At 46.0% G+C, this 69,612-nt stretch overlaps 4 protein-coding genes and 2 long non-coding RNA genes across 9 annotated transcripts in view; 3 read left to right on the top strand and 3 right to left on the bottom strand.

Annotated features, from left to right (window-relative positions):
• Window positions 1-75, bottom strand: part of LOC149913952 (uncharacterized) — a 2,382-nt gene extending 2,307 nt beyond the window's left edge. For all 3 annotated transcript variants that reach the window (XR_016460774.1, XR_016460772.1, XR_016460773.1), the window contains exon 1: window positions 1-75. This exon is cut by the window's left edge. This is a non-coding gene — a long non-coding RNA (uncharacterized LOC149913952).
• Window positions 76-847: 772 nt separating this feature from the next.
• LOC149913951 (uncharacterized) lies at window positions 848-8,445 on the bottom strand. The gene is made up of 4 exons (XR_016460761.1): window positions 8,258-8,445; window positions 7,300-7,939; window positions 4,888-5,184; window positions 848-1,931 (listed from the first exon to the last, which is right to left on the bottom strand). It is a non-coding gene; the product is annotated as an uncharacterized LOC149913951 (long non-coding RNA).
• Window positions 8,446-29,895: 21,450 nt separating this feature from the next.
• On the bottom strand, window positions 29,896-38,586 carry LOC149913950 (uncharacterized). The gene is made up of 3 exons (XM_090128056.1): window positions 36,266-38,586; window positions 32,227-33,377; window positions 29,896-29,988 (listed from the first exon to the last, which is right to left on the bottom strand). Exons 1-3 carry the CDS (start codon window positions 38,181-38,183, stop codon window positions 29,896-29,898), a joined length of 3,162 nt encoding a protein of 1,053 aa, XP_089984182.1. The 5' UTR covers window positions 38,184-38,586.
• Window positions 38,587-39,580: 994 nt separating this feature from the next.
• On the top strand, window positions 39,581-51,063 carry LOC149913949 (E3 SUMO-protein ligase RanBP2-like). The gene is given in 21 exon segments (XM_090128055.1): window positions 39,581-39,655; window positions 40,726-40,793; window positions 41,277-41,388; window positions 42,056-42,208; window positions 42,859-43,089; window positions 43,469-43,614; window positions 43,901-44,093; window positions 44,681-44,771; window positions 45,515-45,575; window positions 45,577-45,722; window positions 46,229-46,407; window positions 46,497-46,672; window positions 47,347-47,470; window positions 47,850-48,008; window positions 48,383-48,520; window positions 48,608-48,745; window positions 48,954-49,133; window positions 49,219-49,302; window positions 49,774-49,912; window positions 50,086-50,183; window positions 50,697-51,063. Coding segments are annotated over 21 exon segments (3,015 nt in total). The 3' UTR covers window positions 51,021-51,063.
• A 23-nt stretch (window positions 51,064-51,086) lies between these two features.
• LOC149913948 (E3 SUMO-protein ligase RanBP2-like) lies at window positions 51,087-55,805 on the top strand. Its single transcript, XM_090128102.1, has 5 exons — window positions 51,087-51,935; window positions 53,272-53,445; window positions 54,161-54,295; window positions 55,212-55,389; window positions 55,632-55,805. The coding sequence occupies exons 1-4, from the start codon at window positions 51,233-51,235 to the stop codon at window positions 55,367-55,369; spliced, it is 1,170 nt and encodes a 389-aa protein (XP_089984228.1). The 5' UTR covers window positions 51,087-51,232; the 3' UTR covers window positions 55,370-55,389; window positions 55,632-55,805.
• Window positions 55,806-69,355: 13,550 nt separating this feature from the next.
• The window catches only part of LOC149913947 (uncharacterized), a 2,580-nt gene continuing 2,323 nt past the window's right edge, over window positions 69,356-69,612 (top strand). The window contains exon 1 of one of the 2 annotated variants that reach the window (XM_090128174.1): window positions 69,356-69,474. In XM_090128174.1, the coding sequence (XP_089984300.1) occupies window positions 69,451-69,474 (24 nt within the window). In that variant the 5' untranslated portion in view covers window positions 69,356-69,450. The other variant, XM_090128173.1, reaches the window with a different exon arrangement.

Raw genomic sequence — 69,612 nt, 5'->3', positions numbered from 1 at the left:
TCCACAGGGACTGCCCCCTGGCTTCACTCTTTCTTCAACTGCCTCAATCCCCAAAATCTCCTTTTGGAAAGAATCCCTACAGAAAGAATCTGCAAGTGAAAAATAGTAAGGAGAAGCATTTTCCCAGCTTTCTTCTATCATACACTCTAAAGTACTCTTGAGTAGGACAGTGTCTTAAAATCAACTGGTTACAAGAACCATCCCCAAAATACAACTAGATTCTGTACAGCTGCCATGATTTCTGACAGCAAGTGTTCTCCATCTCCTCAACATTTATACACCTTGAAGCAAGTGGCTGGTGTTGCTGTCATGAAGAAAACTCCCTTTGTCTTCCACCCCTACTGCAGCCGCAATAGCTGCACTGGTACGATCCACGTGTTCAACAGACCTCAGCTCTGCCTTAGCCAGGCACAGTGGCTGTCCTTCTCCCTCCCAGCTCACACACCAGAGCACTGCTGTGCCACATGGTAAGAGCAGCAGTGACAGTGGGCAGCACCCATCAGCCTCCACCCTGCTCTCACCACCAGCTGGGACAAGGGCTGACACAGCAGGCACACCCCAGCCCAGCTTTTCTTCTGAGACACCTCCCAGCAACCACCCAGCACCAAACCCAGTTCACCCACTCGGCCTGCTCAGTCTGAGCTGTGCCCAGCTCATGCACGTGCTGCAGCAGTGCTTCTGACGGGTTCTCACAGGGCGATCTTTCTCAAGGAAGGCCCAGAGCCCAGTCTCTGCGTGCAGCACCAGCTCTGCTCACCAGCTGTGGGACAAACGCTCCTACCCCAGCAACAGTTGTGACCTCTGTGAGTGCCCACATCACTTCTGGGCCTCCATCAGATGTAAAGGGAGCGGTCATCTCCTACATCCAAATTTTAAGAAACCAACAGCAGGGTCACCCAATGGAGTTATCTGAAGTAAAATAACAAAGAAGTTAAGATGACTCTTGTGTAGCCAGCTCAGGTCCCCCTCTTGCTCAGGTGCTGCATGATCGGACAAAGGAGATGTTGCCTCTGAGGTGGAGGCTGGAAGGGTCTGGGCTTTCAAACTGTCAGCAAGCATTTGGATGAGCCACCTTCCTGCTGAGGAGCTCCTTAACATCATTCCTGCCTCCTCCGGTACCGTACTGGGAGATGCTCCAGAGTTCATTAGCCTGGACTCCCATCAACAGCTGCTCCTGCACTGACCTTCACTCACACTCTGATACCATCCACTTCCAGCACAAGCTGACCTGCAAGGAAATGTGGGATTAATGCAAATGCAGAAGCCCACGGCTGTGTCACCACCACGTACTGCAGCCTTGGGAAGTCAGCTACAACTACAACCTTGGTCAGAATTAAAACAGGCACAGTACATTAACTGTGACCTCTAAACTGAAGTAATTGTCACGATCAGAAATACATACTGAAATCGCTCACTTAACTATTGGTGGTTACCTCCAAACTCTTTTGCTTTTGGGAGAATATGGACTCAGAATTGAAGGATACAAGAAAAATGACATCTGCTTCACTGGAGGTGGTTAAGCTTGGAAGTAGGATTCCAAAATGAAAAGGTTTTCAACTCCTTATAAGGCAGAAAGCGATGGGATGATTGCTGACGCCTGCAGAAAGCCTGATCTGCTCTGCCACAGGTGGCTGAATGACACAAAAGCTGTGCTGCTCATTCAGAAGTGCGTGGGGCATGGGGTGGGCTTGGGGCACCAACACACGGGATGTCAAGACTCCTCGGGCACTTTCCCATCAGAAGGGAATTCCCTTCTCCCTGCCATGCCATGTCCACACCACTCCTAAGGGCTGTACTGACACAGTCAGCACAGAATCCATGCAAACGTTCTTTTCTCATCGTGGTGGTTTTTAACAGACGCAAGCAATGAGACATCAGGTCACTGTGTGGGCTGCTGGGTGACACTGCCATCATTTCCAAGCCATTGCTTCCTAGGGGCAAATAAAGTAAAATACTTTAAGAAAATTTCACACAGAGATTGCATACTATACTATTCTTTTACACAAAGCAGAAGGACAAAACAGGAGATACGTGCAGCTGCATCAACACCCCAGTTGCTGAAGGAATGGAAAGACAGATCAAATGACAATACATTATTCTCATACAAGGACTGCTCATCAGCACCCACTGCCCAAGGAGCAATGCAGGGAAGACTTGCATTTCTTCTTCTCCTAGCCAGAAACTGTTTTTCCTACCTTAAAAAGGAAAGGAAAAAAAGCCTGACATAGTGCTGACAGGGCGGGCAGATGTGGCACACCAAGGCATACTGAATCTGCAGAACATTTGAAACTTTCACCTTTCCTCCAAAAGCAGTCTAAACCTTCCATACCCACTCCTACTTTCACCACTATTCTTACCAAAGCTGCTTTTTCAGCTGGGGCTCCTCTCTGTCCTCAGCAGTATGACTCAGCACACAGATGCACCTCAGCTCCATTTTGTTTCCACGCCCACTTTGTGGGACCGTGGGTTTCCCATCAGAAGGCTTCACACACACCGTGCGTTCAGCTCAGTGAAAGGAGACACAACTGATACAGGCTTGTTGTGCAAGAGAAATCCAGGTTCTCTTCTTATTCCCACAATCCTTCCAGTAGTTCAGTCCATTTGGTACATTACCATGTCCCGGATTCTCAGCTGTGTTTTCCACACACTAATCTGTCTACCAACAATGCATACACAGGAACCAAGAAACCAATAGCTACACTCAATCATAACCCAGGGCAAGGAAATCTCAGAGCAATCCTAAGTGAAATCACCACTTTTCTGAAACTCTGCCTCAAGCTCCTCACGCTCCCCCTCAACTCTTTTCTCAGAAGCCCATTCCTCTGCTTTTTCCTTTTCCTCTGAATGCTTGCATTTTTGTGCAGCCAGGACTTGGGAGAAAGCTGGGATGCAAACTGCAGAGAACTGTCCCAGCAATGAACAAACAGAAAGCCTGGGCAGAAAGACAGTGCATCAAGTCCAGATGCCTGTTGTGTATCTGTACCTCTCTTTGGTGCTTTCTCCAGCTCTGTCTTCTTCCCCAGCCTTTCTGCACGGCCATGCTGCAGTGGAAGGCCACGGGCGTCAGTTTCTCGCAGAGAGAAAGCAGGAAATACTTGAAGAGTAACTCTTTGGAAGAAGATTTTAGCACAGCCAGCCACTAACTTCAAGTTTTCAAGCACAGTTTCTTAAATTTGCCTTTCCACTGCTCTAACATTATGCCTTCCTTACAGTCAACACGAGGCACTTTTCTCTCTCCTCCATCACACACACCCTTTCACACAGTCCTATTTAGATGAAAGTACCCAAACTACAGCTCACAAAACATTCTTACCCACAGAGGCTTTCCATTTCCCCCTTTCTCAATAAGAGTCAATAGAATCCCATGCTCCATCCCTAAAATAAAGTACAGCCTTTCCATGTCACAGAAAGCAGTTGCCAATAGAATCCTTGTCCTGTTAGCCCACATCCACCAAAATCCCTCCAATACACCATTTCTACAGCCAAAACAAACTCATTTTTTCAACTGAAATGCATTTACAGAAAGTATTACTAGTCTCATTCCTGCTGAGTGAGTGGCAAATGAATCCACATCTGTCTGACAGCTCTACAATGCACAAAGCAAAGCTGCACAAGCAAACACAACGCTGTCAGGTGCATGAGCTGAGAAACACTTCATTCCTAAGTCAAACAACTGTGAGTACAAGTACCTCCACACTGTTTGGCCTCTCCAAGGAACAGACACAGCTCTAAGAACCATTTAGACACAGACTCGGATCGCTCTACTGCCACCGACAGCCACTGTCAGCCTCTCTATTGCTTCCAGTACAGCGCTGCCATCAGTCACTCTTTCCTCTCAAGACTCTCTCGTTTTCTCACTTACCTCCTTAGTTGCACTAAGGAAATGGTTTTGCCATTAGCTACGGCATCCACCCCCAAGCAAACCAACACATCTATCAGTCAGCAGGGTTGCGCCCCATGAGGCCAGGCCTCATGCCATGACAGCAGAGGAGCAAGGTCCAAGGCTGCAGCAAGGGAGAATTTGCTCAAAGGCAACAGCCGCGGGCACAGAATCAAGGCAAGAAGCTGCTTATCTTCAGAAGGATTCAGGTAGGCAGGGATCTCCTTTGCCTACACTGCCAACCCTTCAATGAGGGCTGGGAAGGGGTGGATCCTGGCTCCACCCCTTCTGTCATTCTGGAACATTGCATGCTCTGGGTTGGCCCTGCCTTTCTACCAGGTGAAAAATCAGGTTTCAAGCCATGTCTCAGCATTTACACTACAGCATCCCTTAGCATTAACTCCACAGGACAACCCTTAACCCTTTACCTTAACCTAAAAGGCTAATCCTTAACACTCACCCCAAAAGATACTCCTCAGCCCTAATCCAAAATGCTAACGCTTAACCCTCATTCCCATCTCAAAAGTGCTGCTGTTGTCCCTAACAAAAAGGACAAGCCATAAACCCCCAACCAGGTGGGCACACCCCCACCATCACTAACATCAAGTGTTAAGCCTTAACCTTTAAACCTAACAGAAAACAGTAACATGAAACCCTAACCCCAAAGGGTTACCCTCAGCACTTAGCTCTAGCACTAAACACTAACACTTCATCACAATCCACAAGTGTAAACCTTAGGATCATAGGATCACCACGGTTGGAAACAACATCTAAGATCATCTAGTCCAACATTTCCCACTAAATCACATCCCTCGGTACAACACCTAAACACTCCTTGAACACCTCTGGGGATGGTGATTCCACCATTTCCCCTTCCATAAAAACCTAACCCAAAAGGGTATATCCCATCATCATCACCCACAAGGGTAACTGCAGACAAAGGCAATAGCAAATACAGCTGCTTTAAACCAGTCCTAAATTACCCAAGAAAAGTAAAGGACACAAACCTGTAAATACAGAATGAGCCAGCAGGATGAGGAAATGAGCAGAGATTTCAGAAACGCGTCTGCTGTCAGGGAGGGGAGTTCAGGCCTGCCCCAGCACCACAGATCTCCATGACACGACACAACATGGGGAGGTGGCAAAGGTGACAGGGCTAGGAGGAGAGCTGGCGGAGGAGGAAGGTTGGATGCCTGGCAGTTTGAGAGGGACTGAGGTAGCCTCACCCATCACAGACGTGGTCAGCGCAGACACTTTGGTGTCTGACATGATGTAAAGTGTCTTCGTAGGGCTGGTCGTGGTCACTGCAGAGAAGGAAAGAACGTGGACAGCAGCTGTGGGGACAGGGTGCCTACCCTGGGCTGCAGCCCTGGCAGCAGAGTTGCAGGGCTTCAAACTGCACAGAAAACCCCCTTGTTCCCCCCTTGGGATGTGATTTAGTGGGAAATGTTGGACTAGATGATCTTAGATTTTGTTTTCAGACTGACTCCAAAATAAACCCCAGCACTGCCACAGCCTGCTCAGAGCACAGCAAGGGAGCCCCAAACCTTTCAGCTCCCTTTCTAGACCCCTCAGAGTCTAAGAATCCTCCCTCCCTTTAGTGATCTCACTCTCTCCCCAGGGGGCTAGGACCATAGGCTTCTTCCTTGGCCATCCCACTCTCAGAGCTGTCACACAGCTCGTGCATCTTCAACTCTGACCCACCAGCACTGAAGTGCACACACCACCTGACATGGCTTCACAAGCAACCATCTGCCTTCGCATCACATGCCTCTAACTGCCTTTGCTAAGCAAGCACACACCTACCTGCCTTTGCTTTGGAAGCATGCACACGCTTCCCTTTGCTAAGCAAGACCACAGTCCCTTTTAATCTCAGGAGGGAATAAAACAGCCTGAACAAAAAGGGTACGGCGAGGCTCTCTCTAGGACGCCTGTTGTCTCAGCAGAGTTGACAGTTACTTAAAATGCACAAAGTACCTACAAAACCATCACGCTCAAACAAGGAAAGTAAACAAGTCCAGGATGCCGTGAAGGGTTCCTAGCTCTTTGTAGGTAATACCTGCTCCGTGGGCACAGGATGCGCACAAATTGCCCCTCATCTCTTCCCCATCCCCTTGCCCCCCCCACCCCCCCGTGATTTCCACAGGCATTTAGAGACTCTGTGGAAAGGCAACATAAGGCTCATGGAGAAGACTGGATGTACATGAGGTTTTTCCCTTCCCTGGTGCTAGAGCACTGCTTGTCTAGATGATGAATGTTTTTCATACAAGCACCAACCAAGCGTGGCAACAAACAGCTGAAATGGCATTTCCCCTGCAAAACAACCAGCCTGTCTAAAGACCTCACCTCAGAGACTTGCCAAAAAGGCCAGAACTCCCTTTTGGCAGGCTTACTCACAGAACAGCAGGCTTCTCTTCACCGTGCATCACATGGACACAAACAGGCTGTTTGTGCAAGGAGGGCAATTTCACCCGAGCACCTCACCATATGTGTTCCCTCCACCCTGCTTTTCTGCAGAGATACAAGGATAAAAACCTCAGTTCCTCTGAGCAACGACTGGAAGGAACTCTGGAAAATTCTCCATTCAAAAGCAGCTCCTTTGTGGTCTTGGTTCCTGAGGGCTCCTTTGGATCACCTTTCAGGCAAAGTGTAAGAGGTTCTACTGTACAAACCTATGTACCTTGGTACCTTTTTCCACCCCAAAACTAATTCTGACAGAGTTGTGATGCAGACATTGGACACGGAGAAGAAGAGAAAAAGAACAGAAGAGAGGATAAAATTAAGGATACCGGTAAGGAAGAAGCGCAGAAGATGAAAAGCACAATAGGATACAGGCAAGACAGCAAAAGAGATGAGCAGTAGCGGAGAGAATAAAGGGAAGAGACGCTGAGAAGGATAAGAGCAGAAGGAGAACAGACAAGAAAGAAAGAAGAGCAGAGAAGAAGAAAAAGGACGTAGGTAAGAAAAACAAGCAGACAAGGAGAAAAGCAAAAGAGGTATTAGCGTATACAGAGTGTATACAGAGAAGACAAAAGCAGAAGTGGAGAGAAGCTGAAGAGGAAAAGCGAGAAAGGAAGTCTGGCAGAAGTACAAGAGACGGTAAGAGAGGAAAGTGGCAAATGAGAAGAACAGAAGAGAAGTGAGTACAGAAGAGCAGAAAACGAAAAGAGCAGTAAAGAAGAGCAGATCGTGCTATGAAGAGAACAGTAAAAGGAGAGCACATGAAGAAAGAGGAGAGAGGACAGTGAAGAAGGAACTGCAGAAGAGGACAGTAGAAGAAGGTGTGAGGACTGGAAAGAAACAAAGTGAGTGTAGTAACAGGACACCATTTCCCTTGGGACTCTGCAATCTCTTTCACTTCTGACAGACGGAGGCGCTGAGAAGAACAAGAGCCATGTCTGTGTTCACCAAGGACTCACCTCTGCACGTGCAGCGGCAGCTCTCAGAGAAGCCTTCTTTAGTCCCACTTTCCTCTCTTCAGGTCCTGGCAGGCATGGGGAGGAGCCTGACCACCAATGAAGACCGAGGCAAGACACTTATTGAGCACCTCAGCTCAGCTTTTTCCATGTCTGAGGAAGCCAGTTCTCTGTCCTCATTTATCAGAGGGGGAACGCTCTCCTTGGCCTGTCTTCTGCCTGCGTACCTGTAGAACCCCTTCTTGTTATTTTTCACATCCCACACCAAGTTCAGCTCCACCTGTGCCTTGGCTTTCCTAATCCTATCCCTGCACACAGACAGCAGCCCTGGCAGGAACGTAGCGCTGTGGCAATGTGCAGAGCTTAACATGCAGTTCCATCAGCGCATTGTGTTTTCGCACTCAGACGTTACTGGCTGCCGAGCGGAGCGGCTGATAAGGCCATAGTGAGCCACTTTTTCCTAGCAGTGTATGTGGGACCCGAGGAAAATGTCCTCGCGCGTTTTGAGGCAAAAGATAGAAGTATTCTACTGGGACTCTGGTGCTTCTCGTGAGGCACAGTCATGGAGGCAGAAGGTAGAAGTATTCATTTGTGTCCCCATGCAAAGTTATTGAGGAGGAACGAGGCTGTTCTCCCACTAAAGCTGAAATGAAAGTTTCAGAACGATCACTCATGGATTCCTTTTGCTAAACTCATGCGCTGGTTCTTAAACTGATGTGCTAATCCCTACTGCTGAACAGAGCAACCCACATCAATCCCCCCTTTTCCTTTGAGGATTACGATGTTCACATCCTAATTCTCACCACCTTTGACCTTTCATACTTAGAGATACATCTCCACAGTCCAATCACACTACAAGGAAGGATGCATACATACAGCGATTACACACACCATCCCCACAAACAACTTCTTTAACCAGTGCAATTTGGGAAGCCAGGAAGTCACGTTGGTTTCAGCTCACATCGTCTTATGTTGTGCAGTATTTCACTTTGGTGCCATATCTTATCTCCATCTGCTTCAATTCTACCACTCTGACCTACATGAACACAACAATATCATTTATTGCTGCATGAACTCCTTCTTGTGCACCTAATAAGATACCTGAAGCCCTTCTACATTGCAATACCACCCAGGCCAAGCTCTGAACTTTTTCCCTTTTCTTCTTCCCTTCTGCCCCTCTTCCCCTCTCTCCTTCTTCCTTTCCTTTCCTTTCCTTTCCTTTCCTTTCCTTTCCTTCTTTTCCCTTGTCCCCTTTTTTTCCCCTTTTTCCATTTCCCTCCCTCCCTCCCTCCCTCCCTCCCTCCCTCCCTCCCTCCCTTTCTTCCCATTCCTCCCTCAGCTCCCTCCCTCCCTATCAGCCTGGCTCTCACGCTGTTGTCCAGATGCCCGTCTTCCTTTTCCCACACCTCCATGCTCTGCCCACATCCCCCTGTTTGGCTGCATCTCCCTGCGGATGTCCCGCTCCACAGCCCCACTCACAGCCGCCACCCCCGGAGCTCTGCCCTCCCCCAGTCGCTCCCCCACCTCCCCAGGAGATCCCTGAGGGCTCTCCGTTCCCCCCCCCACCCTTCTTCGCCCCCCGCTGCCCCTCGAGCCCCACTCGGGCTTCATGCCGTGCGTGCAGGCCGCGCTGCCACGGCGACAGCGCGCCCTCCCTCCTTGCGCCGCGGGAAGCCGTCCCCGCGGCGACAGCGCATGCGCGGCGGCGCCTCCATAGCGACAGCGCCCCGGCGCGGCCGTTGCTCGAGCGACGCGCCGTCCCCGCTCCCCGCGGAGTGACGTCATCACGCGGCGACCCGAGGGCGCGGCCATGCGGAAGCGGAGCGGGGCCCCGCGCTGCTCCAGCGCCGCGGCGCAGCCCCGGGACTCCGAGCGCCGCCTCAGCTTCTACGAGTGGGTGTTCGGGGGCGGCGGGGGCACCGGGGGCATCGGGGCTGGGGCCGTCCTGTCTTGGCCGCGTGGGTCCTCTGCTGCTCAGGGCCTCTGCTCGGCGGCGGGAGGTGCCCTGTGCCCCCCGCCCTTCCCCCCCACCCACGGTGTTTCACTGCCTTCCCCCCACACCCATCCCCCCCGCCGCGGGTCGCCCACAACCTCCCGAGTCCCTCAGTCTGACCGCTGGGCTTACGCTCTCACCCACCGTTCCCCACCTCCACTTCCCCCATTCTCATCGCTGGAGTCCTCTTCCACCCGTCTCCTCAGTTCCTCCGTCACTGTCTGCCCCTGTTCCCCATTCTGACCCCCAGGCTTCCGCGTCTGTCTCTCACTGATCCCTTGTGTCCCCATTCTCTCCCCCGACCCCCCCAAGTCTTCCCATTTTCTCCCCTAGATTCATCCCCCTCCCCCGTCCCTTCTATCTGACCCCCAGAATTCCCTGTCCCCTCAAGTTCCCCCGCTCCAATTCCCCCATTCACATCATAGAATCTCCTACCATTCCCCAGTCCCCTCTATTTGCACCCCCAGGGTCCATTGTCTTCCCTTCTTCCCCCTGCTTCTGACCCCATTTTCTGTCCCCTACAGTCCCCTGTACCCCCATACCCTCCTCCCTGCCCTCTGGTGTCCGTTCCCCTATGTTGACCCCCAATTTCCTCCAACTGGACCCCCTTTACGTCCCATAGAACCCCCCCCACGATCTCCAGTTCTCCCCTCCCTCCACCCCCAGAACCCTTTTCCACTCATGTGGTCTGCCTCTGCTCTTTACCCCTCCCCCCAACTAGCACTCTCTCCTCCCAGACCCCCTTTACACCCCACAGAAGCTCCACACAACTCTCCAGTTTCCCCCCTCCACCCCTCCCTCCATCCCCAGACCCCCTTTCCACCCCACAGAAGCCTCACTAGCTCATTTCTCCCCCTGCCACCCCCTGCTGAACCCCCCTTATCCCCCGTTGGAATCATGCAAAAGGATCTGCAGGAGAAGTCCTAGAGAGGTCTGGGGGCATCCAGGGGGTTCCAGACTCATCCAGAAGAGTCTGGAGTTATCCCAGAGTGGTACTGGGGCATCCAGAGAGTCCCCAGGTTGATCCCATGGGCCCCTGGAAAGATCTGTAAGCTCCCACTAGGAGTCTAGGAGCACTGAGAAGTCTCTGGTTGTGAGAATCTTTCTTTGTTTTTTGGCTCAAAGCTTGCTTCCTGAGGTATTTCTTGTGATAAGACTCTGATTGATTTGTTGAGGAGGCAAGAGATGGGTGCTACCGTGTGACAATTGACATCCCTCTGGGAACATTTGAAAGCCCCTTCCTCCAGAGTTGCTTACCTCTGGAAGAGAGTGCTCAGAAGTGCTTACTGGCAGAAGATCTGGCCTGTGACTAAATAGCTCCAGCCTTGTATGGGAAAATTGGGGAACGATACCATCGTGTCATGTGAAAAACAGGATGCAGATGGGCATCCCTGCTCCCTCTTATCTGCTGGCAAGGCCCGGAAGGTGGGAACAAAGGAATTTCTGCTAAGATCCCAGAGCCAGAAACTGCCACTCCAAGGAGAGCTGACTCAACCACTTTGGATTTGAGCTGTCACTCCAAAGACAGCTGACTCGACCACTTTAAAAGCATTGAAAAAGGGCCATCATCACAATGGTCACCGTTGTCGTCGTCGCCATCAACAACAATGCCCGATGACCCACCACTACTGAAGATCAAAGGCTGAACTACGAACCACGCTGGATCCATGGTGGTGACTATGTCCCTCTTTCTTCCTATAAAGACTCCTTGCTTCTTCTTTCCTACCTTTTCTATCGCCCTCCTTTCCTTCCCCATTACCCTAATTCATAATAGCGTCCGTCCTCCCCTTCCCCATCTCCCTAATTAAGATCTGCAATAAACTGGTCGGACCACCATTTGAACCGTTGTTTCTTAATCTCACGCCGGGTATACAGATATTAAAAGAACCTCCTCTCCCTCCTATAAATCAGAGTGAGACACTGGTCTGATCTGAAGATGTCCCAGTAGAGTCTGGTACGGTGCAGGGAGTCCTCATGAGGGTCTGAATGGTCCTGGAGTCATCCAGAATGGTTTGGGGATGTTCCAGAGAGGACTTGGCGGGTCCGGGGGGTCCTCATGTTGATCCATGGGGTCTGTGGATTCATCCAGAAGGGTCTGGAGATGTCCCAGAAGGATCCTGTGGGGTCCAGGGAGTCCCAGGTGTGTCCAGGACATCCTCAGAGGGATTCAGAAGGGTCTGAGGATGTCCCTGAGAGGACTTGTAGGGTCTGGGGGGTCCTTAGGTGGGTTCCAAGGGACCTGTTGTCAACTGGAAGGGTCTGGAGATGACCCAGAGTGGCACAGGGTGACTGCTGTCACCGTCATTGGGTGTCATTGGGTGTGGGCATCACTTGGGTGTCACCGTTATCACCATCTTTGAATGTCACCGTCATTGGGTGCCTCCAGGTGTCATTGGGTCTCACCGTCAACAGCTGTCACCATCACTGGGTGTCACCATTGTGACTGTCTTCAGGTGTCGCTATCATTGGGTGTCACTGCTTTTGGGTGTCTCTGTTGTCACCATCGCTGGGTACCACTGAGTGTCACTGTCCTTGGGGTGTCACCATCATTGGGTGTCACTGTTGTCTCTGTCATTGGGTGTTACCATCACTCTGGTGACACTGTTAAAAAGGTGACTGCATGTGACCTCAGTGTGGAACAGCTGTGGCACAGTGTCCCCATCACTGGCTGTCACTTTTGTCACCATCACTTTTGTATCACCATCACTTGTGTGTCACCCTCTCTCGGGTGACAGCATTCCCTGTGCTCTGACCACCACATGGGGGCAGGCACACGCGGCCCCACACAGTCACCGTGCTGTCACTGAGCCTCACACTGTCCTTTGTCACCCCTCCAGGCCTGCCTACAGCCGGACCCAGTGACACCGGCGCCCTCTGGTGCTGTCACCATCGTCTGTCATGAGGACAGGGATGCACACAGTGGTGAACTCTGTGCCACCACCAGAGGGGACCAGGGGTGACATCAGTGTGGAACAGCTCTGACGGGGTGTCATTGTCATTGGGTGTCATCCTCACGAAGAGGGGACAAAAGGACCCCCCTGGGGACATTCTGTCAAAGTTGGGGACACCGTGAGCAGCTTGAAGACTTTCCAGGGGAAGTGGGGACACCGCATCATGGTGTCACATCCCCAAAGTTGGGGATGCCTCCAGAGTGTGACGCCCTGAAGTTGGGGACTCCCCTATGTTATCCCCACAGTGTCACACCCCAAAGCTGCGAACAAATCTGTGTCACCCCAATGGTGTCACACCCCAAAGTTGAGGACACCCCCACAGTGTCACACCATGTAGTTGGGGACACGTCTCTGTCACTCCAATGGTGTCATACCCCAGCATTGGGGACACTGCCACAGTGTTGAACCCCAAAGTTGGGGACACTTTTATGTCACCTTGACAGTGTCACACCCCAAAGTTGGGGACAGTCCCACAGCTGGGGGCGCCCCCACATCCCCCCATGGTGTCACATTCCAAAGCTGGGGGGCCCCTTCTGTGTGTCCCCCACCACAGACCACACTGTTCCCATGGGGTGGGGGCAATATATATATATATATGTTTTATACATATACATATGTATAACACATATACAGACCCTCATCTCCATCCCATACCCATATCCCAAATCCATCCCATATCTACAGCCCATCCCATAACCATCTCCCCTTTTCCCATCCCGTATCTCATCCTCTATCCATATCCCAGACCATATTCATTCCATGTGCACATCTAATCCCAAGTCCATACCCCCGTATCCTATCCCAAATTGATCCCATATCCATATCCCAAAATATAAAGAAACACAACCAACAGAACACCAAAGAAACAGGATTTAATGTCATGGCAAAGCAGAGATGACAACTGACAAAAAAAAAAAAAAAAAGAAAAAGAAAAAACAAAAAGCAAACAGAAAATAACACACAAGAAACACTAAGACACCATGAAACTACAAGCTGGAGGCGTTGGCTCCAGGCCAGGCAGAGCACCAGCACAGAGCACGTCACAGCACAGATGACATCAGCCGGGCCCCTGGAGCCTTTATGCTGTCACAGTGCGTTTCCATGAGGACGGAGGGCCCTGCCCAAGGCAGCTGGGTGCAGGCACCTCCTCTGTGAGCTGCGCTGCCCGCAGCCGCTCGCCGTGCCCTGTGCCTCAGAGCAGCCCCGGCAGCAGAGAAGCTCAGCCTCATCCCGCTCTGGGTTGTGGTGAAGTGTTACCGTTTGTGTGATTGGTGAGTGCTGAGTTACCCTCTTGGGTTCGGCTTTCGGCTTAGGGCTTCCCAGATGGGGTTCTGCTTCAGGGTTACGTGTCAAGCGTTCTGCATTCGGGTCAGGTTTAAAGGTCACCCTTTTGGCTGAGGGCGAAGCGTTAAGGCAAACGGTTTGGGGTTTGTGTTACCGGTTTCTCTCTGGGGTTATGCTTGTTATCAGTTTGGGTTAGGGGTTGTGCTGTTACGGAAGGGTAAAGGGTTACCGTGTTGGAGAAGCGGTAAGAGTGATGGGTACCCATTTTTGGTTTGGTTTAATGGTTGCCCTTCGAGGTTTGGATTGGGGTTTAGGATTCAGGGATACCCTTTTGCATTAGGCACAAGATCTACGTTTTTTGGATATGGCTAGTGGTTGCCATTTTGTGTTACTGATAAGTGTTAAGGGTGACACATTTCTGGCATGTATAAGAGTTACCAGATCCACAGAAATTCGTAGCAATATTCATAGGAAAAAAAACGATGGAAAGAAAGAAACTGCAAGGAAGAAATCAACAAAAGTAGAGAAAACATTAGAAAGCAGTAGGAAAAACTGAGGGAAAAAAAAGCAAACAAAGCCTATGACATCCAAGGGAACAAAATACCCAACAGAAAATAAATAATAACTAACAAAACGAAAGAAAAACAGGCAGGAGAAAAAAAAGACTAAGAAAAATCAAAGCAAAACTACAAAAGGGAATGGAAAGAAAAGGCAAAGACATACAATGCTGTATCATGGCAAAGCAAAGGATTCAAACAAAAAAAAATAAGCAAACTAATGCAAGAGGAAGTAAACGGAAAAAGAAACAGAAAAGAAAAAGAAAGGGAATAAAAGAGAACTAAGTAAAGCAAGCAAGCAGAATGAAAGGCCATGCAAAGGAAAGGTAGGAAGGAAAACCAAGAGCAAAGGAGAGCAAAGCAATGGAAAAAAGAATAAAATGAAAAGGAATATTCAGGAAAAAGAGAAAAGAAATGGAAAGAAAGAAACTGCCATGAAAATCCAACCCAAGTGAAGAGAACAGTGGAAACCAAAGGAAAAAAAACAACAGGTAAGAAAACTAAGCAACAACAAAAGAAAGCAAACCAAAACAGAAAAGCAAAAACTAAATAAAAAGGCAAAGAAAAAAGAAAAAGGGAAGAAAACAGAAAACCTAAAAAAAAAAAGAACAAACAACGGTTCAAAAAAAAACCCAGAATACAAAAAGAGACAAAACAGGCAAAACATGTAAAAGAACAAAAGGACAAAAAATGAAAACACACACACACACACACACACACACAATGATATATTAAAAAAAAAAAAAAAAAAAAAAAAGCACAAAAAGAAAAACACACACAAAAACAAAAAAAACCCAAGAAAATAAAAAGCAAAACCAACATAAATTAAAAAAACCCCAAATTAAACACCAAACATACAAAAATTGCAACAAAAACACACAAGCATAAAACAAAAACCACAAATAAACAGAAAAAAATTAAAAAGAAAAGCAAAAATTAATCATAAAAAACAGAAAAGCAAAAAACAAAAGCACAAAAAACACACAAGCACAAAAAAACCAAAAAGATGTAAAAACGAAAAAAGAAAAAAGCAAAAAATAAACAAGCATAAAATAGAAACAAAAAAGCAAAAAGGAACGAAACAAAAACCACAAATACAGAAAATAAGAAACCAGAATGAGCACAAATCACAAATCAAAAACCAAAAACAAAAAAAAAACAGAATACAAATACCAACAATGCACACCACAAATACAAAAGTTACAATAAAACACACAATACAAAAATTACCATAGAACACACACACAAAATGAAGGAAAAAAAAACAAAATGAAAAAACAAACAGGAAAAAAAAGAACTAAGCATAAAAAAAAGAAAAGCAAAAAGAAATGGGCAAAAATGACACAGTAAAGAGAAAAAAAGATAAAAAGGAAAAACAATAATAAAAAAGAAAAATCCAACAACAAAAAAAGAAACAAAAATATCCAAAGCAAACCCAAAAAGGGAAAAACAAAAAAAAAAGCAAAGACAACAATATACAATGGCGAATGAAAGGATTTCTACAGACAAAGACGGGGAAAAAAAATGCCAGCAAACAACAGCTAAATGAGAACGCAAAAAAAAAAAAAAAAGCCAAATACATTAAAAAGGGGAGCAAAGAGAATAAAAGGGAAGAAGCAAAGTAGAAAGTAGGAAAAGCAAAGCAAAACAAGAAAACCAAAAAGCCAAGGAAAAGAAAGAACAACAAAACGGAAAGCAAACCAAAGGAAAAAATAAAAATAAAAATAAAAATAAAAATAAAAATAAAAATAAAAATAAAATAAAAATAAAAATGAAATAAACTTTGGAAACCTAAGCAAAGAAGCAGTAAAGAAAACGAAATCAAGTGAACAAACGAGAGCAAACCAATGCGACCCAGCGGAAAAAGAGACAAGGAACGGAAACAAAAAGAACCCACACCAACCAACAGAAGAAAGAAAGATAAATTGAAGAATCCAGAGGACTAATGTCAGGTAAGTAAAGGCAATGTAAGAGGAAGCAGGCAGGCATGGGGACAAGGAAGGAGGAAGAATGTAATGAGAAAAAAAAAAAAAGAGGAGCTCATGGAATGCAAAAAAAAAACTACATTGAAAAGAGGAGAAAAGAAAAGCAATACTTCTAGAACAGAAAAAAATAATGCAAAGGCATGGTCTGGAAAGAAAAAGAACCAACAACAAAGGAAAAGAAACAGCAGAAAGCAAAGCCAAAGGAGCAGTAAACAAATGTGAAAAGAAAAGTAGCAAAGTAAACCAAGGGAAAAAAGGACAAACAAAAAGCTAAGGCATAGACTGCAAGAATATGGCAAAGTAAAGAATTCAAGGAAACACTTGAGACGATAAAAAAGCTAACAAATTTAAGGAGAGTACATGGAAAAAAAAAGGAAAAAGAAAAAAGAAAACAAACAGGAATAAAAGAGAAGCAGCAAAGTAGAAAGCAGTAGGAAAACTAAGTGGAAAAAAAAGCAAACCAAGCCTATGACATCCAAGGGAACAAAATACCCAACAGAAAATAAATAATAACTAACAAAACGAAAGAAAAACAGGCAGGAGAAAAAAAAGACTAAGAAAAATCAAAGCAAAACTACAAAAGGGAATGGAAAGAAAAGGCAAAGACATACAATGCTGTATCATGGCAAAGCAAAGGATTCAAACAAAAAAAAATAAGCAAACTAATGCAAGAGGAAGTAAACAGAAAAAGAAACAGAAAAGAAAAAGAAAGGGAATAAAAGAGAACTAAGTAAAGCAAGCAGAATGAAAGGCCATGCAAAGGAAAGGTAGGAAGGAAAACCAAGAGCAAAGGAGAGCAAAGCAATGGAAAAAAGAATAAAATGAAAAGGAATATTCAGGAAAAAGAGAAAAGAAATGGAAAGAAAGAAACTGCCATGAAAATCCAACCCAAGTGAAGAGAACAGTGGAAACCAAAGGAAAAAAAACAACAGGTAAGAAAACTAAGCAACAACAAAAGAAAGCAAACCAAAACAGAAAAGCAAAAACTAAATAAAAAGGCAAAGAAAAAAGAAAAAGGGAAGAAAACAGAAAACCTAAAAAAAAAAAAGAACAAACAACGGTTCAAAAAAAAACCCAGAATACAAAAAGAGACAAAACAGGCAAAACATGTAAAAGAACAAAAGGACAAAAAATGAAAACACACACACACACACAATGATATATTAAAAAAAAAAAAAAAAAAAGCACAAAAAGAAAAACACACACAAAAACAAAAAAACCCAAGAAAATAAAAAGCAAAACCAACATAAATTAAAAAAACCCCAAACTAAACACCAAACATACAAAAATTGCAACAAAAACACACAAGCATAAAACAAAAACCACAAATAAACAGAAAAAAATTAAAAAGAAAAGCAAAAATTAATCATAAAAAACAGAAAAGCAAAAAACAAAAGCACAAAAAACACACAAGCACAAAAAACCAAAAAGATGTAAAAACGAAAAAAGAAAAAAAGCAAAAAATAAACAAGCATAAAATAGAAACAAAAAAGCAAAAAGGAACGAAACAAAAACCACAAATACAGAAAATAAGAAACCAGAATGAGCACAAATCACAAATCAAAAACCAAAAACAAAAAAAAAACAGAATACAAATACCAACAATGCACACCACAAATACAAAAGTTACAATAAAACACACAATACAAAAATTACCATAGAACACACACACAAAATGAAGGAAAAAAAAACAAAATGAAAAAACAAACAGGAAAAAAAAGAACTAAGCATAAAAAAAAGAAAAGCAAAAAGAAATGGGCAAAAATGACACAGTAAAGAGAAAAAAAGATAAAAAGGAAAAACAATAATAAAAAAGAAAAATCCAACAACAAAAAAAGAAACAAAAATATCCAAAGCAAACCCAAAAAGGGAAAAACAAAAAAAAAAGCAAAGACAACAATATACAATGGCGAATGAAAGGATTTCTACAGACAAAGACGGGGAAAAAAAATGCCAGCAAACAACAGCTAAATGAGAACGCAAAAAAAAAAAAAAAAGCCAAATACATTAAAAAGGGGAGCAAAGAGAATAAAAGGGAAGAAGCAAAGTAGAAAGTAGGAAAAGCAAAGCAAAACAAGAAAACCAAAAAGCCAAGGAAAAGAAAGAACAACAAAACGGAAAGCAAACCAAAGGAAAAAATAAAAATAAAAATAAAAATAAAAATAAAAATAAAAATAAAAATAAAAATAAAATAAAAATAAAAATGAAATAAACTTTGGAAACCTAAGCAAAGAAGCAGTAAAGAAAACGAAATCAAGTGAACAAACGAGAGCAAACCAATGCGACCCAGCGGAAAAAGAGACAAGGAACGGAAACAAAAAGAACCCACACCAACCAACAGAAGAAAGAAAGATAAATTGAAGAATCCAGAGGACTAATGTCAGGTAAGTAAAGGCAATGTAAGAGGAAGCAGGCAGGCATGGGGACAAGGAAGGAGGAAGAATGTAATGAGAAAAAAAAAAAGAGGAGCTCATGGAATGCAAAAAAAAAACTACATTGAAAAGAGGAGAAAAGAAAAGCAATACTTCTAGAACAGAAAAAAATAATGCAAAGGCATGGTCTGGAAAGAAAAAGAACCAACAACAAAGGAAAAGAAACAGCAGAAAGCAAAGCCAAAGGAGCAGTAAACAAATGTGAAAAGAAAAGTAGCAAAGTAAACCAAGGGAAAAAAGGACAAACAAAAAGCTAAGGCATAGACTGCAAGAATATGGCAAAGTAAAGAATTCAAGGAAACACTTGAGACGATAAAAAAGCTAACAAATTTAAGGAGAGTACATGGAAAAAAAAAGGAAAAAGAAAAAAGAAAACAAACAGGAATAAAAGAGAAGCAGCAAAGTAGAAAGCAGTAGGAAAACTAAGTGGAAAAAAAAGCAAACCAAGCCTATGACATCCAAGGGAACAAAATACCCAACAGAAAATAAATAATAACTAACAAAACGAAAGAAAAACAGGCAGGAGAAAAAAAAGACTAAGAAAAATCAAAGCAAAACTACAAAAGGGAATGGAAAGAAAAGGCAAAGACATACAATGCTGTATCATGGCAAAGCAAAGGATTCAAACAAAAAAAAATAAGCAAACTAATGCAAGAGGAAGTAAACGGAAAAAGAAACAGAAAAGAAAAAGAAAGGGAATAAAAGAGAACTAAGTAAAGCAAGCAAGCAGAATGAAAGGCCATGCAAAGGAAAGGTAGGAAGGAAAACCAAGAGCAAAGGAGAGCAAAGCAATGGAAAAAAGAATAAAATGAAAAGGAATATTCAGGAAAAAGAGAAAAGAAATGGAAAGAAAGAAACTGCCATGAAAATCCAACCCAAGTGAAGAGAACAGTGGAAACCAAAGGAAAAAAAACAACAGGTAAGAAAACTAAGCAACAACAAAAGAAAGCAAACCAAAACAGAAAAGCAAAAACTAAATAAAAAGGCAAAGAAAAAAGAAAAAGGGAAGAAAACAGAAAACCTAAAAAAAAAAAGAACAAACAACGGTTCAAAAAAAAACCCAGAATACAAAAAGAGACAAAACAGGCAAAACATGTAAAAGAACAAAAGGACAAAAAATGAAAACACACACACACACACAATGATATATTAAAAAAAAAAAAAAAAAAGCACAAAAAGAAAAACACACACAAAAACAAAAAAACCCAAGAAAATAAAAAGCAAAACCAACATAAATTAAAAAAACCCCAAACTAAACACCAAACATACAAAAATTGCAACAAAAACACACAAGCATAAAACAAAAACCACAAATAAACAGAAAAAAATTAAAAAGAAAAGCAAAAATTAATCATAAAAAACAGAAAAGCAAAAAACAAAAGCACAAAAAACACACAAGCACAAAAAACCAAAAAGATGTAAAAACGAAAAAAGAAAAAAAGCAAAAAATAAACAAGCATAAAATAGAAACAAAAAAGCAAAAAGGAACGAAACAAAAACCACAAATACAGAAAATAAGAAACCAGAATGAGCACAAATCACAAATCAAAAACCAAAAACAAAAAAAAAACAGAATACAAATACCAACAATGCACACCACAAATACAAAAGTTACAATAAAACACACAATACAAAAATTACCATAGAACACACACACAAAATGAAGGAAAAAAAAACAAAATGAAAAAACAAACAGGAAAAAAAAGAACTAAGCATAAAAAAAAGAAAAGCAAAAAGAAATGGGCAAAAATGACACAGTAAAGAGAAAAAAAGATAAAAAGGAAAAACAATAATAAAAAAGAAAAATCCAACAACAAAAAAAGAAACAAAAATATCCAAAGCAAACCCAAAAAGGGAAAAACAAAAAAAAAACAAAGACAACAATATACAATGGCGAATGAAAGGATTTGTACAGACAAAGACGGGGAAAAAAAAATGCCAGCAAACAACAGCTAAATGAGAACGCAAAAAAAAAAAAAAAAAGCCAAATACATTAAAAAGGGGAGCAAAGAGAATAAAAGGGAAGAAGCAAAGTAGAAAGTAGGAAAAGCAAAGCAAAACAAGAAAACCAAAAAGCCAAGGAAAAGAAAGAACAACAAAACGGAAAGCAAACCAAAGGAAAAAATAAAAATAAAAATAAAAATAAAAATAAAAATAAAAATAAAAATAAAAATAAAAATAAAAATGAAATAAAAATAAAAATGAAATAAACTTTGGAAACCTAAGCAAAGAAGCAGTAAAGAAAACGAAATCAAGTGAACAAACGAGAGCAAACCAATGCGACCCAGCGGAAAAAGAGACAAGAAACGGAAACAAAAAGAACCCACACCAACCAACAGAAGAGCAAAGAAATCTGCTCCTCAATTGGATGGCAGGGCAAAGATGACAAGAGACTGTGGTGCAGCCAGAAGCAAACCATCCGTGCCTGGCAGGAGGAAAGGGTAGCTAATGGGCATGCTGCGACCTCCACCAGAGATGCACTTTCTCAGCTAGCGCCCGTGCAGGAGTCCGCGGCTGCTAATGAGGACAAACCATCTCTCTGGAGGAAGGGAAAGCGCTCGTGGTCATGCCGAGGAGGAGGTAAGGGTAGCTACCGGGCACGGATGTGCCGGCCATCTGATGAAAGCCTCCAGTCCATGTCGAGGCATGAGGCAAGGACACCCAGGAGGCGGGAAGCCAGCTGAGCCATTGAGGAAGCACCAAGCAGAGGAGGAAAGCAGAGGGAGCTGGCTTGAGTTAAACAAGTCAGCAAAGGAAAGATAAAAATGAAGAATCCAGAGGACTAATGTCAGGTAAGTAAAGGCAATGTAAGAGGAAGCAGGCAGGCATGGGGACAAGGAAGGAGGAAGAATGTAATGAGAAAAAAAAAAAAGAGGAGCTCATGGAATGCAAAAAAAAAACTACATTGAAAAGAGGAGAAAAGAAAAGCAATACTTCTAGAACAGAAAAAAATAATGCAAAGGCATGGTCTGGAAAGAAAAAGAACCAACAACAAAGGAAAAGAAACAGCAGAAAGCAAAGCCAAAGGAGCAGTAAACAAATGTGAAAAGAAAAGTAGCAAAGTAAACCAAGGGAAAAAAGGACAAACAAAAAGCTAAGGCATAGACTGCAAGAATATGGCAAAGTAAAGAATTCAAGGAAACACTTGAGACGATAAAAAAGCTAACAAATTTAAGGAGAGTACATGGAAAAAAAAAGGAAAAAGAAAAAAGAAAACAAACAGGAATAAAAGAGAAGCAGCAAAGTAGAAAGCAGTAGGAAAACTAAGTGGAAAAAAAAGCAAACCAAGCCTATGACATCCAAGGGAACAAAATACCCAACAGAAAATAAATAATAACTAACAAAACGAAAGAAAAACAGGCAGGAGAAAAAAAAGACTAAGAAAAATCAAAGCAAAACTACAAAAGGGAATGGAAAGAAAAGGCAAAGACATACAATGCTGTATCATGGCAAAGCAAAGGATTCAAACAAAAAAAAATAAGCAAACTAATGCAAGAGGAAGTAAACGGAAAAAGAAACAGAAAAGAAAAAGAAAGGGAATAAAAGAGAACTAAGTAAAGCAAGCAGAATGAAAGGCCATGCAAAGGAAAGGTAGGAAGGAAAACCAAGAGCAAAGGAGAGCAAAGCAATGGAAAAAAGAATAAAATGAAAAGGAATATTCAGGAAAAAGAGAAAAGAAATGGAAAGAAAGAAACTGCCATGAAAATCCAACCCAAGTGAAGAGAACAGTGGAAAGCAAAGGAAAAAAAACAACAGGTAAGAAAACTAAGCAACAACAAAAGAAAGCAAACCAAAACAGAAAAGCAAAAACTAAATAAAAAGGCAAAGAAAAAAGAAAAAGGGAAGAAAACAGAAAACCTAAAAAAAAAAAGAACAAACAACGGTTCAAAAAAAAAACCCAGAATACAAAAAGAGACAAAACAGGCAAAACATGTAAAAGAACAAAAGGACAAAAAATGAAAACACACACACACACAATGATATATTTAAAAAAAAAAAAAAAAAAAAGCACAAAAAGAAAAACACACACAAAAACAAAAAAACCCAAGAAAATAAAAAGCAAAACCAACATAAATTAAAAAAACCCCAAACTAAACACCAAACATACAAAAATTGCAACAAAAACACACAAGCATAAAACAAAAACCACAAATAAACAGAAAAAAATTAAAAAGAAAAGCAAAAATTAATCATAAAAAACAGAAAAGCAAAAAACAAAAGCACAAAAAACACACAAGCACAAAAAACCAAAAAGATGTAAAAACGAAAAAAGAAAAAAAGCAAAAAATAAACAAGCATAAAATAGAAACAAAAAAGCAAAAAGGAACGAAACAAAAACCACAAATACAGAAAATAAGAAACCAGAATGAGCACAAATCACAAATCAAAAACCAAAAACAACAAAAAAAACAGAATACAAATACCAACAATGCACACCACAAATACAAAAGTTACAATAAAACACACAATACAAAAATTACCATAGAACACACACACAAAATGAAGGAAAAAAAAACAAAATGAAAAAACAAACAGGAAAAAAAAGAACTAAGCATAAAAAAAAGAAAAGCAAAAAGAAATGGGCAAAAATGACACAGTAAAGAGAAAAAAAGATAAAAAGGAAAAACAATAATAAAAAAGAAAAATCCAACAACAAAAAAAGAAACAAAAATATCCAAAGTAAACCCAAAAAGGGAAAAACAAAAAAAAAAGCAAAGACAACAATATAAAATGGCGAATGAAAGGATTTCTACAGACAAAGACGGGGAAAAAAAAATGCCAGCAAACAACAGCTAAATGAGAACGCAAAAAAAAAAAAAAAAAGCCAAATACATTAAAAAGGGGAGCAAAGAGAATAAAAGGGAAGAAGCAAAGTAGAAAGTAGGAAAAGCAAAGCAAAACAAGAAAACCAAAAAGCCAAGGAAAAGAAAGAACAACAAAACGGAAAGCAAACCAAAGGAAAAAATAAAAATAAAAATAAAAATAAAAATAAAAATAAAAATAAAAATAAAAATAAAAATAAAAATAAAAATAAAAATAAAAATAAAATAAAAATAAAAATGAAATAAACTTTGGAAACCTAAGCAAAGAAGCAGTAAAGAAAACGAAATCAAGTGAACAAACGAGAGCAAACCAATGCGACCCAGCGGAAAAAGAGACAAGGAACGGAAACAAAAAGAACCCACACCAACCAACAGAAGAAAGAAAGATAAATTGAAGAATCCAGAGGACTAATGTCAGGTAAGTAAAGGCAATGTAAGAGGAAGCAGGCAGGCATGGGGACAAGGAAGGGGAGAAAGAAGGAAAGGAAGAAATCTAAAGAATTTAATCAAGGTTAAAAATATATATATAAAAAAAGAAAAAAAATCAGAGCAAAGGAAAAAAAAGAGAAGGAGCAAACAAGAAAGCCAAGGAAAGCAAAGCAAAGAAAGAAAACTGAAAAACAATGAGCAAATTTGGAATGAAAAACAAAAGAGGAAACCAAGGGAATGGAAAAACAAAAAAAAGGAACAGAAAGAAAAAAGTAATCAAAGTGAAAGCACAGAAAAATCTTTTGAAAAGAAGGAAGATGAAAAGGAATTCTCATAGAAAAAGAACAATAATGTGAAGAAAGAAATGCAAAGAAAAAAAAATGACAAAATGAAGAAAACAGTGGAAAGTAAAGAGAAAAACGCAGTAAGGAAAAATAACGGGAAAAAAAAGCAAAGAAAACCAACAACATCCAAATCAACATAAAAGAAATGTTAAAATGTTTTAGTAAAAATACAAGAGAAAAAAAAGCAAAGCATAGCAACAACATCCAAAGGAAAACAATACAAAAGAAACAAACAAAACAAATGTTTGGTTAAAAAACAAAGAAAAATAAAGCAATAAAAAAAGAGCAGAAGAAAAGCACAGAAAAAAAAAAAAGACATGCAAAGAAAAATCAAAACCATAGAATGCAATATCATGGCAAAGTAAAGCATTCAAACGGAGAAAGGGAAAGAAAAAAAAAAACCTAACTAAAGCTAAAAAGAGTAAATGAAAAAACAGTGAGAAAAAAATAAAAAAGCAAAGGAAAGAGAACCAGCAAAGCTGAAAGGAAAACAAAGCAAAGAAAGAAAACTAAAAAGCAGTGCAAAGGAATGCAAAGGTACTCGTGACATTGAGACAGAACTGCAACAGCGCCAAGCACAGAAGGAAAGCGCGGGAACAGGCTTGAGTTAAACGAGTCAGAAAAGGAAAAAGGACTCAACAGAACATAAAGTAAATTTAAAAAACTAAAAAAAAAGATAAAACAAAAGCAAAGGGAAGAAGCGGGAACAAGCAGAGTAGAAAGTAAAGCAAAGCAAAGAAAGAAAACTAGAAAGCAATGCAAAGCAATGTGAAGCAGAGGTGAAAAGGAAGAACAAAAGAGCAAACCAAAGCAAAGCAAGGGAAAATAAACGAAGCCTCAATTTTGGCAGCTTGATCTTCCTGACGGTTGTTTTGTTGTCCTTCATTGGCCCGACTGCTGAGCACATGAGCACCGCCATGGCACACCTTTACACCCGTATTCTTTGTTTGGGCAGCAATGTCTTTCCACAGCTCAGCAACCCAAATAGATTTAGCCCTATTTGGGCCGCCAGTTGTTTTCTTCCCACTGCTGGAACCACCCCCATAAGGCGCTTGCCACCATCCATGAGTCGTGTAAAGATGGAGCACTGGCCACCTCTCCCGTTCAGCAGCATCTGAGGCCAGCTGGACAGCCTTTACCTCTGCACATTGCCTTGATTCTCCTTTTCCTTCAGCGGCCTCTGCAGCTCGTCGTGTGGGGCTCCACACAGCAGCTTTCCGTCTGCAACGCTTCCCCACAACAGGACACAATCCATCTGTGAACAGAGCACATTTCTTTACATCCCACATCGTAATCTCAATCTCCAATCCCAATCCCGTATCACTAATCCTATATCCCACATCCCAATCCCACATCTTAATCTCAACCCCGAGCCACATCCCAATCCCGATCCCATATCCCAGTCCCACCTCCCAATCCCACATCCGTAACCCAGTGCCATTCTTAATCTCAATCCCAATCCCACATCCAAATCCCACATCAAGTGCTGCTTGCTCCTGCAGCTCGGAAAGCAAATGGGATCCTGGGCTCCATCAGAAGAGGGGTGGCCAGCAGGGACAGGGAGGTGATTGTCCCTCTCTACTCTGCACTTGCGAGGCCCCATCTGCAGTACTGTGTGCAGGCCTGAAGCCCCCAGGACAAGAAAGACACAGAGCTGTTGGAGAGGGTCCAGAGGAGAGCCACAAAGATGATCAGGGGGCTGCAAAGACAGGCTGAGGGAGCTGGGCTTGTTCAGCCTGGAGAAAAGAAGGCTGCGAGGTGAGCTCATTGCAGCCTTTCAGTACCTAAAGGGAGCCTACAAACAGGAGGAGTCCACTCTTTGAAAGGGGAGATAACAGCAGGACAAGGGGAAATGGTTTGAAGTTGAGGCAGGGAAGATTTAGGTTGGATGTCCGGGGGAAGTTCTTTCCGATGAGAGTAGTGAGGTGCTGGAACAGCTGCCCAGAGAGCTTGTGGATGCCCCGTGCATCCCTGGAGGTGCTCAAGGTTAGATTGGATGGGGCCCTGGGGTTTGACTCTGTGGGGGTGCCCCAACGCTGGAGTGTGACACCATTCGAGTGACAGAGAGGTGTCCCCAGCTTCATGGTGTGACACTGTAGGGGTGTCCTCAACTTCGGGGTGGGACACCATTGGGGTGACGCAGGTTTGTTCGCAGCTTTCGGGTGTGCCACTGTGGGGATGACATAGGGCTGTCCCCAACTTCACGCTCTGGGAGTGTCCCCAAGTTTGGGGATGTGACACCACGATGCGGTGTCCTCACTTCCCCTGGGAAGTCCTCGAGCTGCTTCTGAATGCCTCCGAGGATGTCCTGGGCACACGTGGGACCCCCTGGACCCTACAGGATCCTTCTGGGACATCTCCAGACCCTTCTGGATGAACCCACGGACCCCATGGATCAACATGAGAACTCCCCAGACCCGCCAAATCCTCTCTGGGACATCCCCAGACCTTCTGGATGACTCCAGGATCACTCAGACCCTCATGAGGACTCTCTGGACTGTACCAGACTCAACTGGGACCATCTTCAGATCAGCCCAGGGACTTCTCAGTGCTCCTGGACACATAGTGGGAGCTCACAGATCCTTCCAGGGGCCCACGGGATCAACCTGGGGACTCCCTGGACACCCAAAACCCACCTGGGACATCTCCAGACTCTTCTGGTTGAGTCCTGAACCCCCTGGATGCACCCAAACCTCTCTAGGACTTCTCCTGCAGATCCTTCTGCATGATTCCAAGGGAGGATAAGGAGGGTTCAGCGGGGGGTGGGAGGGGGAGAAATGAGCTAGTGAGGCTGGGGATGGAGGGAGAGGTGGAAGAGGGAAACTGGAGAGTTGTGTGGAGCTTCTGTGGGGTGGAAAGGGAGTCTGGGGGAAGAGAGTGAGGGGAATGAAAAGAGGAGAACAAGGCTGACCACGTGAGTGGAAAGGGGGTCTGGGGATGGAGGGAGGGGTGGGAGGGGAGAACTGGAGGTTGTGGGGGGGGCTTCTTTGGGACATGAAGGGGGTCCAGTTGGGGGAAATTAGGGGCCAACATAGGGGAAACGGACTCACAGAATCACAGAATCGTAGGGGTTGGAAGGGACCTCCAGAGATCATCGAGTCCAACCCCCCTGCCAAAGCAGGCTCCCTACACCAGGTCGCACAGGTAGGCATCCAGGCGGGTCTTGAATATCTCCAGAGAAGGAGACTCCACAACCTCCCTGGGCAGCCTGTTCCAGTGCTCCGTCACCCTCACTGTAAAGAAGTTCTTGCGCACATTGGTGCGGAACTTCCTATGCTCCAGCTTCTGGCCATTTCCCCTTGTCCTGTCTCCGCACACTGCTGAAAACAGTCTGGCCTCGCCACTTTGCCCCCCACACCTTAGATATTTATAGACCTGGATCAGGTCCCAGACTCCAGAGGGCAGGGAGGAGGGCATGGGGGTACAGGGGACTATAGGGGTCAGAAATGGGGTGAGGAGCGGGGGGAGGAAGGGAAGACAGGGGACCCTGCGGGGTAAATTGAGGGGACTGGGGGATGGTAGGAGACTCTATGGATCAGAATGGGGGAATTGGAGCAGGGGAACCTGAGGGGACAGGGAATTCTGGGGGTCAGATAGAACGGACGGGGGGCAGACAAATCTAGGGGAGAAAACGAGAAGACTCATGGGGGGGGTGAGATTGGGGACACAAGGGATCAGTGAGAGACAGACGCGGAAGCCTGGGGGTCAGAATGGGGAACAGGGGCAGACAGTGACGGAGGAACTGAGGGGACGGGTAGAAGAGGACTCCAGCGATGAGAATGGGGGAAGTGGAGGTGGGGAACGGGGGGGGAGAGCATAAGCCCAGGGGTCAGACTGAGGGACTCGGGAGGTTGTGGGCGACCCGCGGCGGGGGGGGTGGGGGGAAGGCAGTGAAACACCGTGGGTGGGGGGGAAGGGCGGGGGGCACAGGGCACCTCCCGCCGCCGAGCAGAGGCCCTGAGCAGCAGAGGACCCACGCGGCCAAGACAGGACGGCCCCAGCCCCGGTGCCCCCGCCGTCCCCGAACACCCACTCGTAGAAGCTGAGGCGGCGCTCGGAGTCCCGGGGCTGCGCCGCGGCGCTGGAGCAGCGCGGGGCCCCGCTCCACTTCCGCGTGGCCGCGTCCTCGGGTCGCCGCGTGATGACGTCACTCCGCGGGGAGCGGGGACGGCGCGTCGCTCGAGCAACGGCCGCGCCGGGGCGCTGTCGCTATGGAGGCGCCGCCGCGCATGCGCCGTCGCCGCGGGGACGGCTTCCCGCGGCGCAAGGAGGGAGGGCGCGCTGTCGCCGTGGCAGCGCGGCCTGCACGCACGGCCTGAAGCCCGAGTGGGGCTCGAGGGGCAGCGGGGGGCGAAGAAGGGTGGGGGGGGAACGGAGAGCCCTCAGGGATCTCCTGGGGAGGTGGGGGAGCGACTGGGGGAGGGCAGAGCTCCGGGGATGGCGGCTGTGAGTGGGGCTGTGGGGTGGGACATCCGCAGGGAGATGCAGCCAAACAGGGGGTTGTGGGCAGAGCATGGAGGTGTGGGAAAAGGAAGACGGGCATCTGGACAACAGCTTGAGAGCCAGGCTGATAGGGAGGGAGGGAGGGAGGGAGGGGGGAGAGGGAGGGAGGGAGGGAGGGAGGGAGGGGGGAGAGGGAGGGAGGGAGGGAGGGAGGGGGGGAGGGAGGGAGGGAGGGGGGAGGGAGGGAGGGAGGGAGGGAGGGAAATGGAAAAACGGGAAAAAAAAGGGAAGAAGGGAAAAAAAGGGGAGAAGGGAAGGGAATGTTGTTTCTTCATTTGATATTAAAAAGTAGCAATTGGTTTGAAGAAGTAGAACATAATGCATTTGTATTCTGTAACTTATCCTTAGCAATAGTTGATCTAAGAAGTAAAACACTGTATATGTTAGCGGCATGTTGTAGAAACATAATTACTGAAGTACCTAACAAATTCTTTCTCTCAAAACTGCAGTAGATTTTCAATGTTCTAAACAATGTGGGTATAGTATTCTGAACTAGAAAACCTACTGTAACGTTGTTCATTAGACCGGCAGAAGCGAAATACATCTAACAAACCTACAAGGAGTCAGGGCCTTTACACAAAGCAGAACTGTCCCACTGTGTGGGAATGTTAGGATGCCACAGGCAGGCTCCAAGATGCTCCCCTCTATCCTCCTCACGAGCTTATTTCTATGCAAGGACAGATGAATGACCAGAACAGTGACCCAGTGTAAAAGGGGGACAAATGTTAGGGGGGTAATTAAACAATCAAGAGGCTATGTTTATGTTGTAAAACAGACATCCAAAAACTGCGACCAAATGTTTGTTGAGAAAGCAATTGTTAGAAGGCAATTAAACAATTAAGGTATTTGTGTTTGGGCGGCAAAGATTTATGCTTACTTGGTATTTGTATGATTAGTGAAACGTCACGAAAGAGGGTGAACCTGCAGTACTCAGTCAATGAGGAACCAGGGCAGAAAGAGAGAAGCGTCAGGCAGTAGGGGATAAAAGATGTAACACTGTTTTCTCAGGGCTCTCCTGCTTGCAGGAGGCCCGCCATTGCAATTGCGAATAAAATCTGCTTTATCAGAGATACCATCCTAGAAAATTATTTGGATATTTCCTACGAAGGGAAGGGGAGGGAAGGGAAGGGAAGGGGATGGGAGGGAAAGGGAGGGGAGGGGAGGGGAGGGGAGGGGAGGGGAGGGGAGGGGAGGGAAGAAGGGAAGAAGGGAAGAGGGGAAAGCATCCAAAGCTTGGCCTGGGTGGTATTGCAATGTAGAAGGGCTTCAGGTATGTTGTTAGGTGCACAAGAAGGAGTTCATGCAGCAATAAATGATATTGTTGTGTTCATGTAGGTCAGAGTGGTAGAACTGAAGCAGATGGCGATAAGATATGGCACCAGAGTGAAATACTGCACAACATAAGACGATGTGAGCTGAAACCGACGTGACTTCCTGGCTTCCCAAATTGCACTGGTTAAAGAAGTTGTTTGTGGGGATGGTGTGTGTAATCGCTGTATGTATGCATCCTTCCTTGTAGTGTGATTAGGGTTCTCACAAAACTGCAGTAGATTTTCAATGTTCTGAACAATGTGGGTGTGGAGAGCGTGATTGAGACCTGGCTGGCTGAGAAAGGCCACACAGACAGTATTCGGCTAATGAGACGAGAGTCCTTGAGCAATGTAACAGGATGTAAACAAGGCTAACGAGGAGAGAGTCCTTGAGCAAACTAACAGGATGTGTAGGAAGGCAGGAGAATGTAGAAATAAGAAAGATGAATGGCATGGTCTAATCACAAAAAGTACAAAGAAGGGCTGGGGCAACAAGTAGCTGAAGAGCCTATCAGGAGCTCGGGCTTTGCAATGTGTATGAGCTTCATTAGCGCCAACATAAATGCACGCAATCTTCTGATTAAAGTTGAGACTTTCTGATCAATTCTGTGGTCGTGTGTTTGTCTCCCGCCGAGCTCCGACAATGCTTGTGCATTGGGATGGCATGTAGCTCAGGTAGTACCCCTTCCTCCGGGGTGGACCAAGGATTCCCAAGGGATGCAATGTATGGTTGCCCTGTACCAGGAGAAAACAGCCTGGGAAAATGAAGCCTGAAAATCACTCTCCCTGTTGTTTCCCCGGATATCAGAGATAGATGCCAAAATCCCTCCTGCATTCTCCATGGCCATAGGTAACCGTACAGCTTGTCTCTCAAGGCAGGGTGTGAGGGCTACCAGGCCTATAGGGAATTTCTCACTGTGCAGTGGAACCTTGGATGTTACGAAGGATTTGGCGGGGAACTATTCAAGGCTGGGAATCCCCAGAGCGGATCTCTGGTGGCATTGTGGTGGGAAGATCTTACGGTCCACTCTCCCATCTCATTGGGGAGGTACCTGTGCACTTGTTCAACTGGCTATACCGTTCACTCTGGCATTTGAGAAGGATCTATCACACATTCGCAAAAGGAACAGAAGAGGTTTAGGAATCCCATTTGATGATGATACAATATATAAAGACTCAATTGGGGTGCCCAGAGGTGTCCCTGATGAATTTAAGGCTAGAAATCAATTGCTGCAGGATTTGAATCTCTATTCTGGTGGGTGACAATTAACAAAAATGTAGATTGTATAAACTACATCTATTACAATCAGCAGAGATTTATAAACTATACAAAGGAGGCAATAAAGGGAATTGCAGAACAATTGGATGCTACAAGCAGGATGGCCTGGGAGAATAGGATCGCCCTAGACATGATATTAGCTGAAAAAGGGTGTGTGTGTGTGATGTTGGGCACCCAATGCTGTACCTTTATCGCAAATAACACAGCCCCAGCTGGCACAATAACTAGAGCATTACGGGGGCTTACTACTCTTGCCAGTGAATTAGCAGAAAACTCAGGAATAGGTAATTCCCTCACTGGGTGTTTGGAGTCCTGGTTTGGCAAATGGAAAGGGATGATTGTGTCCTTATTTACTTCTTTGACTGTGGCAGCAGGAGTCCTGACGGCCGTCGGTTGCTGTATTATCCCCTGCGTGGGGGGATTGGTGCAGCGATTAACAGAAACTGCGCTGCCTAAGCAAACAGCAGTGGAACCACCACCGCACTCGGATAAAATGATGATATTAGACGAAATGGAGAATGAAGAAAATGAAGAAGTTTTTAGAATCGTACCTTTAAAAAAAGAAAAAAAGAAAAAAGAAAAAAAGGAATTGCAGAAGTCAACACTTTGAAAGAAAAAGAGGGGGGAATTGTGGGAATGGAATGTTGTTTCTGCATTTGACATTAATAAGAGCAGCTGGTTTGAAGAAGTAGAACATCATGCATTTGTATTCTGTAACTTATCCTTAGAAATAGTGATCTAAGAAGTAAAATACTAGGTATGTTAGCGGCATGTTTTAAAACATTATTACTGAATTATGTGATTAATTCTTTCTTGCAAAACTGAATAGTTGTTAAATGGTCCAAACAATGCGAGTATAGCGTGTTAGGGATTAGAAAACATACTGTAGAGTTGTTCTGTTAGATAAGAAACTGCCAGCAATGTAGTAGTAGTCTCTCATTGTTCGTCCTCTGCCGACCGAGGGCGCCACTTGCCAGCGAAACCGACCCCAACCGGGCCGGGGCCAAATGCTCACACAGACCCCAGAGTGCGTGAGGCACCTGGATCTTCTCCGTATGGTCTCGCAGGGCTTTCAGCGCTTTATGGATGGATACACTGTGGTCGCTAAGATTGAAGCAACACATTCCTTCTAGGTCTTCACATCCATGCCCCTGTGCCAGGAGCAAGAAGTCGATGGCTGCTCTGTTTTGCAGCACCGCATGCCGAATGCTGTTCGTGTCTTCTAGCATCGCATTCAATATTAATGTTGTTAAATTCACCTGCTTAACTGACCAACATGCTAGGCGTTCTATCTGAGCCAAGCTCTGTGCTGCAGCAACCCCAGGGGCGAAAAATGATGCGAATATCCGTGCTGTGGCACTCCATAACTCTACCTCGTCGTTACAATTCTCCGGGAGAGGGCTCGAACGCTTTCGGCGGCGATGGTGACCCGTGATGTTCGGGCCATACTGCATCCATGTCGTGAAATTCGGAGACAGTAATGTCAGCTCCCCTAGGTAACAGGGCCCTCCTAAGGCATTGTGCGGGATGCCCTGCCAGGCTCTATCCCCACAGATCAAGAAGATTCCAGGGGGCAACGCCTTAGCCGTTTTGTTATTCCATAGCACCTCGTTGACCCCCCGTTTGAAAGTGAACCCATACCCATAAAAGTCCCAAACTGCCGTACAATTAAATGAGGATCTACCGCTAGATTTAGAAAGGACCCCACCCTTTGACAAGCAGGTTGTATTGCGCCCTGTGAAGACCCGTGTTTCATTTTTGGTATACCCGCAATAACCCGAAGTAATGGAGAAAGCCTCCGTGTTCGCAGGACTGACCACAGTCCAAGAGGTCTCGTTGTATGGCTTCAGCCGCGGATCTGTGCCTGCCCACCGGGCAATTAAGGCCTGCAGTTGTCCTTTCAATCCCTCGGAGCCGTCGAATACCCCGTCAAACAAGTCGCAGGTAATAAAGTTACTTTCCTTCCAGCACACTGACCCAAAGGTAATACAGGTACGCATGCCATTATGCGACCCATTTCGTACCTTCTGCGACCCCAAGATATCTAATTCTTGTGGATCCCATGGGAGAGACACATTCAGAGATTTTATCAAACATGCCGTTTGGCTTGCTAGATCTGTGTCGTTACGGCAAGCGGAATGGTTTGTGGTGTACCTCGCAAAGGCTTCTAACGTGTATTGAGGGATACCTACTAGGCAGGTGCGAAAAGGCGATGTTGCCGATTGTAAACTAAGGCAAAAGCCGTTTTGGCCCGTCTTATTTGCCCAAGTAACCCATAAATTCCCTGGCTGCGATATGAGGTGAGCACACTCCGACCCCTGCACCGAAAGAACGACCACAAGGCTTATACTGAGAAGGAAGACACAATTTCTCGTTGGCTGCGTCCTCGGTCGCGTCCTTACCCCGGCCGACATTCTTCCTTCCGACTGGCCAAGTTTCCCTCCGGATGGCTCCATAACACTCCGTTCCTGCAAGAAACTCAGTGTCCCCCGTTACTGGTCCTTCTCAGACAAGTCAGGTTTTACCTTCCTAGCTGGCACCCAGATGACGCTCCCAGTGTCTGCGTTCCGCACTGCTGCGTACCCCCTACCCCAGACTAAAACTTTCCAGCCTGACTCCCATGTCCCCGTCTCTGTCTTAACTTTCACTGGGGGGCCCTCTTCTAGGACAGTAGGCCGCCAGTGGTTCTCCACCGGGGTCCGTCTGGCATTTCCCCGTTCAAAGTGATTAAGGGAAAACAAAGCTTTCGCTAGTATCTCCGGGTGTCTTGATACAGGGATCTTGTTCTTGTATCCCTCCCCCTCCCTAAGAACCGCAATCTTCTCTTTGAGCAAACGGTTGGCTCTCTCCACGATGGCTTGCCCTTGTGAATTCCCTGGAATACCTGTAACGTGTCTGATCTCCCAGGACGCAAGCCAGCGCTGTGTGGAGTGCGATGTGAAGCAGGACCCATTGTCCGTTTTGATCTGCTCTGGTAGCCCAAGGGTTGCGATTGCCACCGCCCAATGGGATTGGGCTGCAGTAGAGCTAGTCTTCGCGTGTTGCGTGGCCACAATCATGGTCGATGCCGTGTCCACAGTGACTGCTAACCATGGCCTTGGGGAAAGACTCGGCTCCCAGGTGAAGTCTGTCTGCCAAATCTGCCGCGGTTCTAGGCCTCGAGGGTTTACTCCAGCCCCTATAGCTGGGGCCATGTTGCAGTGAGGACAGGCCCTCACCACATCCCTCGCAGATGCAACAGGAATGTCGCAGGCGCGAGCCAGTGCTCTCGCCCCGATATGGAGCCTAGTATGGAGGTCTTTCGCCTTTCTCAATGTGAGGACTCGAATACCCGCCGCGGCATCTGCCTTGGCGTTACCCTCCGTGAAGAATCCTGGTACCTCCGAATGACTTCTCACATGTAAAATTGCTATAGGCTCCACTCGGGTGCTCAGAGCATCTTCTAAAATAAGCGCTGCTTCCGTACTAGGGATACCTTCTTGGCCCATTTTCAAAGCGAGTTTAGCCGCAAAAGCTGAATCTGTGACTATGTTGCAGGGAAGGGAAGGCCAATAAGCGATCGCCATCGCAACAGCCCTGACCTCAAGCATCTGGACACTGGCACTAGGATCTGTGAAGATTGTGGACTCCCAGCGGCCATTTGTTTCCCACACCACCGCCCCTTGGCCCGTTGATGATGACGCATCGGTAAACAGGGTAGGCCCTTCCACGGGCGAGTCTTGCACCCTACACCGCAGGGACAAGCTTAAAGGCCTGGCCAGTTCGAAGATGGGGAGGGAGGTGCAATACCTAATGGACGCCCCTGTCCCCTCCAGGGCGAGCACAATTGCATCCGGGAATGGCTGAGTATCCCGGAAGGACAATGGAAGGAAGATGGTTGCCGGCTCCTTGCCGAAGACATGAACGACGGTATTCCGGCTTTTTCGCAAAAGCCGAGCCAGTATTTCTAGCCACGCAGAGAAGGCTCGAGATGGCTGGACAGAGAAATGCCACCACAGTGGTTTTGGCCTTGCGTCAAGGTCGTGGCCTATAACTGCCGCCGCCCCTTTTTCGCATCGGCACACGGCCACTTCCAGCCCTTCATCTGGATTGTATCGCGACAGAGCGGATTGCATGCAGGAACCAATTATCTCTTTCCACGCCTCCTCCATTTCTGGTGTGAATGACCGCGGGTCATTCGGGTCAGAGCCCTTGAGCTGCTCATAGAAGGGCTGCATGAGGCGCGGGGGAATCGCCAAGGCTCCCCGCACCCATTGGAGGGCTCCAACGAGCTTCTGCACGTCCCACAGGTTACGCACCCGGGGCGCGATATTGATACCAGCTGGGGTAGTTGTCGTCGACCCCAACCGATATCCTAAAAACTGCACTCCGCTCCCCCTCTGAATTTTTTCCCCTGCAATCGAGAAGCCCGCGGATGTCAGGGAAGCTATCACCTGTGTTTCTAGAGCTTGGAGTTCCTGCGAGGTTGCAGAGGCTAGCAGCAGGTCGTCCATATAATGCATCAAAAGGGACCGTTCCAATGTCTGCCGGACAGGGTTTAAGACCCTATCCACTACTAGCTGGCAAATCGTGGGAGAGCAGGCCATACCCTGCGGAAGAACCTTCCATTGATACCGCTGGGTTGGGCCTTGGTTGTTGGGAGCCGGGACCGAAAATGCAAAGGCTTCCCGGTCCTCTTTGGCAAGGGGTATAGAGAAAAAGCAGTCCTTCAGGTCGATAACCACCACCCCCCAACCCTCTGGGACAGCCGACAAAACAGGGGCTCCTTGTTGGACTGTACCGAAGGGTATTAGCTGGGAATTGACTGCACGCAAGTCATGTAACAAGCGGTATCGACCCGATCGTTTTTTTATGACGAACACCGGAGTGTTCCACGGGCTAAGCGAGGGTTCTGTATGCCCCAAACGGAGCTCTTGCGAAACTAATGCTTTAAGCGCTTCAAGCTTTTCAACCGGCAAGGGCCACTGATCTACCCAGACAGGTCGCACATCCTGCCTCCAGCGCAGCGGGATTGCATAGTGCGCTGATAACCGGCAGACAGTGGCCCCCTCTATAAATTTGTTATCCGAGCAGACACACCCCGCAGGTAGTCTCGCCCCAACAGGGTTCCCGGTACCTGCGCTACCAGCGGGGTTAGCAGGACGGGCTTCTCCAGGGAACCGTCTCTGTTGACCACGATTATCTCGATCTGCTTGGCTGACCTCCGCGTTGGAGCAGTTCCCCCCACTCCCGCTATAGTTTGAGTGGCCCCCGTTGGCCACGTGGGCGGCCAGTCGGACTCCGCAAAAACCGTCACATCCGCTCCTGAGTCCACCAGGGCGGTAAGGAAAATAGATCGCGGCCCTGGGGAGCCAGCGGGAAGCTCCGTAATTGCGGCTGTAATCTTCACCAAGGGGCGCTCCCCACAGCTCAACGATAGCGCAGCTAGTGGCAGGCCTAGATCCAAAGCCCGCCTTTCCTGAGAATCCCGTGAATCGTAAGAGGGACCCTCACCCCCCCTACCTCGAGATCGCAGCCCACGAGCTCTACATTGCGGTGCAGTGTGACCTCTCCTCCCGCACATTTGGCACACTGTACCCCCGTTGCTCTTACACTGTGCCTTAAAATGACCTAATTGACCGCACCTGAAGCATGGCCCAGGCGGGCGATCTGGACTCTGGCATCCGGCAACCCCATGCGCTAGCATCACCCCAGCTACCGCTGCAGCAACCTCGCTTGCCACTGATGATTGAGACTTTTGCTTGTCCATCACATACTTAAGGACCTCCCCGGGGGTGTGGAACCTGTCTGGCGCTGCCCGTAATAGAGCCCGTACGTCCGAGCTCGACTTTTGATAGAGGCAATCCAGGATCACGGGGCTGTGCACTGCCCTAGGCAGCTCCGATCCCTCCACTGCCTTGATCAATCTATCCGCAAAATCCTGGAAGGATTCAGTGGGACCTTGTGCAATCTCCGTCCACGGAGTAGACGGCTCAGCATTCCTTGCGAGCCTTCTGAACGCCTCAAGGGCGGTGTCTGTAGTGGCTATTAGTTCCCCGGGCCTCAGCTCCGTAAGCTGAGCATGTGCGGTGATCATACCCGGCGTACTACCCGTCAATCTCTGCAGGTTAGACGCGTGAAGCGGATTCCCCTGATCGTTCTGGGCTGTAACCAACATTTGTCTAAGTCTAGCCTGCCATTCCTCCTTCCAAAGCGTATACTGCACCGGTTTCAAAATCATGCGCATCAGGTTCTCAATATCGTATGGTAACAGGGGTCCCGGCAATATTAATGTCTCCAAGGCGTTCATTGTCAGGGGGGACTTCAATCCTTTCTTTTCAACTGCCTCAAGCACCCTCGCTATCGCTTTCGGGTCCAGAGGGACCCAGATCGGGTTATCATCATCGGAAATCACTACCGGAAATGCCTCCGGGTTCGCAAGGCCCCGGTCTTGTGCCTCCTCCTTTACTTTAGCCCAATCAGTCAGTAGACGCCCGTCCCTCCCCCCTTTGGGACGAAGCCCCGCCCTTGCCTTTTCTTCTTCCAAAGAAGGATATAACGACCGCGGAGGGTAGGGCGGGGGCGGAGCGGGCGGAGCGGTTGGTAGACATGCGTCGGTCAGGAGTTCCTCTTCTCCGCCCCTCGCCGCGGCGACCGTCGCCATCTTGTCCGCCACGCTTTGGTCGTCAGTACTGCAAGGTGACAAAGACCCACCCCCCGGGGCCCTTTCCACCCCTTTTTCCACCTTAAGCTTACCCTCCTCTTTAGCCGCTTTAAGGGCTCCAAGTATCAAACCCCAGGTCTTAAATTCAGCAGCCTTTTGGTTATTCATGGCGCGTTGGCATAGAGCCGAGGTGAGCGAATCCCACCTGCCCGAATCCAGCACTTGCTGAGGGGAGTCCAGCTCCCCTCCCTTTTTTAAAAACGACAGCACCGCGGCTACCTCCTTCTTTGAAGGGGTATTTTTGCCGCAGTAGTCTTTACAAAACTGCAAAAGTACCTTAATAATCTGTTCCATGGTTACACACGCGACCTGCCGCCACTCCGCAGGCTCTTCTCCGCGATGTGTCTTCCGTGAGCGACCTGCCGCCACTCCGCAGGCTCTTCTCCGCTTCACGGGCACGCCGGGTGGTTAACCCTCGATAGGCAGATCACGTCGGGGTCACCACTTGTAGTAGTAGTCTCTCATTGTTCGTCCTCTGCCGACCGAGGGCGCCACTTGCCAGCGAAACCGACCCCAACCGGGCCGGGGCCAAATGCTCACACAGACCCCAGAGTGCGTGAGGCAAAATGGCATTTATTAAAATGTGGCAGGCACTTAAATATTCTTGTCCCGCTTTGTCTACACCCCTTGCCTACCCGCTGTCCTATTGTGGGGCAGCGCTTGGCAAGCCCTGAGCATAGGAAACCTGACCCCGTCACATACCGTTTCCTCGCCACGCCTACTACACAGCAAGAGAAAAACAGATGTAGCAAACATCAGAGAAGCCAGGGCCTCTACACAAGGCCGGACTGTCTCACTCCGTGAGGAGTTGGGACGTGACAGGCAGGCACCAAGATAGCACAGAAACATAAGCTCTTAGTTGTTTAATTACCCCTAGCATTTGTGCCCTTCACACTGGTCACTGTTCTGGTCATCCCTCTGTCCTCGCACAGAGATAAGCTGGGAAGGAGGACAGAGGGGAGTGTCTTGGAGCCCGCCTGCGGCACCCTGAGGTTCCCACAGAGTGGGACAGCTCTGCTTCGTGCAAAGGCCCTGGCTCCTTGAAAGCGTGTTCTATGTGTTTCACTTCTGCTGGCCTAACGAACCACCTCACAGCGGGTTTCCCAGCTCAGAACACTACACCCACATCGCTTAGGACATCTCGAGCCTACCGCAGCTTTGTGAGAAAGGATTTCTCACGTAACTCGGTAACTGCGTTTCTAAAGCACGTTACTAATGTGCGCACGGAACTTCTACTTTTCACATCAGCTGTTTCTAAGGATGCGCCACAGCGCGCTTCTTCAGATCAACCGCCCTTTCCAATACCCGACGCAGAAACGACGCTTCCGCTCTCCGCGGCGCGTCGCTACGGGTGAGGAGAGCGGCTCGCTACGCCTCACCGCGCCGAGCTCCGTAAGACGCGCGAGGGCAGGCCGGCCGAGGACGGGACCGGCGGCGCGCGCAGCCCCTCGCGGCGCCCGGCAGCCCGCGCCGAGCGGCCCGACGTCCCGCGGCTCAAAGCGCCGCCGCGCGAAGCGCGAACCGGCCGCTCGGCGCCGCGCATGCGCCGCCCCGCCCCGCGCTGTGACGTCGCGCGGCGCCGCGGTCGGCAGGGAGGGCGTTCCGCCGCGTGCGGCGGGGAGCTCCCTTAGCGGCGCGCGAGCGCCGGCCTTCCGCCGCTCCCTCCCTCTCGCTCGCTCCCTCTCCCGGCCATGGCACGGCGCACGAGGCCCGAGGTGGAGCGGTACGTCGCCTCCGTGCAGGCCGCCGCCTCTTCTCTCAGAGCGGTGAGTGCTGCGGCCCGGCCGGCGCCGCCGGCGGCGCTCCCTCGGCCTTCCCCGGGTCGCGGTGGGGGCCGCTCCCCGCCCGCCCCGTCCCTCCGCCCCTCCCGTGGGTGCCGGGCCCGAGGGCGGGCTCCTCCGGCGGGGAGTCGAAGCCGAGGGAGGCTGCCGGCGGGCGGGCGCGGAGTCGCCTCCTCGGAAACGCGGTTCGCCGCAGCTGCGCGCCTCGGAAAGCCGCTGAGCCCTCGGCGGCTTCGGAAGGAGCCCGGCGGCGGGGCGGAGTTCGGCTCCCTCCCGTTCCGTGGGCACGGTCCCCGGGCTTCCGGCCTTCCCTCTCTCGAGGAGCCGGAATAGGGAACGCGTGCCGTTCGGCTTTGGGCTCGTTTGGCCGCTGTGCGGCTGCTGTTGCCGTGGGTGCGACGGCGTTGTGAAACGCCGGCAGGAAGAGAGGGAGAGGCGGGGGGAAATAGCTCTGCTGCCTGCGTTGGTGGCTGGGCAGCCGGGTGATCCCCTGCTCTCTGGAACGACTGGCTGTGGAGCGCGGTCGGTGATGGAAGTAGCTGCTGGTCTTCCTGTTGCGTTGATTTTGGAGAGGAGGGTTGTGCGAGGCTGCCGGCGTTTCTTTTGAAGTTCCTTTCCAGCCCCGTTTACGAGGAGGCGGGGCAGGCGAGAGAGGAAGGTGACAGAAGCATGGACAGGAGGAGCTTGATTTGTGGCATTTGTTTTCTTCTGCAACGTAGATAGGTTGCAAGAGAAACAGCTTGTATGTAGCTGACCCCATTCTCCTCTCTTTAGTCGGAAGTGTGCTTGTGAAAAGTAACAAGTGTGAGGACTTGCTTTGCTACTAACCTCAGTTTCGCTTTGGTAGCCTTTGCCAGTTACTGGGAAGAAATGTTATTTTCTTACTCCTGTGTCTTTCAAAAACAAAGCCCAGAGTACAAGGAGTGAACTGGAGCTGATAGCTGTGAAGACACTTTCGGAAGTATGATGCACCCCTGGAAAGAAGGGTCTCCCTACTCAATTACTTCAAAAGTACTGTATATTTAAAATGTACCTTTTGTTTTCTTTTTCTTCAGAGATCGTTAAAAGGATTCTTTTTTGCTAAGCTGTACTTTGAGATAAAAGAATACGAACTTGCTAAGAGGTAATAAACGTTACGTATGTTGTTCTGTTCTTTAAAGTGTGATGGGAAAGCTAAATGAAGTAGAGTGGAGAAATGAAGACCGTTGTCATGCTGTTTTAAGGTAGCAGCAAATGGGAAATGTGGTGCCATTTAAATCTTCCTAAAACGGCAACTTAAAGCATGGGTAGTTACATGGTGCTGTAAAAACCCATCCGGTAGAAATGTCTTTTATGCCATCGTGTTACGTCCTTCTTACAGTTCCTGTGAGCTACTGCTTTATTTAATGAAGGCCAGTGCTTGCAGGCAAATATGCAACATCTGTACGTGTAGCAATAATGTTGTGCCTTACTTGAAGATCTAGATCAAGCCCCTTGAACTAAATACAGCTAACTGTCCTGTATGACAGATTAAAGTCCCACGTTTGCTGCAAGGTGTGGGGGGACTTGTAATACTGAGGAATACTGATCCTTCTGGTTTTTCTTTCTTTCTTTATTTACTCTGTAGATATACATCTATTTATCTCAGTGTCCGAGAGAGAGATCCCAAAGCGCACAGGTTTCTGGGACAGATCTACGAGGCTCAGGATAACACGGAAAAAGCTTTTGGGTGTTACAAGGTAAGATAGTCTTCTTCCCGCTGCCCTTTGGACTAAGAATCTTTGAGCCCTGTAGAATTCTGCAGTAGGCTGCTGCTGAAAGACTGGACTGAGAGTGTTTTTCAGTTGCATTGTTTGTTTTCTTGTTAGCGGTGGGCTTTTTGTTTGTTTGTTTCCTCAGAGGTAGAGGGAATGGGGCAAATACAGTTCCGATTAGGTAAGCATATAAATGTGAACTTCACAGTCTGTGTTTCATTATTCGGGCACCGGGGAGGGAGAGGATACACACAAAAGTCTTGTTGCCAGCACAGTGACTGAGTGCCATCAGTCTTTGTGACTTAATTCTGTTTTCCGGAATCCTCCGTATTAGGTTAGGCTAGAGATACCCCTGGTCTGGCTGTCTGAGTAGAGCAGCAGCGGGTGGTAGAGGAGCTGGTTTTGACATTGTTTCTCTTACGGTGTTCTGAATTCCAGCAGTTGTCTGGGTGTTACAAACCAATGGTGGCCTTCTTGAAAGGGAGGCTTTTCTTAAAGTAGTGAGAAAGTATTTATTGATAGTTCTAATTTGACTTGCTGGGTCTGTTTAATGGGGGACATGTTTGACATGTTTTCTTTCTTGTTCTACGTGGACTGCAAGATCAAGTTACTAGTAACCTTTTTTCTTACGTGTATGCATGGGGAAAACCAGCGTTCTGTGGAGCTGAATCCAATGCAGAAAGATCTTGTACTGAAGATTGCAGAGTTACTATGCAGTAACGACATCGCTGATGGAAGAGCAGAGTACTGGGTTGAGAAAGCTGCCAGGCTCTTCCCTGGGAATCCTGCTGCTTACAGATTGAAGGTAAATTCCAGCTTCTGATCTCTGTTCTGTGCCTAGAAGTAACTTTAGTTGCATCAAGCGATGGGAAAACCACGGTAGTAATATTATCCAAGAGGTCAAGATTAGATAGGTTAAGTATTGTCTCTATTACATGACTACACTGCTTTCTAGTTTTTTTTTTGAGTTGAAAACTGTCAAGTGTAGGAGATGCTGTTATTCCCTAATACTGTGTAAATGCTTTCAGTCATACAATCTCACTTTTGTACAAGTGTTAGTTTTCTGGAGCACAACTGCAATGAAATCAAAGTCTTGAGAGGCTTGTGCTTTGGGATTTTTTGTGTGGTTATGTTATTTTATTTTATTTTTTTAGACAAGCTGTTCTGTATTGACGTGTGGCATCTTTGAACCAGGTGGTTTGACAGTCTTAACTTAGCATCTAACTTAGCATCTACAAGATGCAAACTCTAAAGCTTTGGGTTTTGTGTGTTTTGTTTTTTTTTTTCCCTCACTTCTAAAATGTTTGTCAAACTCTCTGTAGCACCTACCAGCTTTCCAGAGCAGTTTGAGTAATGTAGCCTGTAATGGCGATGAGAAAACAGTCAGGTAACATAGTTGCTGAAGAGGCTCTCGTAGAGAATGAAATTTTAACGTGTTGCCTTCATATGTGATAGGAGCAGTTACTGGAGCGTAAAGGCGAAGATGGCTGGAATCAGCTCTTTGATATGATGCAAACCGAGCTCTATGCGAGACCAGACGATCCCTACCTTAACATCAGACTGGTTGCTCTCTACCGTTCAAATAATAGATTAAGAGATGCTGTGCTTCATTGTCAGGAGGCGGAGAAGAAAATACCTGTAGACTCCAGCTTGGAGTGGTGGTTGTGCGTCATAAAGACATTTGAGGTATTTAATCATGTTTTGATCCTGTCATAATCTCCCATGTCCTTGAAGCTGGTGTTATTCTCTTAGTATCGTTACAATGGCAGCTAATTCTCAAGTGGCTTAACTCCTTTAAATGTAATGTCTGTGGAAACAATGATTTATTTAGGATTTTCTTAAGCCTTAAAGAGTTGTTTAGTTTCTAGCTGAGGTATTAAGTTAGATACAGCAGCTCCATCAGGGAGGGAATTGCTGAGGCAAATAGTTCCTGGAACATTGCTGCTGAAGAATACGTTAACATCTCACCTGGGAAACTGGATTATGTAGCAAGATGTTCTGGAGAAACTCTTGCCTTCATAGAAGGATGGCGGTTCCTCATTCTGTGATGAACTTTATTCTTTAGGAATATCTTGAATCAGTACGAGACTTGGAGGCTGATAAAAATAATTGGAGAGCTGTCAAGAAGGATCATCTGCTGGCCTATTCTTGCTTGGTTAAAATAACGCTTGCTTCTAGAGATGTTTGAGAGAGCAGAGGGGCCCTTGAAAGGTACTCTTTTAACTGTTCTGCTTATTTAAAAAAAGAAAAAAAAAGAAAAAAAATGAATATTTTTTCTGGGTCACCGAACTTCTAGCAGGCATCATTTTCAGTGAGTAGCTGTTTTATGGATGGAAGAGGAGTTCCTCTGTACTAACTGCAAAGGGCAAATGTTGCTAGGCTTGATCCGCAAGCTGTGTCTGAGCTAAAGGCCTCAGAGAAGACTCAGTGATAGGGGTCTAGTATAAATCCTGGGAGACCAGGACTTGGTTGAAAATGAATCTTTTCTATGTTCCAGTTTTGATCGTGTGCTTCACTCTGTGAAGCCGTGTGCGAATGGACCTGATGAGCTGTCTCGTACCTTCCTTGAAATGAAAGGACACTTCTACATGCACGCTGGAACTTTCCTGCTGAAAACGGCCCAGAACAACGAGGCACAATGGAGAGATGCATGTGAACTCGCAGCATTGTGTTGTCTGAAAAGTTTCCACGTAAGTCACTCTTCAGTTTGTGCCTGTAATTGTTGCAGTTCTTGAATGCTCTCACTGTACGCGCACTGAACGCCTGCATTCCAAAAACTAACTACTGTTTTTGAGGCTGTCTCCTGGCCAAATCTTACCCTTCCATACTTGTTTAAAAGATTTCAAGTAGTGTGAAGAAAATCTCATCTGTTTCACTTGTCAGAAGTAAAGTGACTAAGGGCTAATGAGTGTGTTTCCTATAGGCTATTCCCTTCTCTGTAATGCAGCTAAAATAACTAGTATTAAGGTTAGTGGTATGGGGGGGAGGGGAATGACCTGAGTAGCTCTCATATACTAATTGCATAAGCAGCAGAGCTTGATCAAGCTTAATTCTTTGCTTTATGGAATAAAATCAGCTTTCCCTTTTGCACAAGTGCTTGGGTTCAAAACATCGCTTTCTCTTGTGCGCTCTTACAGCTATTTGCAATTGTTCAGTTACTCACCTTGTGTCCTTTTCAGGAAAGAAACAAGCTTGTTTCCTAACTTTTAAGACTAAATGAGGGTGAGTTGTTTTTTGTTGAGAAGAAGCTGTAGCAGTTCTTTTCTTTCTTTGCCAGGTTCCTAAACCAAAGTCAAAACTAATAAGAGGAGATCGTGCTGGGCAAGATGCGCTGGAAATGTTGGCCTGTGACCGAAAAAGCCAGTCTGGTAATAAAAACTAAGAATTATAAATGTTCCATTTTATGAGCAGTTAATGTCAGAGTTAATGGCTTGTTAAAGAGCACACTTGGCGTCTTGGAACATGCTATCAAATGTTCTGTATTTTGGCTACGTATGAAATACAAAAGAGCGGTTTGATCCTGACACGTAACGGGCTTTCTCTTTTTATTTCCAGGACATTAAGATAGAATTTAACTTTCAGTGTCTCCAAGCCTGCTGGTTTCTGCCTACTAATATACTATTTGTAAGCATTGCTAGTCCCAAGTATAAAAGAAAATATTGCTCCTTTCCTGTCGCTTTTGTTCCCTTCTTGTTCCAACAGGTTTGGTGCATTTTTTTTTTCATTTTTTTGATGAAGCCGAGGTAGTTGTTTTCAGTCTTCATTATCCTGTGGGCTCTAGGTGAAAACGAAGAAAACACCGGGCATCAGGCTGAATTGTTCCTGAATAGAGGAGACTGACAGCTACTTATTTTGAAGACAATTGCAGTGTCATTGTAATAAAAATACACAGTAATTCTGGAGAACTGGATTTGAAAATGCCTTGGGACTGCTGTCAGCCCATATGCTAAAAGGGTGACTTAATTATAGGGAGAGTGTAAGTTAGAAATTTGTAAATATCATAAGGGGAAGTCTGGATTCCCAGCCTAAAGCAGCAGGAACAACCCACTGCATCAAATATTGTTGTCCTTGTTTAAGTTGAGTGTTCTTATGTGACATTACGTTTTTCTAGGTCATATGTTGCTGAACTTAAGCCACGGCAAGGAAGACTTCTTGAAAGAGATTGTGGAAACTTGCAAACAGAAGTGGTTTATTTACATTGTTTGAAAGCCTGTTTGGGAGTGGAGCTTCTAAAGAGAGGTCTTTTCTCAGCACAGATGATATGGGAGATGTCAGTCCCCAAGCACCAGAGCAGGGAGAACTGAGTAAATACGATATTGGTAAGAGATGCTACTTAAACTCAACATAAGCATGACTGTATTAGAGGTTCTTCTACAAGTGCTTCATTTGCCACAAAAGACAAGTGTCTGTAATAGCTGCTCGTGGTTGCCCTACTCAGAGGGTGCTTTGCAAGAAGTTTCACTTTCAGCTGTAGCTGAGGGGCAGTATCATCATGCCAGGTTCTGAAGAATTTCTCACATACTTCTTGCTTCCACACTGTTGTCTTCTGGTCTGTTCTGACTCATTTCCAATTGAAGCTGGAAAGTGCTTGTATGCTGATGAGTGCTGATAGGAAGGCCCACATTATTATGTGTAATCTATGAACACAGGTGACAGGCATGAAAATGAAATAATTCCAGGATGAATTGTGAACTAATGATATCTTCCCATTTTTTAGGCTTGATGATGAAGTCTGGCTTTGAATTCGAGTGTAACAGGAGTAGAATGATACCTTTCCTAACGAGGACGCAGATCCTAGCTTCTTGCAACCCTTGTTTTTGCATAGGTGCTGTTCAGATGCACAGTGGTAGTCTCCAGCACCTTGCATGGCTTGGCTTGCAGTGGAATTCCATGTCAGTGTTATTCCCGCTGCGCAGATCATTACAACAACTTTTCCACTTGCCCCAAGAGACATCGAGACTGGAAACAGATGCTCCTGAGTCCATTTGCCTGTTGGACCTTGAAGTAAGCAAGCTTCCTAAGTTCTTAAATGCATTTAAATGCCTGTTTTTTGCTACCTAATACCTTCTGTTTGTTTGTTTTCACCAAAACAGGTTTTTTTACTCGGGATGGTGTTCACTAGCAACTTAGAACTGCAAGAGAAGTTTAATACTCAGCGTGGCACACATCAACCTCTGTTCTTACCGTTGCTGCTGTGCAAACAGTTCTGTACTGAGAAGCAAAGATCCTGGTGGGATGCTGTTTGTGCTCTTATGCAGAAAAAAACAACGTAAGGCTGCTTCAGTTTGGAAATATTGGAACCAACCTTCTAGATGGCTTCTGGATTGATTCCCATAGGTTGCGTAAAACTAGTTCCTTTTGTTTGACATTGTTTAATCAATGAAAATTATATAAAGGAATATTATATAATTTAATAATATTAAGATGTTATAATAATGAAATAAGCAAGAGAGTTAGGCACAGCGAGACAAAGAGAATAAATAGGAGGCTTACCTGGGTCATGGGCTTGCTCAGGAAACTCCAGTGGAGTGGATCTTCTGAAGAGAGAGAGAAAGAGAGAGATCCTTCCCCACTGGTAGTGAACTCTTAAATGGGTCTAGGAGAGGTGGAGCCAGGCTCCACCCCTTCCTGCAGCACAGGTGAATTGCTTTCACCTGTGCTCCCAGGGCTGACTCATTGCTCGCCTCAGGTGACTAATCAGAGGTTCAGGCTGTGACTCAGCAGTTCCCATACAGACATCCTTTAAACGTTAAATGTTTTTTGCTGTAGGGGTGTGAGATGCTGAAGAACTTTGTAAAAACGGGCTTTACATTTCTGACAGTGCATTTGTAAAGAAGAGCTAGCTTAGGACTAAAGCTGCTTGTTATGTTCATCAAACAAATGACGTGTGAACCGATGAAAAAGAGGGAATACTAATTGAGGAATATTTCTTTTGATATTCAGACCAGACTCGGCAACCAAACTGAAGCTTCTTGTACAGCACGGAGTAAGTACTGTGCGAGCCCTGGAGAAACACGGCCTTCAGCCTGCCTTAATTATACACTGGGCAAGAAGCCTGCAAAAAACAGTACGTTAAGATTATCTGTAAATAAGTATCATCTGTTTTTCTCTAATTTTGCAAACTTAATAGACTAAACAAAATCAGATGAGTATGTAGTATTGAGAACTGCTGCTACTAATTTTGATGGGGTGTCATGCAAGGCAGTTGCTCTAGTCAAATACTCTCTACCTCACTACTTTCTTAACAGCACAAGTAAAAGCAAAGTTGTTTTTTACCTGTGTGTTATTTTCTGTGACTCTATAGAGACACCTCCTGAAATATGTCCCACGCGTCAGAGAAAAATTCTTGGAACTTGTCAAGAAAACAACTGCATCAGAGAAGAATAAGTATGAATAACACTCTACTTAAATTTTCTGTGATAGTTTGAATTTCTCTTCTTCAACAGGGCGTTAGCCTTAACTCCCACGACCAGAAAGAATATATTGGAAGAAGCGTCTACTACTGGAAGAAAACTTTGCTTAGCTTGAGAACTATCAAAAAGCACAGAAGTATTCCTGAACCTGCATATCCTCTCTTCAGACATTTCCATAGTGTGGACATCCAGGTACTGAGGGATTATTCAAAGATGAGAGTAAGAGGGGTTGTATGTCACAGGCTTACATATGAATTGTTAGCTGGTTGGTTTGTTTTTTGTTTCAGTTGGCTTTGTGTGTTGATGGGTGGTGGTTGGTTTTGGTTTTTTTGGTTTTTTTTGTCACTGTACTGCTAATACTCAGATTTGGTAGTATCTTTCTGTTGAACTTCTGAGTTTTAAAACACTCTGATTGGAAGATACTGAACTGTCTTAATACCACCTCCTATTTGACTACTGTATGGGAACTGCTGAGTCACTACAACTACTTACTAGATGCTTACAGTCACTGACTGTTCCAAGTGTCCTCACTGTGTCATGTGACTTGTCTTTTGCTTTGGTTGTAGGTCTTCCAGGTTGCAGCCTATGAAGAAGAGGCACGTGTAGTTTTTGCAATGCTGGATGCAGCTGAAGGCAAAACTGATGATGCTTTATTAGCGTTTGAAGCTATTAAGAATGTGGTTTCGTACTGGAATCTTGCTACTGTAAGTTTGTAAATTGCATTACCTCAAAATGCTTTTCTATTACTTACGTTCCGACCGATTATTCCTAATCCATATGCTGTTACTTAGCTTTACCAAAGAAAGGCAGAAGAGGTTGAGGGTGATGATACGTTACCAGAAGAACGCAAAGCCTATCTTGTTAAAAGAAAGCATTACCTGATGAAGATCATTGACGAAAGCTCCTCTGACCCGTCAGTAGCTGACAAAGTAAGTAAAAGAATTAATGCTTGTGTGAGTTGTTGTCTTACGTTAATGTTAACAGACATACGGCTTTCCTGGGGGAACAAAAACAACAAAAAACACCCAGAATTTCTGTGCAGAAAGCCTTGCAAACTGTTCAGCCGTAGATCAGAGCACAGCCTCTTGCTCTGAGGAAGAATTGCGATCATGACTTGCATTTCAAATACATTTCTAGCTGCCGGTATCTGTTAAAGCTGTAACGGAAATGGTGAATGCAGTGATCCAGGAGCTTGGAGAGAATGGTGAAGAGGGAAGTCTTGCCTCCGGAAATATCTCACCAGCTGCACACGTGGAAGTAAAATATTCAATTCCATCACCTAAGAAGTTCTCTTTCTCGCCAACAAATACCTACCAGGTATATTAGCCGGTTACTCTTCTAGGGAAGTGTTACATTTGTATAAAAAAATCCAAGTTCAATTAGTTTTTTCTTTTCTTTCCAGTTTTCTCCTAAGACTCTCTCTCAGTGGGCAGAAGATCACAAGTCCTTACTTCAAAAGCTGTGTCAGCACGTGGAAGCTTTAACGGTAAGCAACTTTAGTCACTATATTCGATGCAGCTGGTAAGTACTTTGTGACCCAAGCATTGAACTTCCCTTACCAGGCTACCTCTTAACTCAGTGAAGAGAACTGCTATAAACATCTGCTTAAAGTGAGTTCAAGAGTAAAACTTTGTTGCCTACAAACTCTGATTTGGTACTCAGATATGGGAAGTAATCCTGAGGATTGTGCGTGCAGAAAGTTGTGCTTTCTTCAGCTTAGCTACTGTCATCTTTGTTCTGGGTTTATTTCTAGCTTCAGGGAACAGTCTCAGTTTCGTAAAGCATGGGAAGATCATAGATTATTGCAGCACTTAACTCATCTTTTTTTTGTGTGTGTGTCTCAGACCTTGAACATGCTTTTAAATAGCAGAGGAGCGTAGGGATCGTTCCTTAGGTTTTCTCCAAATACCGATGTAATACGTTTACATGCTCTTAATTGAAACACTGTCTTTAATAGAATGAAATACGGGAAATGAAACGTAATAGTTCCAGTGTAAATGTATCATCTCACTGCTGGCCTGCTGGAAGCTATGAAACAGGTACAGTGTCAGATGGTTATCGGAGAGCACAAAATCTTCATGAAGCTCCTTTAAGGGGTAAGTTGATGCTGAATTTTTAATTGAACACTTAGCTAAACGGAGTAAGACTTCTGAAAATGTTTCTGCAGTGTTCTGAGATGAATGAGTAAAACTGGTCCCCTGGGAAAGTTCACTCAAGTCAGTAATCACAAAAACTGGATATAAGCTCCTTTCTTGGTGTTCCTTTTCAGTTGCTACCTCTGGCCCATCTGTTCACTGTAGCCAGTCACCTGCTTGTAACTCGCAGTATCTTCAAAGAACTGCTGCAACCAGTGTAACACCAACAAAGGTGAGGACGTACGAATCCGCTCAAGCCATTTCTACTGATGTGTTGAACTGGTTTTGATTCTGTGTGTAGCAGGATATAACTGTGGTTCCCTAGAGAGCGTTTACTAAACTTGAGGTCTGCTGGAGACAGGCAGAAAGTTCCGTAATCAGCTAAGCTTTGGGATATTGGGTTTGGGAGAAACAGCCAGCAAAGCATGTTTTTAACCTGCTAACATATGTCCTCTGCTCGTTGTCTGCAATGTTCTTTTCTCCAAAATAGTATGGGGGCTTGATTTTATTTTTATTTTTTTTTAAATACTAAAGAAAAATGAGTCTATTCAGCTTACGCTTCTCCCCAGTCTGTGTTTTCAGATACCACTCAAGTTTTGAACGTATGATTTTAGTTTAAACTGATTAGAGTTGAAATGTAATTTTACGGTACGCCTTGCTATTAAGAGTACATGTTGCATGGGCTTTAGCACCCTAATCCCTTTTCCTCCTTTTCCACAAGGAAGTAACGGTGCTTTTTCTTTAGGCACCTGTCTGTGGCATGGATGGACTTGCACCTCAGCAGCGTAGATACGCTCATCAACAAGCAATCCGCACGCCACCTCTGCGAAACACTTGTGCTGCTGTGTTTCCTCAAGACACGTATGGCGCACCTTTGCATTTTGATGCTCCATCTGCTGGAATCATTTCGCCTCGTGGTGGTGATGATCGCTACAACTACAGCCTTCCACAGGCAAGCACAAATCCACCACTGCCTGAACCAGGCTATTTCACAAAACGTGTGGTTTTAAAACCTCTAGAATCCAGTGTTAGTGCCGCACAGGACAAATTGGGATCTGCCTTTGCTTAAAAAGGGGGGGCCAGTGGAACTGTGACATCTGTTTAGTAAGAAATGAACTCACTGCCCCAAAATGTGTTACTTGCCAGAATACAAGCAAAACTAATTCAGAAATATCTCTTCAAGAATTTTCCTTGAAACTTGAAGGGAAAACACCAGCATGTACCTCTCAGAATCTTGCAGATGGTGAAGCAAAGCCTGCAGAGGAAGGATGTAATTTTTCGATGTGGATGCCTCTCGGTGGATTTAAATTTGGTATACAGGAGTCCAGTAAAAATACCACTAAGAAAGATGATCCATCCAAAGAGTGTACAACTGACTTGACAAACATGGATGAAAAAGACAAAAACGAACTGCCTTCAAGTAGTGGAGTTACACTCCAGTCTCAAGAAACAGCAGACAGGGACAAGAGTGAGCACACCCGTGAGAAAGGCACGTTGGTAACATCTCATGTTTCTCGTACGAATGCAGCCAAAGCATCTCCTTGTGGTAACAACGCTGTAGCTGTGCTGGAGGAAGCTACCAGGGAGAGAAGCGACCTCGGCCATGGTGGTGATGCTTCTGATGCCACTGTAGAAGCTTTAGAGGTATCAAGCACCTCTGAAACGCCAGCAAAAACGGAGGTTTCTGCTCCAAAGTTTGTATTTAGATCTGAATCTGTCAGGAGCGTTTTCAGTAACAAAGAGACATTCCCGTTTGGGAATACTTCAGCCCCCGGCTCCCTCTTTGGATTCAGCTTGAATTGTCCAAGAAAGAGCGATGAAGGAACTTCAGCATCTCGGAAAGCAGAGCAGGAAAAAGCAGGAGTAGCTGAACCACCCAAAAGCTGTAGTGCTGCTCAGAAACCTTGGGAGAGCGAGGCATCCCAGCCAGCTCCTTCGGCACAGGGTGGGGCCTCCAACTTCTCGTTCAAAATCCTGGAGAAAGGTGAGTGTTAATTGAACCAGTAATTTATTCAAGTGTGCAGCTCATTAGTCAGTCACTTGTTAATGCTGGTCATTGTGTATTACTTCTTCTGTCTTAATAGTATGTTGTTTCTTTCAGTTCTAATGCACGTCTGTGAATCTTCAAATCCTAGACTTTCAACTTGAGTAAATACGAAGTTGTAGTTCTTTGCACGTAAGAACAGAAACGTGCCTTATGCAGGACTCAGTGCAGCTCTGTAGTGAGAAAGGGAGTTGCGGGTAGGATTTTGGAATCTATCCGAGGCGTCAGAGTTGATCTTAGTGTTGCTTTTTTTGTAGGGAAGGAGTTTGGTACTGCTAGAACCAGGAGATGCTAATATTGTTTAAACAACGAGGCGTTGTTTAAAATGTCAGGGTGAAGTGCTGACAGTGCATTTTTTGTGTTGAGCTGGCAGTTATTGTGTTCAAGGCCTCGCTCTGACTAGTAACCTACGAGAACAGCAGTTGTGCTTGAGCTTCAACTTGAATTATCCCTTCAACTAGGAGGCATCCTTCTTGTCTGCTTCCATTCCTTTCCAGTAACTTCACATCTTTAGCTGGAGCCTTTGTTTGTCGTGGTTTTTCTTCTTGTACTTCCCAGAAGTGTTGTGAAATAAGCTCTATTCAGTCTCTGGTTAATATCATCTGGAGTTCCAAATTCTCAAAGTTCATCGGTAGCACACGCTGCTGCTGACTGCTTTCCGTTTCCTACTTTCTTTTTCAGTCCTTGGTTTTGCTTTTCCTCTGTAGATGATACCCATATGGCTCTTCTCTGTGGTTGTATTTTGTTTGGCGTATGGCCATCAATAATTCTTGTAACAATATGGAAATGCTGACCTGTTCTTGGTCTGAGACTTGAATTTCAAAAGGAAAGTGTATAGTGCTACTAGAACCAGCAGACAACATTTACAATATGTTTACAATATTTAAATTGAGAAAAACTGTCATCTTCCATTTGGCCAGTCACTCTTTCTGAGGCTGTGAGTGTCTGTGTACTAATAAAAGGTGGCACGTATTGAGCTTCCAGAAATATAAGTAAATGTCAAAGGAAGCTAGTATTTGTAGTGGCAGTTGCAAGATTGAAGTCTTCATTATTGCATGGAGGTTCTTTGATAGCAGCAGAAAACCCAAGTATGACGGATTTACAGTTCCTTGGTTATCCTGAATGAGTGTCTTTTTACATAATGATGTTATTTCAAAAGCTCTACATTTAAGATGTTCTGAATATCGTTAGGTTACTTTATAATGTATGTGCCAAAAATGATCACGGTATTTAGCTGTCTTATCAGCTGTTTTCCACTAATTTTTGTGCTTTGCAGCAGACCCCCCAGTCAAACGTGAATGTGTTACTGCTTGGGAAACTAAATCTTCTGAGCAGAAGGCTAAAGGAGAAACTCCACAGGTCCCTTCTATGTCTGTCTGTGGCTTTAGTAGCAGTGCGGAGGATGCCAGTCCAGAAGGCTCTCAGAAAGAAGTAAAAACTCAAAGAAAAAGTACGAGTCAAGTCTTTACGAAAGTTTAGGCAATAAATTTGCAGTATTATTCTTAGACTATTTTCACTTAGTGAGAAATAAAGCGTCCGGCAGATTAAAAACTACTTGACTTGTTTGACTGTGTCTCAAGTCTGTTCTGGCACTGGAACTATGGTACTACTAAGAACTTAAGTTTCTCTGGGAGAGAAAGGAAACAGCTTTGCCTCCTAAAGTAGAAACAGCTTTGGCTAGTAGAATTCCTCCTAGCAGGTATGTAAGAGTTAAGTGATTTCAGAGCAGTTTCCAAGGGAAATGGTGCTTGTTTTGGAATCGTACTGCTTCAAAGGTACTTCAGTCTCTTATTGAGTCAAAGCTGTGTGTGTTTTAAGAGTGATGAAGAATGTCTGAAACCTTCCAACAACAATTCTTGTTTGTTTTTTTGTTTTTCCCCAGTTGTTCACTTCCCTTAATCCCTGTTAGTTAGCTGCTCTGAAACATTAGTAGCACTATAGGAAAGTTGGAGACTGAGAACTTACTATCATGTTTTTACTGTACTGCTGTTGTAAATAAATGAAGAAATTTATCAATTTCTGGAAGGGAGGGAGGGGAGAGAGAAAATGTGGCTTTTTTGGAGGGAGTCGTTATTCTTAGTGTCCAGACTTAATGTAGTTTGAAGTTTGTATCTTAGGCTCTTATGGCTTATTTGCTTACTGTTTTATTAATCGTACTGACTCAGTCTCTACAAGTAAGGAAGAATTACATACTCCATCAACCAGTGAAGCAACAGCAACAGTATTTGTGCAGTCAGCTGCCAGCAGCGGAGAAGCAGAATCCACAGAAACTGCTCACGTGTCAGAGAATTTACCAGGAGGTGGTGATACAGCTTTTTAGGAAGTAGAACAACTTGCTTGAAGAAGCCTGATGTAGCTTTGTAAGGCTTAACTCAGTTGTTCATGTCTGGATTTCGTGTTTAACCTTAGTATGCCTAATAAGAGGAGAAGCTTGCAATGACTGTAGTCTTCTAGTTTGGCTTCCTGTAAAGAATAGAACTTAATTGCAGGTTAGTATAATGACTAAGCAAGACTGATAGAGCACAAAAAAACAGTATGTAGTGTCCTTTAACTGGAACAGTTAATCTGATGAAGTCTGCAAAATGTTGTCTTCCTCTTTCTGCAATATCTTGTCTGCCTTTCCTCATCCGTTAATCATATTACGACGTCTGTTGTTTTCTTTCTTGCCTTGCCTGCTCTCTTTCTCCTTCAGAAATGCTTGTCTGTCACATGTTTCTCCAGTTCTTTCAAGCTTTTCTTTAACTGTGGAAGATGTGTTAATTGAAGGATGTTAAAAGGCAGTAATGTGCACATATAAAGTGAGGAGGATACGCAGCTGTGAGGCCTCCATTTATTATTTTCAGTTGATTCTTATTCTGATCAAATGCCAGTATTAAGTTACTTAGCAGCCTTCATAAGGGGAACACCTGGAATGCTAACAGTGCTGGGTTATCACTCAGCACATCATTCAGCAGACCTGAAATTTCACTGGGAAATATGCCGGCACACTTGATAGCTTAAAAATGAATTTCAAAGGCTGAAATCTGTTGGGCTCTCTCCTTTTGAGAAGGCAGGGCTGTTCGGTCACTTCAGTGCATGATGAGTATAGAGCTGTGGGTACAAAGCCACTGAAGAAAGGAAAACATCGAATGATTTTGGATTATGATGTCAGAATTGTAACAGTGTTGTTGGTGACAATTTCTGGGGGAAATCACGCATTACTGTGCTGTGTTTTAGGTGGAGGTAGTCTGGAGAAGAAGATGAAGGAATTCCCTTCAAAGAGAGGGCGAAATTTTACAGTTGGGCCAGAGATGCTGCTCAGTGGAAGGAGCGCGGTGTTGGAGAGCTCAGGGTCCTCTTCCATACACAGAAGAAGTGTTACAGGATCCTTATGAGAAGGGACCAAGTTCTTGAGGTGTGTGCAAAGCATGTCATCGCTAAAGAAATGAACTTAGTGCCCTCTGAAACATCAAACAGTATTTTAATTTGGACAGCTACAGGTGATGCTGGTTAGTCGGTTGAGTGGTTTTTACAGTTCTTTTCAGTATCTTCTGTAGTTTGTTTGGCTTTGTTTTACCCTGGAGATTATACAGAACAAAAGCTGCTGATCTCTGGCTGCAGTGACTAGAGCTAAGGAAATCTCGGATTTGTTTTCAGATGGTGAAGTGAAAGTAGAGCAATTTGGGGTCAGAGCTAAAGTTCAAGAACTGGCCAATTCTTTTGAGAGGAGATTTGAAGAATGCCAGCAAAGCTTGTCAGAGCTGCAGAAGGGCCACCTCTCTCTGGCAGCGGAGCTGTCAAAGGACACCAACCCTGTTGTTGTGTATTTTGTTTCTGACAGTGACGAACCTTTAGGACACACAACCACGGAGCTGCTTTCAAATATTGTCCCTCGAACAGCTGAAAATTTCAGGGACCTGTGCACAGGGGAGAAAGGCTTGTGGGTTCAAGAATACCACATTTCACAGAATAGTTAGTGACTTCGATGTCAGGTAAGCTTAATGTGAAGGCTTTTCATTGAGAGAAAAAACCCATCTGGGCTGCAGCACTCCATGAATCCTGCCTGAAAGTGGGCTTTTCCAGTTCTTGAATGTGGTGAGAGTAGCCGAAATCAGCAGGGCTGCAGTCAGCAGCGATGCCTCAAGCTTTCCCGACACTTCTAGAGACCATCGTATTTTATTCTTGGAAAGCTATGACTTCATGGGAATGCCACAGACTTGCATGTTAGACTTCGTTTCGTTCATACCTGTTATCTGCCTGATCACTTCTCTTTGGCAGCTGTTTGATCTGTAGGCTCTTCAGAGCCGGGTGTCAGCCTTTGGCAGCAGCAGGAGGCGGAGCTCCCGACGTATTGCAGGCAGCGTTTGCACTGCTCAGGGCCTTGGCTGCAGCGTGCGTGCAGAGAACAGCGTGAGTGTTTGGCATGGCTGTGCAGCAGAGAATATGAAATGGTAGTTTTCTCACTTCCTCAGTTCCTCCCAGCACAGGACTCTGTGGTAGATCAGAAATTGGTGTGCGTGTTGGATTTGCTGTTTAGCAAGTGCATTCTCCTGCTGTATCTCTGTGTGTCTTTGTATTCTACTGTACTTTGACTGCGGGAGTTTTCTCGCAGGAGGGTCAGGGCCATCCAAACTCAGTTCTGTTGTGCTTTGAGTATGGAGCTCTTTCAAGCCTTGATTCTAGGCCTAGTGGAGTAGAAGCCAACACTGTGTGAACAACAGTTGAAAAGTGTCCTTTTCTAGAAGAGGAGCAAGGTGATGTAATTCTAGCGATTCAGTTGCAGGCTTCTTTTAACTTTGTGTAGCATGGCATTTTACATCCTGTTACTATGTTTCCTACAGGTGAGTTTCTTATTGGTTGCGTTACTAAAGCTGTGAACAACCACTGGAAGTGCTTCTGTGATATCTGCCAACAAGTATTGGCAGGAGTTGGATTCGTCAAGAATAACGGCAGGTGGGTCTTCACCCTTCCTTCTATCACTGGTAATGATGAAAATGGAATGACAGTTGGGAGGGATGTAGAGGTTATGGTTCCTAAGGCTTTCCTGCTGAGATGGAGTAACCAAAGTGTCTTTTATGAGAAAAAGGTCTAAGAATGCATCACAAAACTGAGAGCCCGTTTTGCTATCCAGCTTCCAATCTAAATTTCTGAAGAGTCTGAGGGTAAACATGGGAGTGGGGCGGGATGAAAGACTGCAATTTTGCAGCACAGGGTGGTACCATAGGAAATAGGAAATCTGGGTGCAAACTTGCTTATAGCAGCAAAATGATTGACATTATTTTTCTAATACAAAGGGCAGAAAATTGGTTGTCTTTGGCTGCTTCAGTCATTATCTTGCCTATGTTCTTTGCTTTTAGTTGAGTTGCACAAAGTGTGTTTTTCTTTTCAGATTTCCTTCATCTCGTTTCATCAGCTTCTGCAGCTGCAGAATACATAGCTGCACGTTTTTACATCCCCCAATGATGCATGGATGAGGGGGCATTGTAGGATACAACACACGTTACTAGTTGTTTGCTTTTTAGTACAAAGGAAGCTATCATTTCATTATCATGGCAGAGGCTGATTTGAAGAACAACCTGTAGTGTTGTCAGCGGTATTGTCAGCTTATATTTTTCTTTCTCTGATGTTTGATATCACGGGGAAAATGCAGAGGAGTGCATTTTTCTTTCCTTCAATTACATTTAAGTAAATCTAAAAGAAACCTGTGCTAAGAGAGCCAGAATGTAAGCCAGGCATGACTACAGCTTTCTAACCTGTTTGAGACAAGCTCCGTAGCTATTTTCATAGAGATTTGATGCATCCTACTTAGCAGGCTTTTCTCAGAATCAATCAAGCTTGTTTAAAAAAAATAATCATATTGAACTGTCGTATTTGATGCTGCTAAAGACATTATTATAGTATAAATCCTGTTACTGAAACAAGTGCTAAAAATTAAATGATCTCTACGGAAGCTCTCGAGTTGAAATTGTTCTATTCATGCTCTCAATTAATGAATTTTTGAACAGGAAGGAACTCACTGCTGATGCTCACAAACCAAAGAGAGAATAGTTACATGGTTTACCTGCTGTGACAAAATGGGCGTCCCCATCTGTGGAGCACATAGAAGACCAGTTGAAGGACGTGTGGTGAACGCTATGGGCAAACAGTGGCACGTGGAGGTAAGCATCAGCTGACACGTTGTCTTTCACAAGTGTAAAGGTTAACGTACTTACCTGGAATATCGCTGATCAGCTTCCATGAAAGGGTTAGAAAAGTGTGCAGCAGTGATCAGCAAATGCATCTCCTAATCCCATTTTCAACCTTGATGTGCCTGATCTTCCACTGAGAAAAGACCTCTGCCTGCGGAGCTAAAATCAGGAGATGTCCCAGGAAGCATTGCGAGGTCCTTGCAGAAGAAAATGTCACCAAGTGAGAAGCAGGATATATGGAAAGGCAGTAAAGTTCTGTGACAAATGTAGTGCTAGTGGGCATTATAACGTTTCTATGGCTTCGAGTTACTTGCCACGTAAGTATCTCTAAAGCAGTTTAGGTGACAGTTCATATTTCAAGTCTCTGTACAAGATTTACTTCTTTATCTTCCATTTAAGTTATAAAGATAAGCAGTCTAGTCCTTTTGTTGTGAAAATATCCTGTAGCATGTACTTTCTTCACAAGATGCAGTGGTGCTGAAAATGTAATCTTTGTCATTAATAACGTATCAGAATCACTTCAGTGCATTTTTTTTGTAACTTTTGGGTTGAAATGTTAAAGACAGTAAAAGGAATGTTATTTTAGTGATCTAAAAGTACAAAACAATAGTTGTAATTCTTATTTTCAGGATAGCTGGGCTAATCAGAATCTAGTTGCTCTTCAAGCTTAGTGTTGCTTATGTTGAGCTGTTTCAAGCTTTTACAGATGTTTAAATGAGAGCAGCTAATGACACCCAGTTTTCCCCAAGAACATAAAGACGACTTGCCACTCAGGAGTAGTGGTTTAACACAAAGCTTTTGAATGGCGTGGTCTTCCTTACAGCTGCAGTTCTAAGATGACTGTGTGTTAAGATGAGCTGCATCAAGCAGTTCTTTCATCCGGTTGCTGAAGACTAACAAAGACTAAATTTGTCAGAGGACAGCACCTAGCATTTAAAGAAGAGGTATATGTAGTTGTACCGTTTCCCTCCAGACTCCCTTGACTGTGCAGTCCAGCACCATAATGGATAGACCTTTATTCTTTGGAAGCCAGGTGCAAGGTGTTGTGTACACATCTCTGCTTGGATAAATAAAGGAGGATTACATTTGGGAGTTCTGCAAATTTGCAGGTGGATCCTAAATTTGTCAGCGATGAAGGGCAGGTGATTGAAATATGCTGGCATCCCTGCAGACAATAAATGCCATGACATGATTAGCAACAGTACTGCAGTCAGGATAGAGCAAGAACATACACCAGGGAAGAGTTGTGTGTTGAGTGGATGTACAGATGTTCAGCTGGATGTTTACTAAAAATGTGTATGTGACTCTTCATTGCTGGATTTCAAATGCTCAGATGTTCAGGATTAGGGAAGCAGCAAAACAAAACCATATTTGTAGAGGGTGGAGCAGATGTAGAGAAATATTTTCATTTTTAATATCATGAAGACATTTGTAATTAGATGACGCAAGATTCAGTTGGAAACCCAAATCAGACTTGCCATCCTTCTCCTTTTATTTCATTTTAAATAAAACAGGAAAGCTATTGAGATACATTTGAGAAATTACCGTCAATAAAATCATTGCTTGAAAACTTTGTTGTTTCTCCTTCCTCTTCAGCTGTTTTGTTTCCCCTGCAGTCATGTGATTGAAGGAGATGGTAAGCAGTTCTCTAGCTGTTTTCTTAGCTTAGTTACGTTTTGATGAAAGTTCTTTCTAAAAGTGGAAGGAAGGTCCTTTGTTGAATCCCTCACTGCTCCCATTAGACCGCAAAGAGGCATATCAGACATCAGGATAGATGTGATTAGTCAGAGGCCAAATGGGAAGAAGACCTTACAGCAGCTATTTTGTGATGATGGAAGATGAAACAGGAGCTAAAGAGAAACCTTTTAGTAGTAACCAAAGGCCAGGGATGCTGGGAGATGCAGAGGAGGCTTCCTGCCCCACTGGCTTTAAAAAGGGACTCATACCGCTGTGAGGATGACCACATAGGCATCTCCCCAAATGAACTTAGGGATCCATGACCCAGATTTGTAAAATATTTAGATACTGAACAATTTAGGTGGGCTTTGTGAGGGATTATTTTTTATTAAGTGCCTACCTTCTATTGTTTCAGTTTGGTTCTTGGAGATATTCACCTATCTGTCACAGGCACCTGTCTTTTGAAAACAGAGGCTGATGATAATTGCACAAAACCAGGAAGGGATTGTACCTGGAAAGATCTGTCCTGCAAAGGCATAAGTGCAAGTGTCTTAATTTTGAGGAGGAGAGATTGTTTGGTGGGCTTTTTGGACTATCATCAATGATGAAATGCCCTAAGGCAAATCATTTCATGTGCGTCATGCCACGTTCTTTTGTCCCTAGCTCTACAGCTCCCTCACCTAACACTGTAATACACATCTTAGCCTCACCTAAGCCAAATCCATTCTCAAAGCGGGAGGAAGCCTCTGGTATACAAAAGGAGCCATAAAGTAGCTCATAGTCATGTGGGTCATGTAGTCATATAGGGTGAGACCTACGTTCCAGAAATGCGCTTTCCCCACACTTGGGGACTGGGCTGGACCTCGGCGGCTGCATTTCCCTCGTCCCCCACCAGGGGGCGCTGCTCCCCATCCAGCTCAGCACGCACCCTGCGCTCACTTCTAGGGGGCGTTCTCAGCAGCGTGCGCCCTTTGCACCGGGCAGCCCGGGCTGCGCTTTACTGACGTGCTGCTCGGCCGCGTTCACAACGTGTGCTCCAGTCAGCCCGCAGGCTGTCGGCTTTTCAGCGTCTATTACACAGCCCAGTGCCGGAGCTGGTGGGCGCTAAAGGCACCTGCAGCTGCCGGGACAGCCTGAAGAAAAGCCTCGGGAGGGGTTTGCACGACCCCAGGTGAGCCGTCAGCCCGGCGCTAAGCGCACAGAAGGGAACGCTGGAAGGGCCGCTAGAGGCAGATGTTGCCTGCTGGGTCCCCGAAGGGAAACTGCGGGCTGCCGGGGAGAGAGAGGGGAGTGGAAATTCCCCCGTTGGAGGCTTCCCATTCAGACACTCCAAAGGAGGCATCGAGGAGTTGAAAGCTGCCATCAATCCATGCGTGCAGAGCTGTGGAGCGGGATCATCTCGTGTCTGCCGTGGCCCAGAGGGAGAAACGCACTCCCGGCTGGGCTGTGTTACACAGAGCCAACCGGGCAGCAGAGCACGCTGAGCTCCTCTGCTCACTTCCTCACTGTCCCAGCTCCAACCCCTTCCTGTGCCTCTCGGAGCCCAAGCCGGGCTGCAACACGCCTGGGAACCGCTGCTCCCCTCGTTGCAGCCCGTCTGGCCCAGCAAACCTGCCGTGCTGGGCAGGAGCTGGAGCCGGGACCGGGCTCCCGCCTGGGCTACAGCAGCGCCGGTTCCGCCCCGCCCGGTGCCGCTCCCCGCTGCCCTCCCGCCGCTGCTGGCAGGGGGCAGGAAGCGTGCGCTCCTCTGCACGAGGCACGAAGGGCTCCTACCTTGGGTGCGGAGCAGGCTGCTCCCACCTCTGGCGCAGGCAACCGGGCTCCTGGGAGTCGCTCCTGGGAGAGCAGGGGATGCCGAGTGCCCGCAGCCCGGAGCTGGCCGCAGGACGGCCTTGCTGCACCTCCTGCCGCCGCGGTGCTGCCCGGATGGCTTCCAGCCAGGCTCTGGCCGCTTCGGCACAGCCTCAGGTGCCGGGCAGCAATTCCCACAGCGAGCACGCCCCGAGCCGGCTGCCAGGCCGTGGGCAGTTTCACAGCTCGTTCTCATGGCACATCTGCACCCGTGGGAGTTAGCTGCCAGGAAGGGGCCTGGTAGGATCATGTAACGAGTAAATGTCCAAACTGGTTTTTCATTGTTGTTATCTTTGTGATTGTTAAGTGTTTCTGTTATAGAATTATTGCTTGTGGAATTCCATTTACAATACAAGTGCTCTTGTTGCTGGGAGACATTGGTTATAGCTCGTGCCCAGGGAATTTGGTGTTCCTGTGCCCTGGGGAAGTAGGCAGACTCCATTACCCAGCAACGAGACTTTATAAGCGGCTGCTATCTAGTGTGAATGCTAACCTTTGGATCCAAGGTGCGAGTGGTGTGAACGTGGGAATCGAGTTTAGTTGGATATTTGTTTAACCCTGTATTTGTTATCAGAGCCTTGACCTGTAGTACTGCCCAGGAATTACAGTGGAATAGAGGAAACTGGCATTTTGGTTGGCGTTGTGGACTGGGGTTTAAAGAGGAATATGTATTTGGTCACAGTAACTTACTAGCTATAAGGTGTGGACTTTGGGGAACAATAAAGAATCAATGAAATTTAGTATGGAGGAACACAGGGAAAGGAAATTCCCAGGCAAATTCCACCTGAGATATTGCTGGAGAGCCTGGGGGCCCCGTGAGCAAGAAAACTTTAATTAAAAATTGTAATCAGTGGTGGTTGGAAGGCGATGACCATTTAGCAGTTAATATTGTTTTTGCGAAGGCAGGAGATGAGATGCTGGGAGCGAATAGCCTTCATCTGCAGAGACCTGGGAAACTTGATATCCCAGTGTTAGCACGGGAAGCCTTAGGAAGGGAGGAGCTGAGAGCAGGGCTCTAGGACCCAGAGATCTCCTCAGGAAGAGCTGAAGGGGGAGAGCTGGAAGGGCCCAAGAGGGTTCTGCCCCCGTTGAACGGGAAAGCAGTTAGTGCAAAAAGAGGCGCTGGATTTGGTAACAGATGCAGTAACAGTCAAGGGTAGAGAAGATTAAGCTGAGGAAGGAATTGCAGCAAAGTGTGGAATTTGTAGTAACTGGAGCACCTAATTGGGTGTTAAATACTCCAGTGAGTGGTGAATTTGTAACAGTAAGGGAAGACACTGGCAAAAGTGAGGAAGTTTACTTTCTTAATCCTTAACTTAGTGTAGGTAAACAGGTAGGGACGCACAAATGTTTGTAGGTGCCAAATTCACCAAAGCCTTTACTAGGGCGAGATTTATTAGAACAACTGGAATCTTGAAATCAAGTTGAAAGAAAAATTGGAATGTAAGGTACAAGAAGAACAGTTAATGGAGGTGCTTAGTTTAGCATTGATCACTACCCCTGCTGGGACCAGGATCCCAGACAAAGGAAGTGATCAAGTCTATCCTGGGGTGTGGGTAGTAGAGACCCCAGGAAGAGCTAAGAATGCAGCACCACTAGCAATCGGAATAAAGCAGGGAGCTCGGCCGGTTCGGATTAAACTGTACCCCCTCAGATTCGGAGATGGGAAAGGAATCCAGCCAATAATTGACAGTTTTCAGAAATTCGGGTTGTTACTGGAGCGTGAGCACAAGACTTAAGGGACATCAATAGAATAGTGTAGGATTTATACCCATTGGTAGCATACCCATACACGCTGCTTCCAAAATTATCAGGTGAATTGGCATGGTTTGCCGTTCTGGACCTAGAAGATGCCATTTTTTGTCCACCATTGAGTCCAGAGAATCAGCTCATGTTTACCTTTGAGTGGGAGAATCCTGATTCAGGAAGAGCAACACAACTTACATGCACAGCACTTTTCCAGAGGTTAAAACAAACAAACAAACAAAAGTCCCACTCTTTTCAGGAACCAACTTGCCAAAGACTGGAGCAATGGGTACGGCCCCAGGACAAGGAACCCTGTCACAGCACATGGATGACCTTCTGATAGCTACCACAACAAAGGAGGTATGCATAGCAAGGACAATTAGTCTACTAAACTTTCTCGGACTTGATGGCTATTGAGTTTCTCCACAGAAAGCCCAGATGGCGTGGCCACAAGTAACCTATTTGGGTTACGAAATTGCTGCTGGATTCCAAACCCTAGAGAACTACAAGGAAGGAAGCGATTTGCCAGACTGTGGAACCTCAAGCAGCAAAGGCGCTCCGGACTTTCCTAGGGATGACAAGGTGGTGTTGCATATGGATATACAACTATGGAATACTGGTAAAAACTCTCTATGCCCTTTTTAAATCCTATCCAGAGGTCCTCATTCAGGTTGAGGAGGGCAAAGCAGATGAAGGTTTACCTGTGGCAATTAGACACAGACTCTGTTGTTAGTGCAGAACAAAAACTTTTATTGTGTACAGTGAACTTGAACAATATGCTCTTGGTCAAGTGTCTTATGAATTGTGACCCTTTTGCTGCGTGCGGCAGTGCTGGATCTTCCATCCTGCCCTGAAGGAGATGGCACTAGAGCTGGGCTCGTCCCTCTTGTGCCATCCCGTGGCACACAGGCCACTCACCTCTGTCAGCCACCTCAGGTTTGCCACTGGTCAGCTTGACCTTGATAGCATCTGCTCACTCCCGTGCCAGGTGCACAAGCTGGACGCCTCGTGATCACGTCGAGAGGCTCGGTCTGGCACAGATAGTTACAATCTTTCGGCTTTCTCCCTTCATTCTGCTGAACTTGTTTACATCTCCCAAGGTCTTTTGCTAATCAGAGCAAGAATGTCCTTCTTTTCTCCCGGCGATACACAGAGTAAAGGAAGCAAAATACAGGACCTGGATAAACTAATCGAGGGGCTTGGAGAGTATTCAGAAACAGAGGACACAGAGGTGCAGGCTTCAAAACAAGATAATAGTTCCCACCTCCCTGTTATGGGCCATAATCATGGCTGAGCACAGGAAAACTCACTGGGGAACCGAGACCCTGTATAAATACTTGAGCCAACGGGTTGTGGCTTGGAATTTATACACCACCACTAAGCAGGTAACACAGCAATGTGAGATCTGTTTACAGAGTAATCCTAGAACAGGCCCCAGGGTGCCCTGGGACAAACAGGGAAGGGAATTTATCCTGGGCAACAATGGTGAATTGATTTCCCTGAACTCCCAAGAAAAGGGGGGTATAGGTATATGCTGGTATTAACAGATACCTCTTCAGGTTGGCCAGAGGCTTTTCCCTTGCAGGACCAACAGGGTGCAGGGAGTAACTAAAGTACTGTTACAAGAGATAATTCCAGGATTTGGGGTTCCAGAACATATCATATCATATCATATCATATCATATCATATCATATACAGCGATCAAGGTGAAAGAGCAAGCTTGTGGAGCTACACGTGAGTTAAGAAGACATCTCAACCCCAGTGGAATATTAAGAAGACTGGACCATTGGAGCTAAGGATTAAAAGACAATAAGTTTAGAATGTGTTTATAGATTGCACTTGCTTTAGCCTGGCGTGAAATCACCTATTCAAATATCACTAGTGGTTAGCCTAAAGCTCACTGATTGTTGGATATGTACAGCCTTACCAAGAGATGGAGGAATGGAAATCCCTCAGTGTGGGATTTCCTCCACCAATTGGACACTATGGGTGGAGCAGGAAGTAGGCGTAGGTGTGCAAATAAAATCACGACAATAGGAAAAAGGACCTAAATTCAGTATACAACTATAGACAGGCCTCAATGTGAGACCCTTCCTGAGAACTAGAAAGGACATTATGAGGAGGATACTTAGTGCTTCAATGGAACAGCGCCTCCTCCAGGGATACTGAGAACCTCTTGGAAAAGGGTGAAGCAGGTAATAACCCCCATATAGACAGGCCCTCTGGGTTCCGTAGTTTTATTGGATGGTTTATTCCTAGACTAGGAGTAAGTGAATCAGAAAAGGCAGTTATCAGTATAGCAGCTACATGTGGGAAATCAAGAACTCAACTATGGATGCTATTCTTGGATTGCAGACAGAGGTATCCTCTCTTAGTCAAGTAGTATTGCAGAAAGGAATGGCTCTTGATCTCCTGACGGCCAAAGAAGGAGGGGTGTACGCTATAATCAATCAAAACTGACGAAACTCAAAGAAAAGAAACAGATGTGCACACTAAACTATGGGAATAAATTCAGGTGATCCACCAAGTTATTTTGGATAACACCTCATTTGGATTTACAGAACTGTGGAGCAGATTAACCAGTTGGTTACCGAGCTTTGCCTGGCTAAAGCAACTCTTCAAGGCTTGTGTAGTCTTACTCTTTCTTGGAATATTCGTATGTGTTGTTACATTGTTTCTTGAGTATGTTTAATGGAAACAGCATAAGATACACTAAAAGATGGAAAGCGGGACGTTCTTCATAAATCCTGAGGTGAGAATGGTGTCATCTAGCGACGTGACAATTGCTAGATTGTAGAAAAGGGGGGAATTGATGTGGGACTATTTCTTTAGAATTGTTTCGGAATTATGTACTAGGTAAGGAGGTGTAGAGCAGAAAAAGTGACGCAGACGCTTCGGGGGGGACGTCAGAGGGGGGTTGACTCACCCTTCCTAGCAGCAGCCTGGAGAAGGGGGAGGTGAGCCGAGGAACGCATCTCTCGCACCGCTCCAGGCACTCGTGCTCACTTACTGGTTCCTTGCTGTGCCACTACAGCAAGGAATAAGAGCTGCAAGCCACAGTAACTCAGCAGTTGGGGTGGAGAATATTATAACTTCTTGGAACCAGTGAATATCTCCTCCTATACTAAGGGTAATATCAGAATAATCTACACCTCCTTTCTTAGAATCAATCGTAATATCCTCTCCTATTCTTGCATATGTGTAACTTGTCTCTATAAATATCCTTAAACTGTCCTTTTACGGTGTGCATGTTAGGAGAGGCTACTCCCTCAGTACCCAGAGTGTGTGTGCAGTGCTGTAACTCAAAATATACCTGCTTTATAACCACTTTGTGGTTATGGAGTTTGATTTTCCACAAGTCATCCTGTTCAGGCCATGATCTGTGTTCTTCCACACATATGGAAGTTCTGTTTAGCCTTGAGTGAGACAGAAGTGAGAACACTTGGAAGAATCTGGTGAACCATGTCCCAGACTAGACTAGGGTGGGCTTCTTTGTTAGCTTCCTTGTTTGTTTTCTTTTTCTTTTTCTTTTTCTTTTTTTTTTTTTCTTCTCAAGAGCAGAGTCAGAAGAGGATGTGTTGACCTCCTCTGCCATAGGGATACTGGCCCTTTTGTTACAAAACCATTGCTTCCTAGAAAATTTTGATGTGAGCGGAGGAAATAATTTTGGTCATGCGTGCAGCTGGGTTACCAGCACAAAGGAAAGAGATGCAGCTGTGATCATGGCAAAGTTCAGAGGAACATCCCCTGCAGAAAGATGCGTAGAGTTTAAACATTGCCAAGTGAAACTTGGAGCCACTTTTGCCCCAGAGAAAATGCAATAGAAAAGGAAGCAGTCTTCTCCGGACACAAACCCCCGGTTACCCCGAGGGCGGTTCCTTCTGGGTGACCTTAAAGTCTGTAGATCTACATAAGTGAACAGCAGAGCTGGCCCTCGTACACAGAGAGCTTAACCATGCTCATGCCTTGCAGAGAAGACCGAATTGAGAAAGCAGGATAGGAAGTTGTTAGCAATAGAAGTCACTCGCTCAGTGAGGAGAAACGTGCCATGAGTGCCATGGGCAGCGCTCAGTGAGGAAGTGAGCCAGCTGCAGGGAGATGCTGGCCTCGAGAGCAGGGCAGCCGGAGATTGCCTCTTCTGGGACCTGCTCACGGGTGAGAGGAGTTAAAGGAGCGCCAGGACAGCAACGTGGGGATGTGCGACCGCAAGGATGTGCGAATGGCCCCAGCAAAGGAAGCAAAGGGACGGAGCAGAGAGCGACGCTTCATTAGCGTGACAAAACACAGCCCCCATCCTCCCCTCTCTCCCACGGGTGCAGATGTGCCACGAGAACGAGCTGTGAAACTGCCCACGGCCTGGCAGCCGGCTCGGGGCGTGCTCGCTGTGGGAATTGCTGCCCGGCACCTGAGGCTGTGCCGAAGCGGCCAGAGCCTGGCTGGAAGCCATCCGGGCAGCACCGCGGCAGCAGGAGGTGCAGCAAGGCCGTCCTGCGGCCAGCTCCGGGCTGCGGGCACTCGGCATCCCCTGCTCTCCCAGGAGCGACTCCCAGGAGCCCGGTTGCCTGCGCCAGAGGTGGGAGCAGCCTGCTCCGCACCCGAGGTAGGTGCCCCTCGTGGCTCGTGCAGAGGAGCTGCAGGCATTTTTCTCTTCCAGGTGAACGCCGTTTCGAGGCAGGGACTGGGGAGGGCTGCAGCACTCGTGCAAACCCCTCCCGAGGCTTTTGTTCGGGCTGTCCCGGCAGCCGCAGATGCCTTTAGCGCTCAGCTGCGGGCCCTGAGCACGTCCAGCATTGGCGCCAGCTCCGGCACTGGGCCGTGTGATAGATGCTGGAAAGCTGACAGCCTGTGGGCTGACTGGAGAACGCGCCCGAGCAGCAGGTCAGTAAAGTGCAGCCCGGGCTGCCCAGTGCAAAGGGCGCACGCTGTTGAGAACGGGCCCTGGAAGTGAGCGCAGGGTGCGTGCTGAGCTGGATGGGGAGCAGCGCCCCCTGGGGGGGGGGAGGAGGGAAATGCAGCCGCCGAGGCATTCTTGGTGCAAGGAGGGAGCGGGGTTCGTTTAGCTTGGAGAAGAGAAGGCTCCGGGGAGACCTCATTGTGGCCTTCCAGGACTTGAGGGAAACGCATAAACTGGAGGAGGACCGACTGCTTACACGGGTGGATAGTGACGGGACAAGGGGGAATGGTTTTAAGTTGAGACAGGGGAGATTCAGGTTGGATATTAGCAGGAAGTTTTTCACCCAGAGGGTGGTGACACACGGGAAGAGGTTGCCCAGGGAGGTTGTGGATGCCCCATCCCTCGATGCATTCGTGGCCACGCTGGATGTGGCGCAGGGCAGCCCGGTTTGATGGATGGCAACCCTGCACACAGCAGGGGGTTGAATCTAGGTGGTCACTGTGGTCCTTTTCAACCCAGGCCCTTGTATAATTCTATGATTACCTTCAGATATTCATTGTAACACAACCCCTTAGAAGCTCAGGAAGCTCCAGACTAATGTTGGGTCTCTTAAAGAAGGTCTGTGTCAGCAAGGTGTCTTGACATCAAGCTGAGAGGGATCTCTGTACAGGTGTGACCTCAAGAGACATCCCTGATTGTGGGGAGCTCCTGTTGTGCACCCAATGCTGTGCAGGAGGGCTCAAGGGGCGCTTGGGCTGCTCCCTGTTTAGGGGTAAGATGACTGACTCATTGCTCTGCATTGCCTTTAGGCATACAGTTCATGTACCCTCAGCTGTTGAACCGGGTGTCAGTGCTTTCTGCCCCCCAGTTTGAGTCAGCTGTGTGATTTGTAATCAGCTGTAGCTAGAGTGCTGCCCGTGCTGTTGCTGCTTGTGTTCCTGTGCAAGGCCTGCTGTGCCATCCCCCAGGCAGTGTCCTGCAGATGGGCTGTGGAGGGCTGGGCTGGGGCAGGGACTGCTGCGTTCTGTCACAGCTCCCCTGCCATTTCTCTTGTCCCTGCAGGCTCCAGTTCGACTTTTCCTTCCGGCCGTGATCATCTCACCTGCAGGAGAGCAGCAGATGGCCGCAGCACATCCGTGTCAGGTAGGGGCTGGGGGCAGCAGGCAGGAGAGGGCGAGGGGCGAGGGATGCGAATGCCGGGGGAGAGGGAGGTGCCCTCATGCAGCACGTGTGTGCTGGGGCCAGAGAAGCGGCTGGGACGGGAGTTTGTGTCCTGTGCGA

Source organism: Phasianus colchicus, chromosome 32 (genome assembly GCF_987193195.1).
Source record: "Phasianus colchicus chromosome 32, bPhaCol1.hap1.1, whole genome shotgun sequence".
Taxonomy (NCBI): domain Eukaryota; kingdom Metazoa; phylum Chordata; class Aves; order Galliformes; family Phasianidae; genus Phasianus; species Phasianus colchicus.
The sequence above is the reverse complement of the archived record's forward strand: the minus strand, read 5'-3'. Positions and strand labels throughout refer to the sequence as shown.

What these genes read in the sequence shown, in the direction of transcription:
- LOC149913950 (XM_090128056.1), bottom strand. Translation starts at nt 38,183, where the DNA reads ATGGAACAGATTATTAAGGTACTTTTGCAGTTTTGTAAAGACTACTGC. An exon ending in GGGGCGAGACTACCTGCGGG is followed by an intron (nt 33,378 to 36,265) that starts GTGTGTCTGCTC and finishes GCACCTGCCTAG; the next exon opens with TAGGTATCCCTCAATACACG. An exon ending in ACCATACGGAGAAGATCCAG is followed by an intron (nt 29,989 to 32,226) that starts GTGCCTCACGCA and finishes TATGTTGTGCAG; the next exon opens with TATTTCACTCTGGTGCCATA.
- LOC149913948 (XM_090128102.1), top strand. Translation starts at nt 51,233, where the DNA reads ATGTGGATGCCTCTCGGTGGATTTAAATTTGGTATACAGGAGTCCAGT. An exon ending in GTTCAAAATCCTGGAGAAAG is followed by an intron (nt 51,936 to 53,271) that starts GTGAGTGTTAAT and finishes TGTGCTTTGCAG; the next exon opens with CAGACCCCCCAGTCAAACGT. An exon ending in AGTAAAAACTCAAAGAAAAA is followed by an intron (nt 53,446 to 54,160) that starts GTACGAGTCAAG and finishes GTACTGACTCAG; the next exon opens with TCTCTACAAGTAAGGAAGAA.